This window comes from Meriones unguiculatus (assembly GCF_030254825.1).
Source record: "Meriones unguiculatus strain TT.TT164.6M chromosome 13 unlocalized genomic scaffold, Bangor_MerUng_6.1 Chr13_unordered_Scaffold_40, whole genome shotgun sequence".
NCBI classification, from domain to species: Eukaryota; Metazoa; Chordata; class Mammalia; order Rodentia; family Muridae; genus Meriones; species Meriones unguiculatus.
The window spans coordinates 5309261-5381349 of NW_026843649.1; the positions used below are offsets into that span (position 1 = coordinate 5309261).

The 72089-nt window shown below is 39.2% G+C and overlaps 1 pseudogene; it reads left to right on the forward strand.

Annotated features, from left to right (window-relative positions):
• The first annotated feature begins 12504 nt into the window (after positions 1–12504).
• LOC132651133 (single-stranded DNA-binding protein, mitochondrial-like) lies at positions 12505–43333 on the forward strand (annotated as a pseudogene).
• The last annotated feature ends 28756 nt before the right edge of the window (positions 43334–72089 follow it).

A 72089-nucleotide genomic window follows, 5' to 3' on the forward strand; every position in this document is an offset into this window, starting at 1 on the left:
TTCTCCTGGGCTGGATTTTACTCCCAAGCTCCATGTGTCTTTGTCTATGTGGGATATGCTGAACCTGGACCCAATTTCTCACAAGCAAAAATGAATGAGAACAATGTTATTTTTCTACATTCATCATACCTGGAAATTTGCCAATTATCTGTTACACAATGAATTTAAGCCCAAGGCTCATGAGGGTTATACTTGAGGGATAACTAGATATTCTTTCTGTTTCTTTGTTTGTTAATACTGGCTGGGTGTTTTGCATATTCTTGGTTGTCCTGGACTTACTTTGTAGACCAGGCTGGCCTTGCACTCACAGAGATATCCCTGCCCTGCTTCCCTTAGTGCTGGGATTTACAGGTGTGTGCCAACATGCCCTGCTATTGTGGACATTCCTGATATTGGTTGAGTATTAAGAGAAGTACCAATTTATCCCAGTGGGATAGGACAGAACTAAGGCTGGAAGTCCACCAAAAAGACCCTGGCAGGTATTTTTTAGGCCACATGATCTTCCCTCCTTTAGTACTGGTCTTGTTTAGAAACCAAACTGTGTGCCTGTCCACCATTTCTCCTAACAATGTCTTCTGGGAACAAGAAGCCACCATCTCAGTGATCCTCATTCACCCTTTCTTGTTTACCTGTGTTGCTGTGTCTTAGTCAGAGATTCTATTGTGGTGATGAACCATCATGACAAAGAGCAACTTGGAAAGGACAGTGTTTACTTCAATTGACATTTTGTAGTCCACTAGCCAGAAATTCATGAGAATTCAAGGCAGGACCTGAAGCTGAGAGCATGGAGGAATGCTGCTTACTGTCTTGATTCTTGTGACTTGCTGGGATAACTCTCCTCCTCCTTTTTAAATTTTTAATGATGGAAACAAAAATATACCTAAAAGTGAAGCTTCCGGAGAAATCATTTGCTCTTCTCCTGTCTTATATTGTTGTTTGAACTTGATCTTGGCCTCCCACCTGGCCTTGCATTTCAGAGCTGTGTAGCTAAAGACATCCTTTTTGACAACAGTCTTGTCCAAGGGTATGTCCACAGATTACCTTGTGGGCATAAGGTGATTGTAGTTATAAATTTTCACAAAGGACTTGACCTTTCATCTTTTAGCAGTTTTCATCTGGTCCTGGGCAGTTGTCACTTTTTGAGGATAGTGGTCAATTCCAGCCATCAGGGCATGACAGGGTAAGGGCTTTCTGAGGTGCCATCACCAATATTCTTCACAGTGATGGGTTTGCATCTGGAGTGGCATCCAGCTAGGACGAGCAACACTTTCCCAAGTTTCATGAACTTGCCCACTTTAACAGCAAGCAGCCAGCACCCAGCAGAGAGGAAAGAAGGATTTTTTTTTCTGGAGCCAGCCTTGTAACAGTATCCAGGATTACCAGCACAGCCAAAGAGTGACACTCCCCATAGCAACTTGAAGAGACCCCATATGGACTACCAATTAAGAAAACATACCACAGGACTTTCCCACAGGCCAGACTGATGGGAAAATATTCTCAGATGAAGTTCTTCTTTCGAAATGACACAAGTTTATGTCAAGTTGATGTAAATTAGCCAGCACACCTTTCAGTATGGAGAGGATTACAAGGAGGCTGTTTACTAAGCCATCAAGATACCTCAGTCAGTAAAAGCACTTGTTGCTAGGCCTGATATATTGAGTTTAATCCCTGGAACCAACATGGTGCATGGAGGGTATCCATTCCATCAAGCTGTCCTCTGACCTCTGTGAAGGAGAGTCTCTGGAAAGAAGTTGGGTCTGCAAAGACTCATTGCTTAGAGATGCAGTGATGTGCAGAGATGGAAAAGTTGCAGCCCAGTGCCAAATTGTACCTTATCTTGGAAGTCGTTTTTGCCTTCCATTAGCTATTTCCTTGCCCACCTATGTGTTGGACGAAACGTCCTGTAGTTAACAGATAAAAACCATCAGTTATCTGAGCAGACCACTAGCATCCACCAACCCTGAAGCTGATGATGTCATCAGATAGCATCTGAGACCTGGGGAAGTGACTCCAGCATCTTGCTGTCACTGTCTCTTTGATGAACCCGACAGTGTATTTTAAATTGGCTCTGGTTTTAGGGTTTTCTTTATTCTGCAGCTATAAAACATAAACATAAAACTACGTTAGTGTGAGAACATGAAACCTGAGCTGACTTATCTGCATGTTTCTTGGGCAGTCACTCAGTTTGGCTCCAGAATAAACTGAGTTTTATTTTCTTTGAGACCTGAGCTGTGCTTTTTGTGTCCATGTATACACCACTACATCCTTGTATCTTTATATTACCTCTCCTGCCTACACAATAGGAAAATGAAATGTAGTTTCTACAAAAAGATTTATTTAAATTTTTTCTATTATTTATTTTATGTGTATAGGTATTGTTCCTGTGTATCTGGGCACTTTGTGCATGTTTGGTGTCTGTAGAGGCCAGTAAAAAATAATAATAAGATTCCCTGTAACTGGAGTAATCAGCATTTGTGAGGTGCCATATGGGTGTTAGGAATTGAACCCTAGCACCCTGGAGGGACAGCCAGCATTCTTAACATTCAGGCCATCTGTCCAGCCCAAGACCCAGTTTAAAAAATGTCTATATGTGTATGTATCTGTATATATGAGTTTAAGAAGAAGTCAAAGAGGCTGTGGGATGCCCTGAAGCTGGAGCTACAGGTTATAAGCCCTCTTTGGTGGGTGCTAGGAAGTGATACATGCTTTTAACTGCTTAGTACCTATTTTACTCCAATAAAATGTAATTTTCTTTTTTAATTTTTATTAAGTTTATCCACTTTGTATTCCAGCTGTAGTCCCCTTCCCCACATCCTCCCAATTCCACCCTCCCTCCCTCTTTTTCTCCCATGCCCCTCCCCCCAGTCCAATGATAGGGGAGGTCCTCCTCCCATTCCATCTGATGCTAGTCTATCAGGTTCCCTCAGGACTGCCTTCTTTGTCTTCCTTTGTAGACTGGTGAGGCTGCCCCCCACTCAGGTGGAGGTGATCAAAGAGCCAGCCAATGAGTTCATGTCAGAGATCGTCCTTGTTCATATTATTGGGGAACCTTCTTGGACACTGAGTTGCCATGGGCTACTTCTATGCAGGGGTTCTATGTTATCTCCATGCATGGTCCTTTTTTGGAGTATCAGTCTCAGAAAAAACAAAAAACAAAAAAACAGTGCCCTGCTTTTTTGCTTCTATTGCTCTCCTTGTGGATCTCCTTAAAATGTAATTTTCAAAAGCAGGTGACTCATGGATTTGTAAATTAACATAGTAAAAATTATCAAAAGCCATTTACAAATTCGATGCAACCCCAATCAACTTCCCCTCCATTTCTTTCTTCATGGAAACAGTAAAACAAAAACAAAAACAAACAAATGAACAAACAAAAAACAAAACAAAAACTACGTTAAAACTCACATGGAATCACAAAAGACCCTGGATAGCTGGAAGAACCATGAACCATGCTGAAGGAATTTCCATCCCAGATCTCAAGATACATTACATAGCTATACTACTAAAACAGTATGCTATGGATACAGAAACAGAACTGGAAACTAAGGGAATAAGACTGAAACCCAAACATGAGTGTATTTAGCTGCAGCTATCTAATATTTGACAAAGAACCCAAATAACAAACAAACAAACAAACAAGCAGCAATCAATCACTGGAGAAAAGACAGCATCATCAAAAGATAGTGCTGGGAGAAGGGGATGTCCACAGGTACAAAAATGAAATTAGAGCCAAACCTATTACCTTGCACAAGAACTGACTACAAATGGGCCAAAGACCTAAATTTGAATCCGAGAACACTGAAACTTCCAGAAAAAAAAAAAAAAAAAAAAAAAAAACAGGCAATATCCTGCATGGTATAGGTGAAAAAAAAAAGACTTTCTCAATAGGACTCCATTTGCTCAAAAATTAAAGCCAACAATTAGTTTTATGAGTGGGACCTAGGAAAACTCAAATGCCTTTGCACAGCTAAAGAAATGATGGAGTGAAGAAGAAGCTCACAGAATGGGGGTGTTGCCAGTTATACATATGACAGGATTAATATTAAGAATATTTGAAAAACTCAAAAAACAAAACAAACAAACAAACAAAAACCAAAGAGACAAAAATAAAACAAAAACAAAGTATTCATTAAAAAAAATTGGGTCTCATCAGGAGTGGCTGCATTGTCTTCTTCTGTGACCTAGTAATGCTGCTTCCCCCTCAGGGAGAGGTAATTAAAAAGCAGGCCAATCAGTTCATGTCAGAGACAGTCCCTGTTCCTGTTACAATGGAACCCACTTGGATACTGAACTGCCATAGGCTACATATGTGCAGGGGTCTTAGGTTAAATCATGCATAGTCCTTGGTTGGAGTATCAGTCTCAAGAAAGAAGGAAGGAAAAGAAGACCTCCCCTATCAGTGGACTTGGGGAGGGGCATGCATAGGGAGGGTGGAGGAAGGGAAGGATTGGGATGGGAGCAGGGAGGGAACCACAGTGGGGATTCAAAGGGAATAAAGTGTAATTAGTAAAAAAAAAATGGGGCCTGGGACCGAAACAGAGAGTTCTCAAAAGTAGAAAAAAAATGGCTAAGAAATATCTCAAAAATATATATTATTCCGAGTAATTATGGAAATGTGAATCAAAACAACTTGAAGTTTCATTTACCCTACTAAGAATGTCTAAAAGCAACAAAACAATAAACAAGAATGCTAGAGAAATGCAGGGGAAAATAAAGCCTTATTCATTGCTGGTGAAATTGCAAACTGCTCCAGCCACCCTGCAATTCAGCGTGGAGACCCTTAAAAAGTTAAAAACCAACCTACAGTATGAGTCAGCTATACTACTCCTTGACACATGCCCAGAGGACTCACACCCTACTCCACAGATCCCCACATAGCCATGTTCACTCACAATAGCTAGGAAATGGAAACACCTCCGCAGCCCAGGTAGCCTTAACTCAAAAACATCCTGCCTCAGCCTCCCTAGTTCTGGGATTACAGATATGTGTTACCATGCCTGGCATTTTCTTCTGAGTGTTTTCTATCTGCAGCCAGTTGTCTCTTTGAATATGCAGCATGTGGGTATGCAGCCAGACTCTCTTTACCACGTACAGCATGATGTTTTGAATATACATGTGTAAACACACACACTTATGGAATTATTCAACTGAACTCATTAAAATAAAAATTTCTTCACATATTTGTGTGTCTGTTTAATTATTAATTCCTTCACATTTATTTAGTTACTGTGCATGTGCACAGGCAGGCGTAGAATCCCAAGCCAAACCAACTTGAGAGAAGCAAGGAGTTCACTGACAGAAGTGTTTCCTCAAATTCAAGAACAAGTTTGCATCAGCCCTTAGGTACTGGCCCAGCTCTGCATCTCCTGTCCCCATGCCCTATTGTTTACCACCATCATTCCCAGATAGGTAGTTGGCTGAAAAAAATTGCTGGGTTGTTTTTCTTGTCAAGGTTGATTTGCTTCTTTTCTTAAAATTTATTTTATTTTATTTTATTTGGTGTGTGTGTGTGCGCATGTGTCCATGAGCACATATGTAAGTTAGGCCACAAATGTGTGGAATAGATGTCTTCTATCTGTATGTGGGTTTCTGAGTCTTGAGCTCAGTGTATCAGGCTTGCATAGGGCATCTGCTGAGGGATTTCCTCACCTTTGGTTCAGGCTTTCCACTTAATAATAATGACAGCAAATATAAGCTAATTAACAAGAACTAATATGTTATTCATTTTGTATTGCCACCCCATACTGTGGGGTTTGGCACAGGATATGGGGACTTAATGGGTTGTGTATGCATACATGTGTTGTATTTGTAGTCTGTAAGCTAAGTTGAACTTTACATTTTTATTTATATGCACTAATTGTACAAAAATAATTGGTTTCACTGTGACATTTTCATATTTACATATATTGCACTTTGATCATAGTTTCTTCCTGGAATTTTAATTTAAAAATTGTTTAGAAATTAAATATAATTCTTTCTTTTTCCTCTTTCCTTTCTCTCTCTCTACAACCCTTCCATTGTACCCATTCCCTTGCTCTTTCTCAAATTCCTGGCCTATATTCTTTCATTGTTGTTACCTATTTGTATATATATTCCTAAATTTATATATACAGCAAGCTTGCTCTACATAACATAAGGTGTGTATATGATTTCAGCACTGACCACTTGTCATTGGATAACCAAATTGGAAGCTCTTCCTGAGGAAGACTATTTCCCTGCTCTGAGCATTCCTTAGTTGGCTGTAGTTCTTCTAGCATTGGGGCCTCTTGAGCCCTTCCTCTTGTCTACGTGTTTTGTCTTTGTTCAGGTCTTGTTTAGGCAGCCATGTTGCTGAGGCTTCATTGGTGTAGCTTCTCTGACATTTCTAGGAATGCCTTGTTCCTTCTGCTCTTACAATCTTTCCACCCAATCTTCCACTATGATTCCTGAGCCTTAGCTGAAGGAGTTGTGCTTTAGATAATTTGGGGCTCAGCTCTACATCTCTGCATTGTGATCTGCTGTGGTTTTCTACAATGGTCTGTGTCTGTTGCAAGGAGATGTGTCTTTACTGAGAGGTAGGTTCTATGCTTATCTGTGGGCAGAAACTTTAATTTTATCCATGCCTTATCGATGAGGAAACTAAGACTAAGAGAAAAATAAGTAATTGATTCATGTAAATGGCTGACTTAGAATTTTAAGCTAGACCTTCTTGTTTTTAAGGACATTTGTTTCTTCTTTTCTCTTAGCTTTTTGGGGCTGGGTCTCACTATGTGTGCCTGAACTATCCTGGATTTCACTCTGCAGGTCCAAGTTAGCTTTGAATTCTCAACTATCCCCATGCTTCAGTTCTGAGTAAGGATGTGAGTCAGTACACCTGGATTCCAAGGGCTAACTTGTCAGGTGACAAGATAAGATACCTGCCTCACCTTGACCTCCCTTTAGTTCTGCTTCTCCAGCATATGCTCACACACCCAAAAACTTCCAGGTGTCAGCTGATCTGCTTGAAAGCCACGCTGGGATGAGTCAGCTACTTTTACTGATTTTGCCTCTGGGTTTGGTGTGCCTGTCTCTGTGGGATTCTCTGACCATGAGCCCAATTTCTCATGTATAAGAATAGATGGTTCTGAGAATCATGGGAAGTCATTGAAGCAAATGGTTTGGTCTATAGTGTTCACCGATGACTTCTATAGTGTTCACCGATGCTTCCAAATTTGACCCCTTGTCAATTAATTATTAAAGAATGTTTTTTTTTAAACTGGTATCCCAAATGTCTTACTAGAGGGATAATTAATTGGATATTCTTATTTTCTGCTACATATTAGATTTTTGTTTGTTTGTTTGGAGAGAGATATGGAAATATATGGAGGAGGCTGTGTTTTGGCCCAGAAAGATGGCTAGAATGTAAAAGCAATTGTCTCTAAGCTTAAATACCTGAGTCCAATCCCTATGACCCACATGGTTGAAGGAGAGAACCCATTCTCTTAGATTATCCTCTGACATGCCATGTACACAAAATGAACAAATAAAATGTAATATCAATGTAGTTAAAAGCTGGATGTGGTGGTGTGCATCTTTAATCCCAGCACCCTGGGAAGCAGAGGCAGGTGGATATCTGAGAGTTCGAGGCAAACCTTGTCTACAAAGTGAGTCCAGGACAGTCGAGGATACACAGACACACCCTGCCTAGAAAAAACCTTAAGCATTTTTAAATTATGTGTGTGTGTGTTTGTGCACATGAGTGCAGATGTCTGTGAGGTCCAGAGGAGAGAGCCCCTGGAGCTGGAGTTACAGAGGTGTGATAGCCCTCCAAAATGGGCTTTTGGAATTAACTTGGATCCTTTTCAAGAGCAATAAGTGCTCTGAACTGCTGAGCAGTGTCTCCATCCCCAATATAGTATGATTTTAAAAAGGATGGTATGTCCATGGAGAGAAAGAGAGAGAGAGAGAGAGAGAGAGAGAGAGAGAGAGAGAGAGAGAAAGAGATGGAGAAAAGGTTGTGGGTGTATGGTAGGAAATTCTCCTCTAGGAATGTTAGAAAGATTAGAGATGGAGCAAAGTGAACAAGAAGACAGTGGAGACAAGTGATTAATGCTTTTTTTCTGATTTATTTAGCTTAAAAATAACTTTTGAATATACAGTTTTTTCTTGATATGCACAGTTGTTTAGTTCAAGATTCTCTCACACAGATCTAAATCTTTGGATGTCCCTGTCACATTTACTTATTAATTTTTTAGGCTAGCAAGAAAATGTACTGGGTTTCAACACGGCATCTTCAAACATATTCCAGTCTTTTACACTAAAGAATTTAGCATTTGTGTAAAACAAACCTTTTACCGACTTTAAAGTTGAAATCATCTTTAGGTGTCACTGTTACATAAGTAGTCACTAGAGTATTTCTTAGGAAATAGAAACAAGTAAAGATTATCTGTACATATTCAGAATACATGAAGTTAAAAAATGTCCTTCTTCCTTCCTCATTTCCTCTGTGAATCTTCTTCTCCCTCCCTTCCTCCCTCCTTACTTCCCTCTCTCCCTTCCTTTACCCCCTTCCTTCTATTTTCTTTTTCTTGGCAAAGCAGGTCTTACTAAATGTAATCTCTTCTCACTGATGCTCACTGTGTAAACCTGGCAGCCTTCAACTCTCCTGCTCACCCCCACACACATTAGCCTCCAAAGTGCTGGGATTACATGGGCCACAGACATGAGCCACCATGGCTGCTTTTGATTTTCCTCCTCAGTATTTTCCACCTGTATTCAGTTGACTTTGAAGATATGAAATATATGGGCATGGAGGGCAGACTGTCTTTAGGATGTTCAGCATAGAGCAGTTTAAATATTTGTACTTTGTAGAATGGCTAAATATTGTGATTAAAATATTATATTACTTCATATACTTTTTAGTGATATATGAAGAGTTAAAAATTATATTCTTCCTGGGTGGTGGTGGCACACACCTTAGTCCCAGCACTTGGGAAACAGAGGCAGGCAGATCTCTGTGAGTTTGAGGCCAGCCTGGTCTACAGAGTAATGTTCCAAGACAGCCAAGGCTACACAGAGAAACGGTGTCATGAATAACCAAATATATATGCCAAGCCATTCTCTGAGGACTCTGTTGGATATCCTGGCAAAACAGTGATCTGTGGAGATGTTTGTCTGTCTTCACTACAGCTGTCATATTACATGAGGCTGTAGCAGAATTAACACACACACACACACACACACACGTTTTAAACACAGCACTCTTTAGCCTGCTTGGGAGACTTCTGAGTAAGTGCTGATGTAATCTGTTTTCTTCAGAAACTATAACAGGCTTCTGAGTTAAGCATTTGCTCAACTGGTCTTTGCCAAAGACAGCTAGTGCTTTCTGTCACTGCCTGTTGACAATGACTGTGTTCTAGACTGACTGCTTTCTCTTTTGCTACATCATGAGGCTTGGGAAGGCAGGAGCCTCTGACTTTCTGATTGTCATCTGCCTGCCTCTTAGCACAAGGTGAGGCACAGAGAATGCACTGGCAAAAGCTTATGAGATGGACAGATCTATGCGATGATTCCCGAGTCCTCTCTTTCCTAATTCTTTACACTCCTTGGCACAGGCCCCTGCTCACCACAGGTTTCTCCTAAGAGCTTATGTCCCAGTGTTTCCTTCAAGTCCTGGAAATGGAAGTTCACTTTGAAAGCAGCTCTATTGTTTGTCCGGTTAAACCTTCAGCTGATCCAGAGCAACTGGCTGCATGTTTGGCCACTTTGTACACACAGTGTTTTTGTGATATGTAACATTTCCTTTCAGATTAAGTACAGCCTGCCATAACCGAAAGAGTCAGCACATCCAGAGTAGCTAGGATCCTAGGTTTCAGCTTTTCCTACTCTCCATTGGTATAATTCAAACTATGACTTCCACAGACCCTGACTTTCCTCTATCCAGAAAAATGGAACAAGGTCTGGGTGGATGAGATTGGACCTAAAGATTTTTTAATTTAGGTCTGGAGAGATGATTTCATGTACTATGTTGCTCTTGAAGAGAACCTGCATTCAGTTCCTAGCATCCACACCAGGAGGCCTATGACTGCCTGTAACTCAGCTCCAAGGGGTTTACTGCCCTCTTGTGGACTCCTCAAGCACCTGCATGCACATGTACATACTCTACTTCCATTAAAAATAATATAAATTAAAAATAAGGTTTTTGGATCACCTTTATGGAGAATGTGAAACAAAATAAACTTTTCATTTGTAAGAATTACATATCAAATTAATCAGACCCAAAGTCTAAACAACTTAACGAACTTATACACAGTTAGGACTGGCATTAAAAGTAGAAGCTGGTTTAACCTACTAAAATCTCTACTCCTAAAGAAACTAATCAATAGGGAGTACTCTGGCTAAAATGCTCAATCCCTATTCAGAAAGGCAAAGAGAATGGAAATCAGAAGAAGGTGAAAAGAGGGAACAAGTCAGGAGCCTGACACAGAGGACCTCAGAAAGGCCTCTGCCCTGAAGACTATCAATGCAAATGCTGAGACTTATGGGCAACCTTTGGGCAGAGTTCAGGGAATCTTAGGAAGGAAGTGGGAAACAGTAAGATCTGGAGAGGACAGGAACTCCATAAGGAGAGCAACAGAACAAAAAAAAAATCTGAGCATAGGTGTCTTTCCAGAGACTCATATTCCAACCAAGGATCATGCATGGAGATAACCTAAGACCCCTGCACAAATGTAGCCCATGGCAGTTCAGTATCCAAGTGGGTTCCATTATAATAGAACAGGGACTGTCTCTGACATGAACTGATTGGCCTGCTCTTTAATTACCTCCCCCTGAGGGGGAAGCAGCATTGCCAGGCCACAGAAGACAATGCAGCCACTCCTTATGAGACATAATTGACTAGGATCAGAAGGAAGGAAAAGAAGACCTCCCCTATCAGTGAACTTGGGGAAGGGCATGCATGAAGAGGGTGGAGGAGGGGAGGGACTGAAACAGGAGGAGGGAGGGAACCACAGGGGAGATACAAAGTAAATAAAGTGTAATTAATAAAGAATCATTAAAAAAAAACTGAACAAAAAGTAGGAGCTCTGGGGGCTGAAGAGATGGCTCAGAGGTTAAGAGCACTGGTTGCTCTTCCAGAGGCTCTAAATTCAATTCCAGGCAACCATATGGTGGCTTACAACCATCTATAATGAGATCTGGTGCCCTCTTCTGGCATGCAGAGATACATGCATGCAGAACATTGTGAACATACGAATAAATACATAAATCTTTTTTTAAAAGTAAAAGCTGTGAATGTTCTCATTACATTTTACACTTTTAGTATGAAATCCATTTTATACATGTATCCGCCATCCAAACCAAAAAGTCCAGACAGGGTCTCATAATGTAATTCTGGTTGGCCTGGAGATTGCTTTGTAGACCAGCCTGGCCTTGAATTCACAGAGCTCCACCTGCCTCTATCTTCTGAGTTCAGGCATTAAAACCATAACACCACCATGCTCTGCTATGTTTTGATTTTTAAAGACAAAGATAGTGGCAAGCCATGAACTCCTAACCTTCCTGCTTCTACTTCCCAAATGTTGGAATTACAGCTATGAACTAACCCATACTCCATGCTTTTCCTGCTGTGGGCTGAACCCAGAGCTTTGTTCATGCCAGGACAACACTGTACTGGCCATGTTCCAGCTCTAGCCATAAGGAAACAAAAAACAAGCACAAAAAAAAAAAAAGTAAATGAAACCTTAATTCAGAATGAGGAAGTTCTAATAACTTGTCTCTAAGAACCTGAAATTTTTGCTTGGCAAAATTAGGTCAGTTGCTGTCATGAATTATAGGGTTGACTTTTCCAAACGGCTTTGTCATAATTTTATTTTGTTGCTGTGATAAAACACTTACCAAAAGCAACTTAAGGAAGAGATGGGTTTATTTCAGCTTGCACTAACAGGTCACAGCCCAGAAACCATTGGCGCCTCTGAAGATTGCGCAAGTCTTTTCCTACCCCCGCCAGCTTGGTGGCATATTTCTAAAATCCCCATCTGCACAACATAAACAGGAAACTTGCAGCAAAAAGCCTCGGCGGTGCAAATTCCAAGCTTCCAGCAGAGGGCGGGAGAATCTCCTCCCTGCTGCCAGTGGCAAGCAGGCAGCAGAGAAGAGCAAACTTTTCAAGGGACCCAGCGCCCCTCCACCTTCTTCTCCCCCTGCAAAAGGGAGAGAAGGTGGAAGGAAAGACCCCGCTCCAGGAAAATAAAGAATAGGGGAGGGGGACGTTGAGGCAGAGGCCCAGCCTCTAAGAGCTCAGCCTCCGTGGCGAGGCTGCGCCCGGCCGCCCACTCTCCAAGCCGCGGGTCCGAGCGGCCTCGGAGGAACCCGAAGTTCGAGCCCTCTCGGGTGGGGCGGAGGAGGGCCTGGCACGAGGTGCAGCGCAGGCGCAGTGCGCGCCTCCATTGTCACGCGTGATGGAAGCGCCGTCGCTATAGATACAGACGCTGAAAGGTTTTCGCTGAGCTCGCCTGGGCCTGGTGGGCGGCGGCGGTGAGGGCGGCGATGGGAATCCGCTTCCCGGGCGTGGTGGCGGGGGTCGTGGTTCCTCTAGTGGACTACTTCATCTTGGTCAGCTGAGACTAGGAGAAGCCAGGTAAGAATGTGGAGCGGGCGCCGCCTGGGCTCCGCCTCCGCCCCGGCTCCGTTTCCGCCCACCTAGGCTCCGCCTCCCCCATCGGGCTCCGCCTACAACCCTTGACTCCGCCTCTGCTCCCGGGCTCCTCCCCCGTCTCCGCCCCGGGCTCCGCCTCCGTTCTCGGGCTCCTCCCCCGCCTCTGCCTCTGGGCTCCGCCTCCGACCCCAGCAGCCCTCCAGTGGGCTAGGTGGTGCTGGGCCTGGCATCGCGGCTGGGAGGCGGGAAGGAGAGAGGGTTGGGTCCCGAGGTGGAGGAGCAGCGGGTCCACGGGTATCAGCAGCCATCCCAGTGCAGCCGAGCTTGGCTGGCTGTGGGCGTGTGTGAGGGACCCGCAGGATGGCGGTCGCGGGGAGAGACCGCAGCGTTGCAGCCGGGGGTTGGGCGGGTCGGGAGAGCCTGCCTGCATCCAGACAAGAGCTTCTGTGCTGGCTGCTGGTACCCGGGACTGTGCCCTCCTGCCGCCGGGGTTGGGAGGCTGGGGCGCAGTGTGCAGAGTTCCTCGGGATACACTTGTGCCATGCATCCTGAGGAAGAGTGATAATGGGCCAGTCCTCCCGGAAAGGAAGTGCAGAGGGTCCAGTGCTGCCTCTGCCTGCCCTAGGACAGGAGAGGTGGGGGAGCTTGGACCTCCCAGTCTAACGAATGTACTTGGAAAAGCCAATTATTTTTTAGGCCAGGTCCCAGAGTGGCAACTAGAAGAATTTTGTTAGAAAATCTAAGAAAGCATATGTATATGACTGTGGTTTGCATGGGTGGGGAACCTCTGTCAATGTGCTCCCCAAAGTGCTAAAGGGGAGGGGAGGGGAGGAGAGAGGAAGAACATGTTCAAAAATTTCCTGGCAAAAAAACAGAAAGGAAAACAAATCCTGCTTAATTAAGTTCCACCTTTTGTGTGTATGCCGAAGAATTCTTAAGTTGTGTTTATGTGTACATCCTTTCATCATAGTTACGTGCATATATATATATATATATATATATATATATATATACTCTAAAAGCTTGCTGTTTCAATGTCTTCCTCACATTTCAACTGAATTATTTTGGGGCCCTAAATCTAAACCTAATTCTTATCAATATTTGGAGGTTTTGCTTGTACTGAATGTGTGGTTTTATTTTCATAGTTAACAGTGTGTACACAGTCCCTTACACCAGGGTCATCATGCTTACGTCTCTTAAAAAAGGAATGAAAAACAATAAATAGTTCTAATAATGTTAATGACTAAAATGAAGGTAACTGAGTGCATTTTACAATGATCTCAGATGCTCACTTCAGACAGAACATTTTATGATGAAATATTTTTCATGAGGCACAAAATGCCTGTTAAGCTTAGGGCATGTTTACAACATTCTCTTGAAAACAAGGTTCAAGATGCATCCTGAAGTCGTAACATCAAATGATGTACAGAGAGGAGGTAATCAGATTCACAGACATGGTCTCCTAGGGATAAGTATGGCAGAATGCAAAACCCAGGACATTTTTTGAGGATCTGACCTCTCATAAAATTTAATGAAAACATAGATTCTTTGCAGAAAATGTACATGCACATGAACCCAACTATGTACAAAGCAGGTACAGAGTGAATGTCAGGAGAGGGACCAGGTTAAAAACTAATACCAAATAAGTAGCACTGTTGCTGTATCTGTAATTTCTATCTTGCTTGGAAGGCAGAGACTGTTAACCTCCCTATTTATGGCAGAGCATCTGCATAAAGAAAAGCAATGCTTTGCTTCTCCTGTTCCTTTTCTTTCTCCTCCTTCTTTACCTCATATATGTGATGCAAATGTTCTACTTCCAAGCTTTATTCCGAGCTCCTGTACAAAACAGGTAGATACAGATAGTCCTTGCATATGATAAAGCCAGATGCTAAACCTCATTAAAGATTAAAGGAAGTAACTTGTTATGGGAGAAATGAAAGAGAACAGAGAGAAGGCAACAGGCATAGAGGAGGCTATACTAGTCACAACAGTAACAGAACAAGATAAAAAGACTCCATGAGAAGTTTATTACAGATAGCACAATGGCTGGCATTAACAAATAAAATGCTACATACTCCCATCCTCTGTGTGGGAATTCTGTATTACTATCAAATTATGAAGAAATTGTTAAAGCCATTTACTGTTTAAAAGGTTATTTGTCCTTCCCCAGATAGTTACTGTTTGTGCATTAGGTACCAAATACTGTGCTAAGTCCTGAACACACAGAAAATAATTCATGCAAACACAATTCTTTCTCTATAAGCTTACAGTTTTGTGGGCTACTCCACCATAAACAAACCCATAGACCATGCAGAGAAATGTGTACGTCACTATAAAATCTACTATGAAACCTAAAGAAAACAAGAGGGATTTAACAGCACAAGATGATAAAGAACATATCAAAGGCCCAGAGTTGAGAACATTTTAGTTAAGTAGGGGAAATGAAAGAAGGTGAATTTTCAATCCTCGTTTAGAAAGACAGATGGGATGTGCATTGAATGTATGACAGGAGTCTACTGAGCGCATCTGAAAGACTCTAACTAGCAGTGTTTTCAAAGCAAAGACTCAAGACCAAACCTTTGGCAGAGTACAGGGAATCATAAGAAAGAAGGGGAGTTAGTCTGATTGGGAAAGGATAGGAGCTCCACAAGGACCAAATATATCTGGGCACAGGGTCTTTTCTGAGACTGACATTCAACCAAGGACCATGTATGGATATAACCTAGAACCTCTGCTCAGAGGTAGCCTGTGGTAGCTCAGTAACCAATTGTTTTCCCAAAGTGAGGGGAACAAGGACTATTTCTAACAGGAACTCAATGACTGGCTCTTTGGCCTCTCCACCCCCGAAGGGAGGAGCAGTCCTGTTAGGCCACAGAGGAGGGCTTTGCAGCCAGTCCTGAAGATACCTGATAAAACAGGATCAGATGAATGGGGAGGAGACTTTCCAAGTCCATCAGTGGACTTGGAAAGGGGCAGGGAGGAGATGAGGGAGGGAGGGAGGGAGGGATTGGGAGAGAATGAGGGATTGGGACACGGCTGGGATACAGAGTTTATAAAATGTAACTGATAAGAAAAAATAAATAAATAATAATAATAATAAACGATGGGGCTGGAGAGACGTCACAGAGCTTAAGAGTGCAGGTTTCTCTTCCAAAGATCCCGAGTTTGATTTCCAGCACCCACGTGGTGGCTCACAACCATCTATAGTGAGATCTGGCTCCTTTTTCTGGTATGCAGACAGAATACTCTACAAATAATAAATTTTCAAAGAAAAAAAAAGAAATGCACCATGGATCATCAATAAAATTCCCCTCCCTCCAAAAAGAACACTCACTACCTCTTTAAATAATAATAATAATGAATTTTAAAGTTAGTTTTCTCCAAGGGGCCACAAACCAGACTAACTGGTTAGCCTCATGAGCAGTAACAGAAAAACTCAAGGGCATATTTGTGGGTTGTCAAGGCTACAATATATATTCAGTTCTTTTGTATGCATATGGCTTCTAATTTCACACTTTTATGGTATTTCTGTGTGAGTGAATATCTGTATCTTTGTACCCACGTTTCCCTCGTGTTTTTTCTTTGCTATTTTTATTGATAACATTAGACACCTCAACCGTTTTATTGATTTCTGGAAGATTGGAGCCTGACAATTTCCTCTTTATGAAATACGAAAGTGTGTGCCTGTGACATAAATCCACCTCCCCAAACTAATGATCTGGCCTGCCCTTTAGGGTTTTCTGGTCTAGGTTTTGGTACATCTCTGTGCTTCTTTGCTATCACTGCTGTGGTTTAAATCAATTTGTGAAGTACTAAGCCTTTCCTGGCCATTGTCAAGGGCAATCCCAGAATTCTAAGCGATCCCTTGATTATCTGCTGCTACTGCTTCTTCTACTATTTATTCTTTGTTGGCCACCACAGCACAGTCATCTGTATTACCCAGCAAGACACTCTGAGAGTCTGTTCATGATTCATTTGGGGTGTATATGTTTGAGAGAGAGAGAGAAAGAAAGGGAGACAGAGAGGTAGAGACAGACAGACAGAGAAAGAATACTGCTATATGTGTATGTGTGGATCTTTCTATAATTCTGGAACACTGAGGTGGTTTCTGGTATCAGTCGCCTGTCTGTCCTTCTCATTTGCTCTTGGATTTGACTTGTTGTCTGTGGAGTTCGGTGGGAATGTCTCTCCCACGTTGACAGATTTGCAAACCCTGAACCTGACCACCTACCTCGTCATAGGAATGAGAATTCCTACAGAGGAAACATGTGGACAGATCTGACTGACCAATCAGAAATGGAGTGAGGTGGAGACAGTATGTCCACAGCCTAATAACAATTTGTCTTGGCCCTCTTTAGCTCCTATTAGCCATTCCTTGCCAGCCTCTTTGTTGGACCTAGTATCCTAGGACTGATGAATACCTGTAGGGTGGTGCTAACTAGAACACAAGCGTCTGGCAGGCCTGATGTTAAAATTTTCACCTGATGGCATTGGAGTCCCATAGCTGTTTTCTATGCTTTGCCATAACCCACTTTTCTAAGGTCTAACTGAAGAGCATTTATGGCTGTTCTGATATTATAAATATTTCATGGGACTCCCTCCACATTGGAACATGGAATTTGGAGTGACACAAATCTATGCTCTCGGGCCATGGCAATTGTCATATTCAACAAGCACACAACTCTTGCTTTCTACTGTATCCTGGGATACCCAGCTGTCCTGTCACTGAGGAGTGTCTACTATCACTTTACTGGCTAGAGCTTTACATATTTACAGAAGCCAGGCTTCTGACACCCAGAATGATGGTGTTCTGCAATGTGGTTTCCACTTTCCTTACTAACCCCCATAGCACCGGGGGCAAGGTCATGCTGGCTGCAGAGCATCGCAGGATCCCAGAAATTTCAGTGACCTCCTTCTAGACTTATGGTCAATATTGTGAGAGGATTTCTTCCAATATGCCACAACACTGAGGACGAGATGATGGATGCCTTTTATAGTTCAGGGGCTACAGCGATGATTCAGGGGTTAAGAGTACTTGTTATTGCCAAGGACCAGTTCTGTTTTGCACCTGGTATCTACCCCCATCTGTAAGTCCAGTTCCAGGGACTTTAGCTCCCTCTTCTGCCCTCTTCACACACCTTCACCTCCATCTGATACACAGGCACACCTACCCATGCAGACAAAACACTCATACATATAAAAACAAACAATCAGATGAGAATTACACTTCCTAAGAGAGGGGGAAAAATCACACCCTTCCATTAGTAAGTAAAGCTAGTTTATTGCACACACAGCCCCAGCCACAAATTCACATAATCCCAGTTTAAATGTGTCCAGTTTAAATTCTTCTATTCAGCCAGGGCCCAACCAGTCCCTGCTCACTGAAAAAAGAATCCTGGGTCCCTGGCCCCCTTTATTTTAGTGAGTGCCGACTCTCCCAGTCAAAACAGGCCTGGTCTTGGGAAGGTAGACAGAGATTATAAATCATTTTTAAGGATTATAACAAAAGCCAGCTGTGATGTCATATGCCTGTGACCCTCAGTGGGGCAAGCAGTGGTATGAGTTCCAGATCATCTAGGTTTACAAAGCGAGTCCAGGACATGCAAGGCTACACAGAGAAACCCTGTCTCCAAAAAACAAGGGCTTGTGCCCCCTGCCAGCTCTTTACACTCACAACACTGGACATGTTCTAAGTTACATAGTATGACTTCAATCAGGCTACAGAAAAGTCCTGCCAAGCATGTTGGCACGCACATTTAATCCCAGCACTTGGGAGGCTGAGGCAGGTGAGTATCTGTGAGTTCAAGGCCAGCTTGTTCTACAGAGAAAGTTCAAGACAGCCAGTGTTACACAGAGAAACCCTGTCTCAAAAACCCAAAATAATAATAATAATAATAATAATAATAATAATAATAATAATATTGAAATAAAAAAAATATCAGAACCAGGCCTACTGGCACATTTTCAGGTTCCTTTCACAAGGAAGGCACACAGTAGAGCTTATGGGAAAAATAGCAGGTGGAAGAAAGATTTGAAACTTCATTTTATTTCAGTTTTAAAATCTCAATTACATTAATTCTAAGTGGATTTGAGAGACCAAAGACTTAAAATCAGTGGGTATTGTTTTAAAGTTTAAAGCAGAAGCATGAATAAAGGCTAGTTAGTTGGAAACACATCCAGCCACCTTGGGGAAGAATGAGCCTTAATGCCCTGAGGGGACAAATTACCCTTACTGCATTCTTTCCTGCCCACTAATTATACAGTTGCTAGGAAACTGGCCCGTAAGACCAGGCTAGAACTGTTTGTAGTCTCAGTACCTAAAGTGGACCAATCATTTCAAAAGTCAATTCCCCTTCCCCAATCATGTAATGCCAAAGCATGTAAGTTCCTGCTTGCAGTTTTGCCCCATAAAAACCATGCTTCCCTAGATCTCAGGGCTACATTCCTCTCCTGTGTCCACAGGAAGTTTATGTCCCATATCCAAACATGTATACAATTTTAAAAACCTCATGTATTTACAGCAGAGTGTATCCCTGGTCTTTTGGGGTTCCCGTACTGGACATAACAGTTTCACTCTGAGTAAGACCATTATTAATTTATAAATATCTCCCAACAACAATAAACACTTGTAGCCACAGAAAACAACCAAAAACCTACCCATTCCCCCTTAAAAAAAAATAGGACATCATTATCAGTGATTTCTTCTAGCTGACATTTTGGACATGCAGAAATACTGCTGGGGACCCAAAGAAAAATGAAAACATGTTTAATTAAGCAAGCAATATTTGTGGTCCAGTCTTTGAATGTTGAGAAAATAATAAGAGTTAATAAAAGTCCTGTTTAGAACAGTCTAAAATGCTGGACCAATTAAGATTTGTAGCTTTCTTCAAAGCTCTCTTGGGAACAGGTCATGATGAGAAACACCAATTGAAGCAGTTGAGGCAGAAACAAGCAGAATTATGGAACATGCAAGATTCTGAAACAGATGTGTTAATGTCTCAGCATGCTGGAAGGAGGATTCTGTCAGGTTTGGTCCAGCATCTCCAGTATTCACTCCTTTTGTTCTGCAAACATATAATTTCTCACAAGCATTACACAGTTCTAAAATTATAAATGTAAGAGATGTTCAGTATGAAATTAAACTGTAAAGCAATTTTATCAATGCCAATTAAAAGAATGGCATAATAAATATTGAGGCTATTATAGCCAAGGAATTGTTGGCCATGCACTGCTGAAATTCCGCTAGAGACATTTTTTATGTCTCAGTCAGTTGTAGAGTTGTTCCCATGTGAAGGGATTATCAATTTATATTACCTGTTCTGTTTGGTCTTCTTGATTTCTCTCTTCTTGTGTGTGGCCAAGGTCTTCAGGTGATCTTCCTCTGTGATATCTGATTTTATTAGTTTTGAAGGAACCCATAATTTCTCTTCTCCTGTGTGAACATATGCAAAACCTCTTCCCCAGTGTGTAACACATTCCCTACTGTCCATTTTGAAATTGGGATATCTTTGAAATATATAGGCTGAAATAATTCAGCAGTTTTTTTTCTATAACCAAGTGTCGTGCATCTGTTTTTTGTTTTTCATTAACATTTAAGAAGTTTAAGGTCAATAAAGCATTATGTAATCTATCTCTGTGGTGTTTTAATACCCCTCCCTGATTGTTAAGCATGTCCCTTAAAGTATGATTCTATTTTTCAATGACTGCTTGACCAGCAGGATTGTGAGTTATACCTGTTACATGTTTTATCTTATAATATGTAAAAAAAATCTTTTCACTTTATTAGAGACATATGTTGTAGCATTATCAGTCTTAATCTGTGTAGGCATAACCATAACTTCCATCACTTCTAATAAATGTGTAATAACTGAATCAGCCTTCTCAGAACTTATGGCTTTTGCTCATTGGAACCCTGAATATGTGTCTATAGTATAGTGCACATATTTCAGTTTACCAAACTCTATAAAATAAAACACGTGATTTGCCAAATTTCATTTCTTTGGTTAACATTAGGGTTACTTCCTACAGGTAGTGGAGTTTAGTTATATAAAGAACAAGTGGGATATTTTTGCACAATTTCTTTGGCTTGTTGCCAAGTGATAGAAAACTCTCTTTTTAAGCCTTTGCTGTTAACATGGTGTTTTTTTAAATGAAATTCTGAGGCCTCTAATATTCTTCCTGTCAATAGTTGATCAATTTCAACATTGTCTTGTGCTAGAGGGCCTGGTGGACCCATATCAAATCTGATCTGTTATATACAATGGATTATTTCTATTTCTGATTACTCATTGTAACTGAAGAAAGAGTGAAGTTAAGTCCAAATTATCCTGAATTAGATCAGAAGTTTCTATATGTAGAACAAATCTTTCTGAATATTGAGAGTCAGTGACTATATTAAGAGATTCTTGAAAATTTGATAACACCAAGAGAATTGCATATAATTCTGATTTTTGAACTGAATCATAAGGACCCCCCCACCACTTTACTCAGATTTTCTGACTTACAACCTGCCCTTTTTGATTTATTGGCATCCGTATAAAATGTGGGAGCTCCAAAATTTGGAGTTCCTTTTATTATACGAGGGAGAATCCAATTGTTTCTTTTTATAAACTGAAGTGACTTGATTTTTGGGTACCTTTTGCTGATTTCTCCCAAAAACTCACAACAAGCTCTTTGCCAATATCTCTACCCATAACGATACAATCTCAGCATTGGTACAGGGCACCAGAATTTCAGCTGGATCTGTTCCAGCCAACTGATGAAGTCTCATTTTTCCTTTTAGGATCAATTCAGGAACTTTTCTATATAGGTTTTAAATTTTTCATTTTGTTTGTGTGCCAAAAATATCAATTTTAGGACACAGTTGACCTTCTGCATAAGAATTCCCGCGGGAGAATGAGTGGAAAGCAAGATAACCAAAATACAGGTCCTATTTGGATCAATATGGTCAATATATGCATCTTGTAATTTCCTTTCTACCAGAGCCAATTCACTTTCATCTTCAATTGATAATGTTCTTGGACTTTTAAAGTCCTTATCATCCTGTAAGTTTTGAAATAAGTTATTTAGCTCTTGAGTAGCTAAACCAAATGTAGGCTAGAGCCAGTTAATATCTCACAGCAAGTTTTGAAAATCATTGAGAGTTTTTAATTGGGTTCTTCTAATTTGTACTTTTTGTGGTGGAGTTTTCTGTAGACCTATTTTGTACCCTAGGTAATTAATAGAATCTCCTCTTTGTACTTTTTCGGGAGCAATCTCTAAACCCCAACAAGACAAAGTTCTATTTATTTCATCAAAAATATTTTCTAATGTTTTTCTATCTGAATCAGCTAATAAGATATCATCCATATAGTAAATTATGGATTGAGGAAACTGCTTATGAATTATCTCTAACAGCTGTTGTACAAAATATTGGCACAAAGTAGGACTGTTCAACATCCCCTGTGGTAAGACCCTCGAGTGATATCTCTTTATTGGACAGCTTCTATTAAAAGTGGGTGCTGAGAAAGCAAACCTTTCCCTATCATGTTCATGTAAAGAAATTGTGAAAAAGCAATCCTTTAAATCAATCACTATAATAAGCCATTGTTTAGGTAAGATGGAAGGCAATGGGATTCCGGATTGTAATGACCCCATTGCCGGAATAATTTTGTTAATGGCTCTGAGATCTGTTAACATCCTCCATTTGTCAGATTTCTTTTTTATGACAAATACCGGAGAATTACAAGGGCTGTTGGACTCCTCTATATGTTGAGCCTCCAGTTCTTCCAGGACTAGCTGTTTTAATGCCAGTAATTTTTCTTTACTCATAGACCATTGTTCAATCCAAATAGGTTGGTCAACCAACCACCTTGGTAAGGTGGTGGGGGTTTTATTAGCAGTGGCTTCCCAACATGAAGTTGAAAAGAATGCTTGTATCTGGTTTATGGACAGGCTGGGCAGCCTGTATCTTTTTTGATGGCATTTTAAAATAATTTTAACTTCTTTATCAGGAGTATTACCTGTTTTGCCTCTGAAACTGGGGGTTGTTAATCTGGGTCTCCCATTGTTGTAACAGATCTCTTTCCCATAAGTTTATGGCTATCTCAGCCACATATGGCCTTAATTTTCCTATTTGACCTTCTGGTCCTATACATTTAAGCCACCTGACTTATTGTTTCACTTTAGATAAAGTTCCAACTCTTTGGAATTGGATATCGACCTCTTGAATTGGCTAATTTGGGGGTCAAAATTTAGGAGTGATAATTGCGACATCAGCCCCAGTATCCACCATTCCTTCAATTTCAATATTATTTAAAATTATCTTTAACTTTGGCCTATGATCATTTATAGAGGTTTGCCAGTATATTTGGTTTTTTCCCTTCCTGTTTTTTTTTTTTGTTTTGTTTTGTTTTGTTTTGTTTGATTTATCTATAAAACTTACCCTGGCCTCACTGTTGAAGTTTTTAATGTTTATTCCCAGGGCAGTGGCATTTAACTTTCTTGTGGAAGAGTATCCCTGTCCTGTATTGAGGCCTGAGAAAGGTCCCCTCAGGCATTTTTGATAAAGGATTACCCTATTTCTCTGTGTTCTACATTCACTAATCTGATGTCAACCCTTGCCACATCTTCTGCATATTCTAAAAAGTATAGACTCCCTTTTGAATTATTTTGTTTTTTTTTTTTTTTTTGGTAACTCCGTTTGCCCATCAAAATTAAGACATTTCCCAATGTCTTTAGGGATAGCTTCTCTTATCAAGGCCAAATTGGGTGATTGAGGTCTGTTGTCAATTGTATTTATAACCCATTTGTCTTTTTGTGCACACCTTGCTTTGAATGGCCGTATTACCTCTTTGCATTCAAAATCTTTGCATTTTCAAAGGCTTTTCTAGCTAGTTGATCTGATATGCTTGTACCACCAGCTGAGGTCAATCTTTGCAAAACGTTAATGAATGGTTCACGTGGAGCTTGTATGACCTGAGAGAATGGCTCAATCCTTTTCCCTGATTCCTCAACCTTGTCCCAGGTATTTAAGGCTGCTAGGTGACATAATGCTAAGGTTTCTTCATTATATACAGCTTGTATCTCTGTGTCAGCCTATTGGCCATCACCAAGCAACTGTTCCTTAGAAACACCAACAGCCCTGGCTCTATTTTTGTATGCTATCTCTCTAGCCTCTTCTCTTCATCATGATAGTGATTGTAAATATGGGTCAGGTTCTTTTATTGCCTTTGACATATCCTCCCAGTCCTTTGGGATTCCTCTACTGATTGACCAGAAAGTCAGCATTTGTTTTACAAATGGTGAATGCATTCCAAAATTGGTGACACTTTCTTTAAATTTTCTTTGGTCTGGCACTTCCACAGGGTGCCATTCAGTCTCATGGTAATCCTGTGGGTGATCATCATTTGCTGGTCTCTGTTGTACACCGACTGGATAAGCTAACGTTTGGTTTCTAACCACCTTTGTTTGGCTTTCTTTATTATTATCTTTTGCCTCTGCCTGAGTATGTTCTTTACTTAGTATTCTAAACTCTTTTTCTTAAGTCTGTACCCATATTTCATACCTATCTCTCTGTTGTTTGTTTTGTTCAATAATCTCTTCAATCTCTTGTTTTATGCCTCCCTTCTAACTTTTAATTTTTCTTTGTAGTGTTCTAATTGTTTGTGTTTTCCAGTATCTTTTCTAAATCCTCTGCCCTCATTTCCTGTTGTTTATCATGTTCTATAAGTTTTTGTGTCTCTTCTTTTATGTCCTGTTTCCAACCTTCATTTTTTTCTTCACATTGTTCTACATGTTCTTTGTGTTGTTCCAGTATCTTTTCTAATGCCTTTGCCTTTGAGAAGACATAAAAGGCTAAATCAATTATTAAAGTTAAATTGAGGAATATGAATGTAACCATAGTCATAATTTCTAAACTTTCCTTTATTTCTGTCTTAAAACCATAGAAGAGATTATCTGCCAAGCTCAAAGAAGTCTGTATTAATGTTTCTCTCATCCTGTTAGAATATAGTGGCAGCCAGTTTTGTTCAGTCTCAGTTCTGCCCAAAGTAGGCTGTCTTTTGCTCTGAGGCATGTTTAAGAGTCTCTCTTAAAGAGCCAGTAATTTATCTGGGAGTTTTTAGGTTTAAAGTTTGGGTTGTATCGCTGAGAGCTTATTCCTCTCCCCCACCAAATTATATTAAAGTAGGATTGAAAGTGTGTGGATACTAGATTAGTTGGATACCATTTGTTGTAGATTATTAATATTTACTATTGATAAATCTTTTAGTTAAGCAGTGGTTATTCCTAAACAGCTGTATAACCAAATCACCACACAGAGACTAGGATTTATTTAATTAACCTAGAGCACAATGCTAGCCAAAATTTCTCCATTCTAAACCTCCAAGTCTGCAGAGTTTCCTATGATTCAGATTCACCCATCATACTTGCTTTTTGTGATATTTTAGTTCCAGTTAATTTCTGCATGCGGTGCCAAGCCCTCTCCTGCAGATTCTCCTAGTCTCCTCTCCTGTCTCCTTCCTCTTCCTCCCACTCTGGACCAGAATGTCTCACCTTATCCTCTCCATTACTCAGTATTGGGGCTGGTTGTTTTGATTGACAATATAAAGAACAAATGGTGGCATGTTTATGCAAACTTGAGACAGGTGATGCTTATAAAAAGCATCACAATGCAGTATCTGGATTTAAACCAGACAACGGAGCAGAGAAACCAGCTTTTGAATGAACAAGGGTAAATTGTATACATTCCAACAAAAGAATATTATAACAATATAATATCTTGTATCATATTAAAACAACATGGTCTAAAACTAGACCTCAATAATAACAAAAATAGTAAATAGCCTGCATATGCATGGAAACTGAACTCTAATCAATCACAGCTGGATTATGAAGAAATAAACTAATTAGACTTTCTAGAATTTAACAAAAATGAAGGCACAACTCACCCAAACTAATGAGACATAATGAAAGTAATTCTAATAGGAAAGTTCATAGAACTAAGTGACTTCATAAAGAAATCTGAAGCATCTTAAATCAACATAACAGCACACTTGAAAGACCTAGTCAAAAGGAAGCAGACATACACAAGAGGAGTATATGGCTAGAAATAATCAAACTTAGGGCAGAAATCAATAAATTAGAAACAAAGAAAGCAATTCAAAAAATAAACAAAAGCAAGAGCTTGTTCTTGGAGAAAATGACAAAGATAGAGAAACCTTTAGCATAACTAACTAAAACACAGGGGGACACTATACAAATCAGCAAAATCAGAAAATAAAAGGAGGTATAATTACAGACACTGAGGAAATTAAAAAATCATTAGGTTTTACCTTAAAAGTCTATATGCCACAAAATTTGAAAATCTAAATGAAATGGAATATTTTCTTGCTAGATTCGACTTATCAAAGTTGAATCTGGATCAGGTAACTAAATTAATAGACCTATATGCCCTAATGAAATAGAAGCAATCATCAAATTCTCCCTGCCAAACAAAGCCCAGAGCCTGATGGTTTCAGCGCAGAATTTTACTAGACCTTCAAAGAAGAGGTAACACCAATACTCTTCAAACTATTTCACAAAACAGAAAAATAAGGAACATTACCAAACTCATTCTATGAGGCCACATTCACCTTGATACCTAAACCTCACAAAGGCTAACTAAAAGGCAGGGATACACTAAAAAAGATAATTTCAAACCAATCTCTCTTATGAATATTGAAACAAAAATACTCAATAAAATACTCGCAAAATGAATCCAAGTAAACATCAAATATCTCACCTATCCTGACCAAGTAGGCTTCATTCTAGGCATGCAGGGGAGGTACAATATACAGAAATCCATCAGTGTAATCCACGACTTAAACAAACTGAGAAACAAAAACCACAAAATCATCTCAATAGATGCTGAAAGGCATTTAATAAAATCCAAGTTCCATTAATATTTAAAGTTTTGGAGATATCAGAGACAAAAGGCACATGCCTAAACACAGCAAAGATAATATACAACAAGCCTATAGCAAACTAAATGGAAAGCAATTTAAATCAATCCCACTGAAATCAGAGACAAGTCAACTTTGCTCACTCTCTCCTTTCTCTTCAACATAGTACTGGAAGTTCTAGCTAGAGCAGTAAAACAACTAAAGGAAATCAAGGGGATACAAAGCAGAAGGGAAAAAGTCAAAGTATCACTGTTCACAAATGATATGACAGTATACATGAGTGACCCTAAAAATTCTACCAGAGAAGTACTACAGCTGATAAACACCTTCAGCAAAGTGGCTGTATACAAAGATGCTAAAAAATATCTGAAGCCCTCTTGTATAGAAAAGACAAGAGGGCTGAGAAAGAAATTAGGGAAAAAAACAACCTTGCAATAGCTACAAATAGCATAAAGTGCACTGGTGTGACTAACCAAGCAAGTGCAAAATCTGTATAAAAAACTTCAAGTCTTTGAAGAAAGAAATTGAAGAAGATATCATAAGATGGAATGATCTCCCATACTCATTGACCAGTAAGAAAAAACAGCAAAATGGCCATTCTACCAAAAGAAATGTAGAGATTCAATGCAATTCCCATCAAAATACCAACACAATTCTTTACAGACCTTGAAATAACAATTCTCAACATTACATAAAAAACACAAAAAATCCAGAATAGTTAAAAGAATTCAGTACAATAAAAAACTTCTGGAGGTATCTCCATCTTGGATCTCAAGCTGTACTACAGAAAAACAGTAAAAACGGTGTGGTACTGGCATAGAAACATACTGGTGGATCTGTGGAATTGAATCAAAGACCCAGAAATAAACCCACACACCTACAATGCCTGAATTTTGACAAAGAAGCCAAAACCATTCAATGGAAAAAAGAACATCTTCAACCAATGGTGCTTGTCTAACTGGATGTCCACACATACAAATAGATCCATACTTATCACCCTGCACAAAAGTAAATTCCTTGTGGATCAGATACCTCAACATAAAACTAACATTCTTAATCTGTTATTAAAAAAAATGAGGAAGAGGCTTGAACATATTTGCACAGGAGACAACTTCTTGAACAGAACACCAGCAGCACAGGCTCAAAGATCAACAATCAATAAATGGGATCTCATGAAACTGAAAATCTTCCCTAAAGCAAAGGACACTGTGAGCAGAACAAAAGGATGGCTTACAGACTGGGAAAGGATCTTCACCAACTCTACATCTGACAGAAGGCTAATATCCAGAATATATAAATAACCCAACAAATCAAATAATCCAATTTAAAATATGATTCAAGGCTAAACAGAAATTCTCAACAGAGAAATATTGAATGGTGTAGAAACACTTAAAATGCTCAACATCCTTAAAAATCTGAGAAGTGAAAATCAAAACGACTCTGAGACTCCACTTCTCACCCAACAGAATGACTAAGAGAAAAAACTCAAGGGACAACTCATGCTGGAGAAGATGTGCAGAAAGGAGAACCCTCCTCCATTGCTGGTGAAAATCTAAACTTGTACAGCTGCTTCGGAAATCAGTCTGGTGCTTTTTCAGAAAACTGGGAATACTGCTACCCCAAGACTCAGCTAAAAAACTCCTAGGCATATATCAGAAAGATGCTCAACCATACAACAAGGGCATTTGCTCAACTATGACAATAACAGCTTTATTCATAATAGCCAGAATCTGGAATCAAACTAGATGTCCCTCAATGGGGGAATGGATACAGAAATTGTGGTACATTTACACAAGGAAATACTACTCAGATATTAAAAACAAGAAAATCATGAAATTTGCAGGCAAATGGATGGAACTAAAAAAAATCACCCTGAGTGATGTATCTCAGAAGCAGAAATACATGTATGGTATATATTCATTTACAAGTGATTATTACCCATACAATATAGATTGGACATACTAAAATCTACAGACCTTAAAAACCTAAAGTACAAGGAGAAACAGAGAAACATAGGGAAGATGCTTAATTCTCATTCAGAAAAGAAAACAGGATAGACGCCAGAACGCATAGAAGAGAGAGAACAGGGTAGGAGCCTTTCACAGATGAACACTAAGTCACTCCACTCAAGAGGTGATTGAAGCAGATACAGAGACCCACAGCAAAATTTTGTATAGAGCACAAAATGTCTTATTGAAGAAGTGGGAGATAGAAGGACCTAAAGGGGACAGGAGTCACACAAGGAGACCGACAAACAAAAAAAAATCTGGGTCCTGGGGCCCTGCATAGACTCATGCATCAACCAAAGAGCATGAGAGGAATTAGACCCCCTGCTCAGATGTAGCACATAGACAGCTCAGTGTCCATATGGGATTCCTAGTAAGGGGAGAAGAGACAGTCTCTGAACTTGGCTGCCTGCTTCTTGATCACTTCTCCCTGGTGGGACCACCTAGTCAACCTACAGATGAATAGGATACAGGGAGTCTTAAAGGAACCTGATAGGATAGGGTCTGATAGGACCTTCCCTATCAGAGGACTACAGGAGAAGGATAGGAGAGAAGTAGGGAGGGATGCTGGGACCTAGAGGAGAAGAGAGAGGCGGCTAAAATTGGGATACAAAGTGAATAAATTGTAAAAATTAATGATAAACAAGGGTGACAGAATAAAGCATAAATAAGACACAATTGACTGAGAAAAACACAAAAAAATACATCTTTAATCATAGATCTAGCTAGGAAAAAAAAACCTTAGGCAACCATTACCTCAAATGACAAATAATGTATGTTTAGTGTCCTTCTTGGTACTATAGTAAAAGAGAATGTGATAGGATGCACACAGTATCATTGGAAATCTTTCTTCATGCACTGAACATGGAGTGACTTGTAGGAGTTGAGATGTTGATTTACTTTCTCGCCACAGATCAGCAGGAGTGTATCCCTTGCTGAATTCAAGAGTACCCAAACCTTGAGAGAAACAAGTGCCTGCCCATGGCAGTGACCTTCCTGTCATTTGAGGATCCTCTGGGTTTGGTCCTGGCCTGCATGGCTTTGTGTTTATGTGTCAGCACAGCTATAGTTTTGGGGATCTTTCTCAAGCACCATGACTCACCCATCATTAAGTCCAATAACCAGACTATAATAAAATACCTTAGTGTCTTCAAATGAAATTATTTACCCCTACTTTTAGTAAGTTTATATAAAATGTATTTCTAACCGTAACTAAATGAGCCCTTCATTTAAACAATGTTATATAGATACACTCTATTTCAGAATAGAAACCACTTCTGAAAAAACATTTTAGTAAGTTATACATGTTACTTTTTAATTCATGGACATATAAGTATTCAAATTTTAATTACATAATCGTAATTGTGATAAATAATACAGGTACTATATTTTTTCCCTTAGTATTTTATTTTTCTGGAGGAAACAGGAATTAGGCTGACAGTTGACATCTTCTGTTGGACAGGCAAAAACCTGGACCTCTGGCAAAGGGTGCTTGCAAAATTGTATATCCACAGTGGAAATCAGTGTGCAGAATTCTCAAAATGATGAAAATAAATCTACCATATGAACCACTTATAACTTTCCTTGACATATGCACAATGGACTCAACATACTCCTTCAAAAATATTTTCTCAACCATGCTCATTGCTATTCTGTTCACAATAGGTACAAAATGGGAACACCTAAATATCCTTCAACTGATATAGATAAGTGAAATGGTATGCACATAAGTAGATAGAAATATAAATGACAATATTGATTTAGGTAACTAAAATCCAGAAAACAGATATCACATGTCCTATCTACTCTGAAGCATGTAACTCTAGATCTTCAGTTGTGAGTAGTCACCCTACTGTGAAAGAAAAGAAAGATTGTCATGAAAGACTGGGGACCAGCCCCAGCAGTTGATAGTTTCCAGAGAAAAGGGAAGGATAAGGCAGGGCAAAAATGAGTCAGAAATGGTTGTCCAAAGAAACTTAGAGTCTTGACTGACTGGCAGTCATAGTACCTCTTTATTTAGACAGATTTCAATAATAAAAGATGGATTCACATTGTTCTAAAACATAGATGATATCCTTTTTGTCCCCAGACGTGTGTTTTAACTGTCTCTTGGTCATAAATTTAGTCAGCATTGATAAACCTTATATTTTACTATCATTTTTCTTCATCAGTCCCATAACCTGACAGTTTTGAGGATCTGGAGGCATATTTGCCACAGCCTGAAAGCCCATTCTCAGGTTGGAAGCATTCTCAGATTCAATGGCAATAAATAAAAAATCTTTAAGCAGCCTTGGACATATTGCTTTGTCCTGAGAAGTATATTATCAAATTTTAATGGACAACCTCAAGAAAAACAATTTAGGCCAAAGCAGCAACAGTTATTATTCAATTCCTGGCATAAATCAATGTCTATACCTCATATCTTTGTAGAATTTATTTATGTGCTAAATCTAAGTATTTTTTTCATTATTTTGGTCATACAACACTACAGTGATACTGTGAAAGCTGATATTTCTAGGAAAAGGAGGTCATAATACCTCACTTTTAAAATCATTTTTACAAAACATTCTTTGTCCATCATTATAGATCCTAGTTTAAGGTGATGATATCTCCAGACATTCATTTACAGCTCCATATAGTCATGGGGGGCATATCATATGTAACTCCTAATCTCATATGCAAAGTAATCACCTGAGGATACAGCAGTATGAGGTATTTATTCTCCAATGATATCAACTCTCCTAGCACTACAAACTTTGTTTGCCTTTTTAAGAGTATGTTGTTCTGATTATTTTCTTCTTGAGGAAGCATAGGGGTAGATTTTTCAAGACTGTCTTGGAGCTGAAGTCTCATAAGGAGTTCTCTGCCATTTTTATGTGAGTTACAACTTCCACAAGGAAGACATTCATGTAGGGCCAGATAATTGATATTTCTGAGAGGGGCAGTATGCTCAGAATTTTTCTGGGGAAGCTTAGAAGCAGTACCACAGAGTGAAGGCATAAATGATTCATTAAAAATTTTCTCATTGCTCCAATGTCCCCAGGTCATACATGTACTGAAAGCCCTCTAAGCATGTAGCAAGTGGAGATCAAGACAAAGCCTGGAAGATAGCATGAAGGCTACTATAACATGCAGCTCAGCTGTGCTGGATCTTTGTCAAATAGCTGTGCTGACTTCATGGCTTTAACTGTATATGAACTTTGGTGAGGTTTTAATCCATTTGGAGGTGACGTTGAGTGAAAATAAGCACCTATTTCTATGTTTCTACATATAGACATCTAGTTTGGTCAGCACCATTTATGAAGATTTTATCTGTTTTTCCAATGTGTATTTCTTGCATTGCAGTGTGTATTTCTATTTTTTTTTGTTATAGTACTAGTGCATTTACATAATCAAATATTACTCAGACATTTAAAAAATCAAATCATGAAACATGAAGGTAAATGCAGATTTGCAGGTAACTGAGAGTGAGAGAACCTAGACCCAAAAAGAGAAATAGGGTATGTATTTGCTTTACATATGTATTAGTTGCAAGATGTATAATATGCAAGCAACTGAATATAATACCACAGGGATACATACAGATTAAGAACTGGAGGTTAGGGCAGGCAGAGATTTCTCCATAGGAAAGAGAAATAAAATACTTGGAACAAATGGAAAGTGGGCTAAAAAGATAGAATTGAAGGGGATTGGGAAAGGAAGAGGGCAATGAAAAGGTAACATGAGAAAAGACAGGTAAAATTAAGGGTCATTGGAAACCTAATGCAATAGAAACGTTCTAAATCATATTTATAAAAAGAGTCAATATAAATGAAATCACCACACAAGAAGAAAGTCCCAAATGGAAATTTCTTGACACTAAGTAAAGCATCCAGTACTGGTAATATTTAACTGAGGTACTGGTTAAAGTAGTGTGATTGTAATGCCAAAACAATACAGGCTTTTGCCAAGACTATAGGATGCTCTTCAGAAATTGACTACAATGCCCTCTTGCTGGAGACAACACTTACACTTACCTGGAACATAGATAAATAGAGCTTGTGCTTACATAGAACCTTCACACTTACATTCTAGCAACTTTGATATGTGATGTACTTTGCAACTACAAGAGGAGAAATATAAACACTAACCCAGATACCAAATTTTTGAACTATAACAATGCTCTACCTGTAAGACATATTAGTGCAAGAGTTGTAGGAGTAAATACCAATCTATAGTTTGACTTAAGGCCCACTTCACATGATGGAATCCACACCTAACACTGGTTTTTTGATCAAGAAAAGGAAATTACACAGCCCATGGTTGTGGGGGAAAAACAAATAGTACATTCTACTAAAAGTAATAAATGACCATTGACACCATTCTGCTATACTCATAGACCAGTATCTTGTTCAGCCATCATCAAAAAAGTATCATCCTGCATCTGATGGAGACAATTTCAGAGACCCATAGAGAAAATAGACAGTCAGTGAAAGACCTCAGAATATGCCCTTCAGGCTCTTCAGTAATTCAGCCAGAAGAGTGTAAGAGCCAGAAAAGAAAGAGGATATCAAAGAACAAAGCAGTATAAATTAAGAGGACTGAAGAATAGATAAACTGTGAGAGACTGAGGCACCATGCACAAGGCCTTTAGAGTTCTGCCCTAGCCCTATCTCTAATTGATAAATGTTTGCAAATGAAAATGTAGTTTTCTCCAAGGGACACTCATTTTATCCAAGGGACTACTCTTAATTGTATTTTTAAGAGTACATTCCAATAGGCAGATGCCCAAAAATTTCCCTCACTGACAAGTTTGGATTCTCATGTCCTGGAATTCTGGCATTCATTTAAAATGTTTTTATCATAGTTCTCATTTTAATTTGCTGAAGATTTTTTTCTATTTTTAAAGCTACATGTCCTCTGTGTGTATACCATTGTTTCAAGTTTAATATTTTGTGAGATTCCTGCATGTTTGAGCAAGTCTACATCATTTCCCAACTTGGGCTCTTTTTCTTTTTTTTTCCTACTTGGATGTGTTTGTTTTTGTCTTTTTGCTATTTTATTTTCTTATTATACATTATAGCTCTCCTTGTTTAATATGAGGGTGAATTTAGACAGAATAGAAGAGGAGATGGGAAAGAGTTGCCAGGATTAGAGGAACAGAAAACTTTAATCCGGATAAATATATAAGTAAAATGACTATTTTTAAAAGAAGAAAAGGAGGAGGAGAAGGAGAAGGAGGAGGATGAAGAGAAAGAAAAAAAGAAGGAGGAGTTGGAGAAAGAAGAGAAGCAGGAGGAGGAGAAGGATGAAAAGATGAAGATGAAGAAGAAGAAGAAAGAAGAAGAAGAAGAAGAAGAAGAAGAAGAAGAAGAAGAAAAAGAAGAAGACAAGTGTGTCAAAAGAAAGGTTAAATAGCTATGCACAAAAGATCCAGAAAATCTAAAAAGTGCAAAAAAGTAATTTATGAATAATAAAAATAGAAAAAAAAGACAAAACTCAGATCAAAAATTCTAGAAAATATTTTCAGGAAAATAATAGAAGAATGTATCCTTAACCTAATGAAGAAGGGGTAGCCTATAAAAGTACAAAAAGTATATAGAACAACAATTAAAGTGTACCAGAAAAGAAATTGTGCTCAGCACATAAAATTAAAACATTAAATGTGAAGAAAAGTATATTAAACAAAGAAGGGATATTAAAAGATGCAAGTTGAAAATACTAACTTGCATATAAATTCAGGCTCTTTAGAATAACTCCTGATCGCTCAAGAGAGAAAGAATGAATAATCCCAAGCATCAAATCAGGAGGCAAAAACCTCACACCATAACTACAAAATAAAGGGAAATAATAAACATTGCTCATTGAAATCTCTCAACTTGGATGTTCAATTCTCCAATAGAAAGTCAGGAACTAACAGAATGGACTAGACAACAATGTCCATTTTTCTGCTGCATCTACTGAACACTCTTTATCATCCAGGTTGGACAGCATCTCTGTTTAAAAGGATGGAAGGAGACAGTAGAAGAAAGTGGACCAAAAAAGAAGTTTAGGGGAACTTTATTTTATAAAGTTCACACAAACAAATACTAAAATTCTTGAGTCAATTTAAAAGAGAGTATGTACTGTACACACTGAATGAGGATATGCAACAGATGACTTGGACTGGTCCAGCACACATCTACACTCATGTTTACTGAAGCAAAGCTTACCGTATGCTAAGAGAGAATGGACTTGATTGTCCTGAATCACATGAGTGCAAAATATATTATTCAAATTTTATTCATGGAAAACATGTACTTTTGTTTTTTGAGATTTTTAATATAATCACATTATTTCTTATTTCTCTGTCCTACCTACAAAATCTCTCATATATCCCTCTTTTGGCTCTTTCAATTTCAAGTCTTGGGTTGCCAATAACTGCTATTACATGTATCGTGTGTGTGTGTGTATGTGTGTGTGTATATATATGCAAGAGTGAGAGAGAACATTTAACATTTCAAGAAAGGCAATCATTTTACTTTGAAATTGTGGATGAACTCAAAATGTATCAAGTTATGACCTGAGCTAGACACAGAAATGAAACATTGTCTGACTTATAACTGGGTTATAAGCACTCAGTGCTCTGAAATAAGAACTGAATAGTCAGTATTAGAGCCTGAACATCAGGGTGTAGTGGCATGACTTGTCAAAGAACACATTTCAGTGACAAGAGGAATAATATAAAGAAATACTTTGGGGTGCATGCATAAGAGCTATTAATAATAGCTTACATTGTTTACTTGAGAAATATTCTCTGTATATTTTTTTAAATCTCAATAACCAAAATGTTATAATTACTGTGTAAGAGATATTAATTTATTTATATATTATTTACTCTTCCATCAATTTTCCTTCCATTTTCACCCTCCTGAGTTTTGAGTAATCATTCTTTGCTCTTTTGAAAATTCAAGCCACTTTTTCATAAACTATTTTTACACACTTAACATACCAAAATTTGATTTGTACAATATTTTACAATATTACAATACTAGGAATATATGACAAACCACTGAATTTTATTAAGGGTATTTATTATATATAGTATCACAGGAAAAAGGAAAATGAGTAGAGATGAAATACTATTCTTTCTAGTTGTTTTTAAGAGACAGTTGCCTGAGTCCATCCATCTCATGAAAAAAAAACTCATTTTTTTCTTTTTTATTGATTATTACAATTTATTCACCTTGTTTTCTGGCTGTAAGCCCCTCCTTCATCTTCCACCAGTTACAACCTACCTCCCTCTTCTACCCCTATGCCCCTCTCCTAGTCCACTGATAGGGAAAATCCTCCTTCCCTACTATCTTATCCTAGTCTATCTTATCAAGTCTTACCAAGAATGGCAGCACTTTCTTCCTCTGTGGCCTGGCAAGTCTGCATCTTCCAGGAGTAGCTGATCAAGGAGCCTTCCACTGAATTCATTTCAGAGACAGCCCCTGTCACCCTTAATAGGGAACTCACATGGAAACTGAGATACTTATGAGCTACATCTGAGCAGGGATTCTAGGTGTTCTTCATTCATGTTCCTTGGTTGGAACAGGACCCCCCAGGCCCATATTTTTGGGCTCAATTGGCCTCCTTGTGGAGGGCCTCTCACATCCAGGTCTTTCTACCTCCTAAATATTCCATATAAATCCATGCTTTCTGCACAAAATTTGGCTATGAGTTTAACCATCTTCTTCAATACCCTGCTATGTAGATTCTTTCAGAGGCCCTCTGTGGTAGTTCCTGCCCTGTTCCCTATCTTCCCCCATTACCGATGTCTACCCATTTGCCCTTCTGAATGAGGATTAAGCATCTTCCTTAGGGTTCTTCCTGTTGTTTAGATCCTTTAGGACTCTAGCTTTTAGTATTTTTAATCCTGTATTATATGGCTAATATCCACATATAAGTGAGTATATACCATGAGTGTCTTTCTGCTTCTGGATACCTCACTCAGAGTGATCTTTTCTAGTTGCATCCACTTGCCTGCTGATTTCCTTGTTTTTAATTGCTGAATAGTATTGCATTGTATAAATGTGCCACAATTTCTGTGTTTATTTCTCGGTTTGGGGACATCTAAGTTGTTTCCAGATTCTGGCTATTGTCAATAAAGTTGTTATGAGTATAGTTGAGCAAATGTCCTTGTTGTATGGTTGATAATCTTCTGAATATATGCCCATGGTTGGTATAACTGAATATTCTAGTAGCACTATTCATAATTTTCTGAGAAAGCACCAGATTGATTTCCAAAGTGCTTGTACAAGTGTATATTCCCACCATTAATGGAGGAGGGTTCCCTTTTCTCCAAATCGAGTCCAACTTGTTTTGCAGATGGTGTGGGAGTACACATGAATGACCCTAAAAATTCAACCAGGGAACTCCTACAGCTGATCAACACTTTCAGCAAAATGACTGTATACAAAATTAAATTAAAAAATCTGAAGCCCTCCTGTATATAAAAGACAAATGGGCTCAGAAAGAAATTAGGGAAACAAAACCCCTTCACAAAAGCCACACATAATATAAAGTACCTTGGTGTGACTCTAATCAAGCAAGTGAATGATTTGTATGGAAAAAAGAACTTCAAGGAAGATATCAGAAGATCTCCCATTCTCTGGGATTGGTATGATTCACATAGTAAAAATTGCCACTCTACCACAAGAAATCTAAAGAGTCAATGCAATTCCAATCAAAATACCAGCACAACTCATTGCAGACCTTGAAAGAACAATTCTCAGTTTCATATGGAAAAAAAAAAAAAAAAAACAACAACCCAGAATTGATTTTAAAAAATGCCTGTACAATAAAAGATTTTCTGGAGGTATCTTCATCTGAGATCTCAAGTAGTACTATAGTGAAACAGTAATAAAAATGGCATTGTACTGGCACCTGTACTTTAAATCTTAAAGGGGTGTGCATCTACTCATTAATCATTTTTATTAAATCATATCAAGAAGCTGAGGGGAAAAACAAATATACAGGAATCAACTGCTGTCTCAGTTTTAGACCCAGTTTGAGGGAGTCCAGACAGTCAATGCTACCTTGGGCTATTGTTTCGGCTCATCAACCTTAAATCATCCCTGGCTTTTTTTAACGGTGTACTTTTCTTAACTTTAAATTGTTCTTTAAGATATTTTACATCAGAGCCATTAGCAAAAACATCTTCCCTGACCTTGTTAAACAATCTATTTTACCAAATTGTTTCTAAGTATAATGGTCATTGCTAACAATCTACATCTATGGCTCCTTTCAAGGGCAGTGGTTAATTCATTAATCTGCTCCAGTAAACAGGTGGAAAGAGATCAAATATTGTTAATTTTAAATGCCAATGATATCGCCCAGTGATGGGCTAGAAGCCTCTTTAGAGTTTTCATACAACTCATGTTATGAGGAATATGGGCATCATAAGGGCAACAAGCAGAGATATGCTACATAAGAGCACAAAGTCCTCAGGACAAGCAGTTCTAGGGATTATGCTTCTCCAAGACAAACTCCTCGTGACTATGCTAACAGGGGAGCCACATTCCATGAGTTCTACAGCCCTTTTGCTATTGCTACTGAATGGCTCTTGACAGGACCGGGTAGCCAAAATAGTTTGCCTATATATGGGTGAAGGGGAAGTGAGGTTAGCTCAGGCCCTGGGAAGGAGAATTCAGGGTATTGCATGGGCTATACTAGCCTGGAGGACCAGACAACATCGAAGAACTGAAGGATTGCTGGGAGAAAATGTCAGGTAGGTTTGATTTGATATGTTAACTAGGAACCTCTGCCATTAGTTCCAGGTTTGAATCCTACTGCTATGGTAACATAAAGTTCAGAGAGAGAGAAGCATGGTCTCCATTGGATAATGATTATCAAGTGAGCCCACAGGGAAGAAAGGTGACAAAGACAAAGATTATGTTTTTCTTTTCTTTCTATATATCTTCTTTCTTCTCTTTGAGGAAGGGCAGTAACCCAAACTAGACTCAAAATTTTGCTATTTTGCTCTTTTGTTTTTTTTTTAGTATTTTTTTATTTTATTAATTGTTTTTATTAATAAAATAAAAATTTTATTTTTCACAATTTATTCATTATGTATGATGGTTGAAGGTCACTCCTTCAACTCCTACTGCTCCTACCCTCACTTCATCTTCCCCCATCCCCTTTCCCTAGCCTACTCAAAAGGGAAGTAACTCTCCTCTGCCATCCACCCATACCTTATTGGAAAAGTGCTCAGCTACTAAAAGCAGAGAAATAAAATTTCTGCTATTATTTCTTTTCCATCGGCCACTATACTCACCTTAAAAGATTTCATACCATGAAGCTTTCCTGCAACCTTGCCATGAAAGAAACACTAGGTATAACTCATTTTAAAGAGTCCAGCCCCCAATATAGTGTTTAATTTACCATCTCACATGCAGAAACATGTGAAATTGAAATGCTATAACCTCTGAAACATATTATCACAAGCATTTCAGAGAACATGATTCTCTTGCTGCCTAGAAGGCTGTTTTCAACCAACCCAGAAAGGCATGAGGGGCAGAAGATGAGGTATAAAGCTTGGAAAGCCTACAAGCATAACAGTGATGAGCCACACTGGGAATCACCTCAGAAAGTAAGTTCAACTTTAATTCCAGAAAACAAGCTTATACCCCTTGGGGAGTGCCTGGGATGCTCCAAGCATAGGTGTAGATAATTGTTTAATACTAGGCAATTCAAGGGTACTCGATTTGCATTAAACAGCACATTCCTATCATATGAACAAGAACAAGAACAAATAATTAAATTTTCTGATATTTGAAGGGAGGAGTGATCGGGTATCTGTGTCAAAGGCCATCTAACAAATTTGATTGGTGGTGTCTATGTCTAAAGACACTCTCCAGAAAAACTCACCCTTGACATGGTTACACATCTAGGCCAGAAGCAGGGTCATACATGGAAAAGAAAGCCTCCTCCCTCATATCTCAAAATTCAGTGTTGGTTGTGATGTTTTTCAATAGTACCGCTGGAACAATAGGTATGTGTACACAAAGAAACTTCTACAGGCTACCACTGTTTTCATACTCTCAGAGAACTTCCTGGCTGGTGTTAGTTCACCATTCCCTACATATTCATCCACTGGACTAAAAGTTTCTTGTGTAATGTGAGGCAATTGAAAACAGTAAATGTTGAGAATCAGGATTATCAATAAGTCTTCCATAAACACCTTATTATATAATACTGTTGCATGTAATTGATATTCAATATTCATTGTATTCTTTTTATAAATAAGTTTATTTACTTTAAATACCAATCGTAGTCCCCCTCCCTTCTCTCCCCCAGTACTACCCTCCATTCCTATTCTCCCTATTCCCGTTCCCCTTTAGAAAAGGGAGGTCATTTCCATTGAGCTAGTTTTACAGTTCTGTTGGATCTCAGTGGACCAAAGTACACAGAGGCCTTTCCACATTGCTTATACTCACAGAAATCCTCTCCAGTAAGGATACTTTTATGATAATGATGACTCTAGATTTGTGCAAGGCCTCACCATTTTAACACATTCGTAAGTTTTTCCTCCATTATGAATCCTTTCATGATGATGAAGATTATACAAATGTGGAATGGTTTCACCATGTTAAAAACACTCACAGGCTTTCTGTCCATTAGGATTTCTTTCATGAGTGTGGAGATTATTCTGAAGTGCAAAAGTTTATTCACATTGGTTACAGTCATACAGCTTCTTTCCAGTATGTGTTTTTTGATTTATTAGAAGTTATGTGCAAAGGCTTTGCCACATAGTTATATTTATATGGTTTCCCTCCACAATGTGTTGTTGTCTTAGGAGATGAATATTACATACAAAGGCTTTATCACACTAATTACCCTCACCAGGCTTCTCTCCACTGTGTGTCTTTTCTTGTTTGTGGATACTACTCGGCTGTGCAAAGGCTTTATCATATTGGGCATATTCATAAGGTTTCTTCCTAATATGTGTTCTCTTATGGCTTATGAGATGACTTTTTTGTGCAAAGGCTGTACTGCACTGGTTACATTCATAAGGTTTCTCTCCAGTGTGTGTTCTTTTATGGATTAAGAGATGAGTGTTTTCTGCAAAGGCTTTACCACACTGGTTACATTCATAAGGTTTCTCTCCAGTGTGTGTTCTTTTATGGCTTAAGAGAGTACTGTTTCGTGTAAAGGCTTTACCACACTCGTTACATTCATAAGGTTTCTCTCCAGTATGTGTTCTTCTATGGCTTATGAGATGACTCTTTTGTGCAAAGACTTTACCACATTGATTACATTTGTAAAGCTTCTCTCCAGTGTGTGTTCCTTTATGCCGTATGAGATCAGTGGTATTGGAGAAAGCTTTACCACATAGAGTGCATTTAGTAGGTTTCTCTCCAGTACAACTGCTTGCATGCCTGCAGAGATAATTACCACATGTGAAAGATTTACCACAGTCAGTGCTTTACACTAATAAATATATTTATCTTTATTAATTAATTTCATAATTTGGTCATAATTTCATAAAAATGGTAAAGGAGAATCAAATTTTAAAGTTTTATCATGTTATTTACATTAATGATTTTTCCCTTCATTATGGGTATTTTCAAAGATCCCTGTGATGGTAAGAGCATTTGTTCCATGGTTCACTTTCATAGCATCATTTTTCTATAAGAGTATTTTTTTATATTTATATAGAGAGAGATTATTGTAAGAATACAGAGATTTACCACAGCAATCCCATTCGCATTGTTTTTACTGTATGAATGACACTTCCTTTGCAAAGTGAGACAAGAGAAGCAGAAGAAGTTCCAAATTCCTAGTATTCATAGGTATTTTCAGCAGTATTAGTTTGCTGATGAATTCTCATTTAAGTTGCAAAACCAATTAACAGTAACCATTTATTGCATTCAGAAATTCTACTCAAAGTGGGGACTACTACAAAAGTAATTGTTCTTGGAGAAAGACAGCTACACTGCTTCTTTCAATATCCCTCTACTCATGTGCCTTACAAACATTGTGACATATGCTATACCTATTTAAATTACAAGAATAATAAAGGATTCCCTCATTGAATTAACACAGTTTGTTTTTTGTTCATCATAGACATGTCATATAGGGATTAAGGTTTCTCCACAACAATATTCTTGACTCTCATAAGCTGCTCCTTTCACTAAACTTTCCAATGTTACTGCATGAATATGAGTAACAGTGGTTGTTATTAGGAAGTTTTGGACACATACTGATCACCTATTCAATATGTATACCTCTTACAATATCTGAGTAGATAAAATGAGACTAAACAGATTGGCAGTTCAACTCAGTAGTTGTAATGTCTATATGATTTAAATGGTATTTTCTGTTACAACATTATTTAATTTTCTTCTATCTTAGGGAATGCCTTGCAAACACAAATCAGATACCTGACATTAAGGTAAATGGAACTGTGGGAATTTAATGATCATCAGCACACTTAAAGCAGTGCTGTTTTTACACTGTTGCTTTTCTTCAAAACCTCCAGGACACAGCCAGGTATGGTACATGCCTTTAATCCCTGCATTCGTGGAGGCAGAAACAGGCAGATATGTGTGATTTCAAGGTCAGGCTGTTCCACCAAGCAAGTCTAAGACAAGCCACGGCTACAAAAAAAAATTCTTCCAAAAACAAAAAATAAAAAGCAGCCAACAAACAAAAACAAAAATAAAAACAAACACTTCCAGGACACATTAAAATTTCTTAACACTCGTGTCTGTATCAGCATGCATATAAATTTACCTTCTGTTACTTGTAGAACTTTGAAAATGTTCTTCAATATTATGGTGTTCCCATTTGTAACCTAAAATATAGTACCAGAAATATATATTATTGGAAATATCATATTATTATTAAGGAAAAACTTAAATCACTACATTCTGTGACCCTTAGTACTATGCCTGATTAAATCACCTCATTCCTCCTCATTCTCAATTGGAATTGCAGAAGAGGATCAACAACAAAGTAAGAGTTGTCTCCTTATTTTAAAAGTGAAAGAAAATTCACAGTCTTACCTATTTCAGTGAGGTTTTTGCATGTCTCTAGCATCACATCTTTGTAGAGTTGCTTCTGGGAAGATTCCAGCAAAGCCCACTCTTCTTGGCTGAATTTCACATGCACATCATTGAATGTCACTGAATTCTAAAATATAATTGTACAATATACAATTGTACAACAGAAACATTGGCAACAATATAAATTTATACTTCTTTGGAAATATAACCATATAATTCTAGTGCTTCTTCCATATATTTTCTGACACAGAAGTGCTAATGTTAGACAGTTGGGTGCTGTGCATTGGGTGAAGGAGGGGAGAAGAAAAAGCCTAAAGGTTAGATTGTAAGAAAAACCAAAGGTGTGCTTTGAAGAACTGTGTTACAGGAGTTTCATCACTTTGTAAGACAGGAATCTAAAGTAGTGAGCAGTTGGGTTCTTGAGCGATCTATGAATCCTGGTCAGTTCCTTGATCAAGTCAGTCAGGACTCTGTCATGAGACAGGTGGAAGGAAAAGGAATCACAATATTTTATCTAGCAACAAATGAGATGTGGTAATCAGGGGACACAGAATAAATGGATAACCTCAGTCAAAACACAACATGGCACTGAATATCATCTTTTTACCATGCTTCAGGGAAGTGGCATATCAATATGTGAAAAGGGAGATTCATATATTTGTGGAAGGGAAAGTGGACTACAGTAAATACATGAATAAAAATAATGTGAGGTGTCAAACAACAACAATCATAGCTGATAAGATCATATTTGTGAATGACCAGACGAAAGAAAAGATATAGACCACATTATTCTTTTTTGATAATTGTTTTATATATTCTCCTTTCCAAATCATGTATAGTCTATAGTTGAAGAATAAAGATTAAAGCTTTTATATTAAAAAAAGAATTGCTAATGTTATCAATAATCATTCTCAGAAGAAAATTGAATAACTGTCATATCTGAACTTTTTGAATAGGATATAGCCTTGGAATAGACATGCCAATTAATGTGGACAAAGACAAACAGAGAGAAGAGAGTGAAATAGAAAGAGAAAGATAGAGACAGAGACACGGAGAGAAATGAACAATGAACAGTACTGAGTACATATCAGAGAAATTTATGAACATTTATTAACTACAAAAATGATGAACAAGCTGGGTATATTCAGTTATGCCTCTAATTCCATCACTCAGGAGGCAGAGGCAGGTGAATTTCATTGAGTTGGATGCCAGCATGATCTATGCAAAGCGTTTCAGGACATCCAGACCTATATTGTAAGTCAGAGTCTTCCTTAAATGTCAATCAAACAAATATAATAGGTAGAAAAAACTCAGAGGTCTTTACTGAAGCTCCTACAAAGAATTATACATTCAACTCAATTCTGTATTAATCTTCCAGAAACCAGCAGTGCCACAGCTTAAACTGTAACATTAATAAGATCTTACTAAAAGGGAAAGCATGTTTAAACAGGTAAAAATTGAAAGAGAAAAATATTAGCAATGTAAATTCTGGTCATAAATAAGCAACATAAGGTGGGAGAGATGGCTCAGCAGTGAAGAATTCTTGCTGCTCTTGCAAATAATTGGGATCAATTGTCAGTGTTTACATGAATCCCACTACTATCCATTGTTCTAGGTTTATGAGTTCTGAGGTGATCTTCTGACTATGAGGAGCAGGGACACAAGAGGTGCATAGTCATGCATACAAGCAAAATACTCATATTCAGTAAAAATTAAAAAAAACAGATCCCAGATGGCAGAGTTGATTGCACACTGTGTCTGATCAGCAGGGTAGCAGAGACTGCACAGTGACCAACAGTTGGAACAGTAGGCCACAAAACACCACTGACTGTGTTTCCCAGGTGAAAGGAAACCCAACGGTGAGGGAAAATTGGTTCCAACCTCAGATCACTGAGCTAATCCCTGGAAAAAGTTCCTGGGATGTTGAAGCAGGAATGTGGTTTTCAAGCAAATGGACACAAGAAACAAGCAGGAATAGCAATTCTAATATCTAATAAAACAAACATTCAACCAAAATTAATTGAAAGGGATGAGGAAGGATACTTCAAACTCAAAAAAAGGAAAATTCCACCAAGATGGTGTCTCAATTCTGGGCAACTATGCCTCAAATTCAAGAGTACCCACATTTGTAAAAGAAACATTAATTAAGTTCAAAGAACATTTCAGTCTCCACACATTAATAGTGAGAGACCACAACAACTCAATATCATCAAGTGACAGAGCAGTGAAACAGAACCTAAAATGAGATATAATGACACTAATGGATGCCATGAATTAAATGGACCTGCTAGATATCTAGAGAAATGTTCACCCAAACAGAAAAGAATATATCTTCTTTTCAGCACCTTATGGACCCTTCTCTAAAAATGACCATACAGTAGTCACAAACCAGGCCTCAACAGATACAAGATTGAAGTAATATCTTGCATCCTATCATACCATGATGGACTAAAGGTGGATCTTGACAATAACAGAAATAGCAAAAAGCCTACACATACGTGGAAACTGAACAACTCCCTACTCAATGAAATCTGGGTCAGGGAAGAAATAAAGAACTTCCTATAGTTCAATGAAAATGAAGGCACATCATACCCAAACTTATGAGATGCAATGAAAGCAGTCTTAAGAAGAGATTTAATAGCACTAAGTACCTTCATAAGCTATTGGAGACTTCCCATACAAGCAACTTAATGGCACACCTGAATACTCTATGAAAAAGAAGCAGACACACCCAACAGGAGCAGACTACTAGATAACCAAACTCAGGGCTGATATCAATTAATTAGGAACAAAGAGAACAATTCAAATAATCAACAAAACCAGGAGCTATTTCTTTGAGAAAATAAAAGAACAGACAAATTCTTAGCCAAACTAAGAAAATGGCAGAGAGACACTATCCAAATCAACCAAGTCTGATAAAAAGAGAGAGATAACAGACACTGAGAAAATCCAAAGAACCATTAGCTCTTATGTCAAAAGCCTATATGCCACAAAATTTGAAAATCAAAATGAAATATACAATTTTTTTATTGATTCCACTTACCAAAGTTGAATCAAAATCAGGTAAAGAAATTTAATAGTCTTACATCCCCTCAGTGAATAGAAGCAAACATCAAAAGACTCCCAACCAAGGGACAAATGATTTCAGAGCAGAATTCTATCAGAGCTTCAAAGAAGAGAGAATAGCAATATTCTTCAAACTATTTTATATAATATAAATGGAAGCATCATAACCAAACACCTTTTGTAAGACTGAAGGCACCTTGATAAATCCTCAAAGAACCAAAGACCCAAAAAAGAAAGAGAACTTCAGACCAATCCGTCTTAAAATACTCAAATAAAATACAAACCAAATCCAAGAACATTTTAAAGATATCATCCACCATGACCAAGTAGGCTCCATCCCACGCATGCAGCGGTCGTTAAATAACATGTAATCCATCAATGTAATCCATCATATCAATAAATTGAAAAAAAAAAACACACAATCATTTCCTTAGATGCTGCAAAAGTATTTTACAATATCCAACACTTATTCTTCTTTAAAGTCTCGAAGAGACCAAGGGTAAAAGGCACATACCTAAAAACAGTGAAGGCAATACACAGCAATCCTATAGCTAATATCAAACTAAATGGAAAGAGAGTTAAATCAATTCCACTGAACTCAGGGACAAGGCAAGGCTACCCACTCTCTCCAAATATCTTCAATATAGTATCGGAAGTCCTATCTAGAGCAATAAGACAACTAAAGGAGTTTAAGGGTGTACAAATTGAAAGGAAGAAGTCAAAGTATCACTATTCATAGATGAAATGACAGTATACATAACTGTCCCCAAAAGTTCTACCAGGGAACGCCTACAATTGAAAAACACTTCAGCGAAGTGGCTGGATACAAAGATAACAAAAAATCAGTAGCACTCCTGTGTACAAAAGACAAACTGCCTGAGAAAGAATTCAGGAAACAACACCCCTCACAATAGCCAGAAAAACAAACAAACAAACAAAACATAAAGTATCTTGGTGTTACCCTAACCAAGCAAGTGAAAAACCCATATGAAAAAAACAAAAAACAAAAAACCGTCAAGCCTCTGACAAAAGAAATTGAAGATAACAAAAGATAGAAAGATCTCTCATGTAAATGGATCAGTAGGATCAACATAATAAAAATTGCCATGTTACCAAAAACAATCTACAGATTCAATGATATCCCCATCAAAATATCAACACAATTCCTTACAGACCTTGAAAGAATAATTCTCAGCTTCATGTGAAAACAAAACAAACAAACAAACAAACAAACAGAAAACACCAGAATAGCTAAAACAATCCTGTACAAAAACAGATCTTCAGGAGGTTTCTCCATCCCTTATCTCAAACTATTCTATAAAGCAACAGTAATAAAAACAGCATGGTACTATTACAGAAACAGACTGGTGAATCAATGGAATTGAAGCAGAGGCTTATAAATAAACCCACAAACCTATGGACACTTGATTTTTGACAAAGAAGCCAAAACCATGCAATGAAAAAATGGCAACATCTTCAGCAAATGGTGCTGGTATAACTGGAAGTCTACATGTAGAAAAATGAACATAAATCCATATTTACCATCCCACACTAAACTAAAGTCCAAGGTGATCAAAGACTTCCAACATAAAACCAGACACGCTAAATCAGTTAGAAGAAAAAGTGGGAAAAACACCTGGATCACATTGACATAAAGATAACTTCCTGAACAGAACACCAAGAGCACTGGCTCTAAGATCAACAATTAATAAATAGATCTCCTGAAACTAAAACTTTCTATGAATCAAAAAATTCTGTCAATAGAACAAATCAACAGCCCACAGCCTGGGAAAAGATCCTCACCAACCCTATCTATATACAGCATAGATGGCTAGTAACAAGATATATAAAGAGCTCAAGAAATTAAACTCCAACAAACCATTTTAAAACTGGGGTACAGAAATAAACCGAGAATTCCTCACAGAGGTATATCAGATGGTGGAAAAACATTTAAATAAATGCCAAATATCAATAGTCCTCATGGAAATGCAAATCAAAATGACTTTGATAGTCCATCAGAATGACTAAGATCAAAACCTGAAGAGACAGCACATGCTAATGAGGATGTGGAGAAAGGGAAACACTCCTCCATTGCTGGTGAGAGTGCAAACTTATACAACCACATTAGAAATCATTCTGATGCTTTCTCAGACAATTGGAAATAGTGCTACTTCAAGTCTCAGTTATATTATTCCTGGGCATATTTCCAAAAGATGCTCCACCATTCAACAAATACATTTGCTCAATTATGTTCACAGCATCTATATTCATAACATCCAGAATCTGGAAACAACCTACATATCTCTCAATGGAACAACAGTTACAAAAATTGTGGTATATTTACACAGTGGAATGCTAGTCATGTATTAAAAACAGGGAAATCGTGAAATTTTCAGGGAAATGGATGGAACTAGGAAAGATCATCCTGAGTAAGGTATCCCAGAACCAGAAAGACATGCATGGTATATACTCATTTATAAGTGGATAATAGCCATAATACAGGACAGACATACTACAATCCACAGACCTAAAGAAGATAAATAAAACGGAGGACCCTATGGAGGATGCTCAATTCTCATTCAAAAGTGCAAATAGAATCGATATCAGACATGACTGAAAAGAGGGAACAGGATGAGAGCCTAACATACATGTCCTCTGAAAGACTCAACCCAGTAGGGGATAAAGCAGATGCTAATACTCACAACCAAACTTTGGGCCGAGCACAGGGAGTCATAGGAAAGAGTGGGGGGATAGAAAGACTCAGAGCTGACAGAAGCTCCATAAGAAGACCAACAAGGTCAACAAATCTGGGACTGTGGGGACATGCAGAGATTGATGCATGCACCAAAGACCGTTCATGAAGAGGACCCATATCCCTGCTCAGATGTAGCTGATAGGCAGCTCAGTCTCCATGTGGGATCCATAGTAAGGGGAGCAGGGGCTGGCTTTGACCTGGACTCTGTTGCCTGCTCTTTGATCACTTCCTCATGGTGGAGGAGGCATTGGTACACCAAAAAGGAAGAAGGTGTAGACAGTCCTAGTGAGATTTGATAAGTTTGGATCAGCTGGTAGGAGTGGAGGGCTCCCCCTATCTGATAAAATGGGATACGCGGGAAAGAGGAATGGAGGATGAGGTGAGGAAGAGACAAGAGAGGAGGCTACAATTGAGATGTTAAATTATTTTTAAATTTTATTTATTACAATTTATTCACTTTGTATACCCACTGTAGACCCCTCTGTCATCTATTCCCAGTCCCACCCACACTCTTTCTTTTTTCCTATGCCCTTTCCCTAATCTGATAGGGAAGGAACTACTTACTCCCCTTCTATCTAACCCTAGCTTATCAGGAAACAGGAAACAACCTAGGAACCTGCTACAGAGGGCCTCTGAAAGCCAGAAGAAGAAAACAGGAAACAACCTTGGAACCTGCCACAGAGGGCCTCTGAAAGCCTCTGCCATGCAGACTGTGAAAGCCGATGCTGAGCCTGATGGCCAACTGATGGGCACAGTGAATGGAATTTTAGGTAAGAAGTGGGAAATAGTAAGAGCTGGAGAAGACAGGAACTCCACAAGGAGAGCAACACAAGAAAATTTGAACACAGGGAACTTCCCAGAGACTCATACTCCAACCAAGGACTATTCATGGAGATAACCTAGAACCCTCACAATGCAGCCACTTCTGATGAGAACTGATAGACTAAGATCAGAAAGAAGGAGAGGAGGACCTCCCCAATCAGTGGACATGGGGAAGGGCATGCATGCAGAAAGGAGGGTGGAGGGTGGGACCGGGAGGGGAGGAGGTAGGGGCTTATGGGGAGATAAAAAATGAATAAAGTGTAATTAATAAAAGTTAAATAAAAATGTGAATAAAATGAATGAATAAAGTTAAAAAAAACACAACAGGTTGGAAGAATGTCACACTCCTGCAATTCAATGACTCAGGAAGCTCAGTGTTAATGTCATGAATACATGCCCCTAAAAAATTAAATATACTCTCTGGCAATTACAAATGCAAGATGTGGATGAAGATAGCCACAAAAACCTATGCTTACACAGACAAAACAAAACAAAATAAAAAATCCAAAACCCTACATTCCAGACTCAGCAGCCAATGATGATGTTATTGATGCCAGGCATGTTAGCCTAAATTTTACCCCAAACTCAACTGGAGTTAGACCTGTAAGTGCAAAACCTACCTGGTGTACATACTGATTTTCAGGACAGAAAATTTTTCATTCAATGTCAAAATGAGAAACATCATCTTCTCTGGGAGCTTTTTTGATTCGATCAAATAATTTCTGACCAAATTCACTATTGGCTTATGACCATCCCATGATGAAAAAGTAGTCTAACTTCAGTGATCCTAAAATTTGGCAATAACTCATACACTGTTTAAATGTCCAAAGTCTCTTCTGACATATAAGAAAATCTCTTGACTGCCACATCAGAAGCAAGTTACATCATTCCAACATAGATACACAGAATACCCCTTCCCATTCCAGTAGAGAGGAATGTATACACAGTGAGAGAAGACTGTACCAAGGAAAGAAGACCAGCAAGGAAAACAGCAAATCCTGTTGCTGTTTCAAAAGGCTTAGAGGGTCCTATCTATGCAACGTCTCATACATCTCTCAGATTGGTTACTTCCACTCCCTATAGGCAGCACTCCATGACAGGTATCTCATAACTTAGGGATATCAACATCTTGTAGTGTCAAGATGCAACTCAGGCTTCACCCCTCATGGTGTCATGCAATGAACCTTTACAGTATCTTCACTGGTGATCTGACTCTGCCAAACACAGAAGGCTGGCGCAGTGCTGAATAGAAACCACAAAGAATCTATTACGTTAAATTTTACATCTTTCTTGTTTCCAGAAAAAGCACAACATGGGTGAGCCTGTCAATTTGGATTCAAAATTGGGATGGACGGTGTCACTTTTGGACCATTTGGAGCAGGCTTTATATGAAGTTCATTCCTGGCACTAGGAATCACTTTGAGTCCTCCTTCCATTAACAGAAGAATTAGCAGAAAGGCATTTACTCTATGAATATCATTTTAGGCTTCAAATCCAGAACTAGGACTTCTTCTTTGATGGTGATAATCTCCTTGAAAAAATTCTGCCTCTTTCATCATGTGACTGCCATCTGAAACTATCTAGTACTGTTTTTCTCTACAAAGGCTTTACACTAATTTCTGTTCCACTTGTCTCTTTCTTTCACTGTGGTCCTGAATGTCTCTCTAATATTAACCATGCAACAGATTCAATATTCCATCTAAGAAATCCTGTTCATCAATTTTTAATTCTTCCTCACTCAATTTCAAGGCATGGGCAGAATGAATTAGTATGATTGGCAGCTAAAATATCACACAAATGACCTCTAGCTTGATTTTCTGTAGAGTCTATTGTCCACCGAATCTTATGACATGGACATCCTCTGTCTGCATTACTCTCAATACTCTGATCTTCTAGGTCCTACCAGAACAGCTGATGAATCTCTGCGTACAGCTTTGTAATGCATTTGCCATCGTAAATCCTGATGTTTTCCGCACTCCTTAAAAAGAGAACATTCCAAGATTCTGTCCAGCAGTAAAATCACTCTTTGCATGTAACTTTTTGTTCTAATGTGCTTCTTTGTTGTTGTGACTAAATCCCTTAACTAAAAGCATCTCAGGTCATGAATGCGTTTACACGTTTAGTTTGGTACTGTCAGATCACAGTCCATCACTTTGGGAGCTTAGCATAGAAAGTCAAGCTTGAAGGAAATTAAGGCAAAAGCCATGGGCAAATGTTTCCTAGGTTGGTCTCTTGCTTCATCACTGTCTCATGCTCAGGTAGTTATCTTATGTAGCCCAGGCCCACTTGCTTAGGGATATTGTATCTCTCAGTGGAAGAGCCTTCCCACATCAATCATCTGTCAACACAATCTCTCACAGATATAGCAAATAACTTCTCTGATGAGGGCATGCCATTTATTGAGGCCCCTCAGATGACTGCAGGCTTGGAAATATTGACAACTGAAGCTAATAAGGACAAAGAGACAACAATATAGGAGAAAGTTTTAAAAGCCTAAAAACAATGTGTTAATTCTATCAGTCACTTAAAAAGTAAAAACCGAGACATTGATGATTGCAACAACTTGAAAACACAGATATACCAAGAAATGAGGAGAGGCAAGCCTTTAAGATCAAGAAGAGAAAAGTAAAACTGCTTCTCTATATCAAGTCTCCAAATCAACAAAAACTAAAGGAAATATAGCATAATATAATAAATTTTCAGAAGGGAAAATATGTGAAGGTCTATGACTTTCAAAAAAACAATATAGTTAGATTATAACTAATCAAATCACACAATATACATAGCACTCCTGTCAAAAGCAAACACAAAGATAGGACTATAAAAATAACATAGTCCTATAAGCAAATACAATAGGATTATAGATAAAATCAAAATCAAAGAAATCACTGGCCATTACTCAATTTGTGCAATCTAATTATTTCCTTTGGCAACAATAAAATATGTATTGGAGGTGGAGGGCTATTCCAATTGAAGATTCCATTAAAGCATACAAATGTTTCAATATAAGATAAATGATTTTGACTACTAAAATTATCTCATATTATTATGATAAAGCAAAAGATATCTGTTAAAATCACTTGGAAACCATATTATTTTCTATGACTGGATATATGTCTGCATCAGTGTAAGAAAATGTAAATTTCCCAAGCCAAGTGGAAGAAAGCAGAATTTTAAAGAAAAAGTGAGTTTGCTATGGAGCCCAGGTTGGCCTTGAACTCACAATCCTTTTGCCAATTGGTAAGATGGTAAGGACACAGTACCACATCTGTCTCTGAGTTTGTATTAAACGCTTAAACATCTTTTTTGCCTTAATTGCTTTAACAACCAATATCATCTTCATCTATTTTGTTTTAAGATCTTTTTCTTGTGCTTTCAGTTATGTTTATATATTCAGGATGTGCTGTGGTATGTGGTATGTATAAATTCCATAAAGAAATCCAGGAAAATCATAATCAAACAATTGGAGGAAACCAATAAATTCCTTAAATAAAGCCATGAAACAACAAACAGTTGAGGGATGTGAGGCTTTTCTGGATTAGGGTGAACTCTGACATCTCTGGATAGCCAGTTATTTACACTTGGTTTATGATAGTGAACTCTGTTTTCTCAGTGAAGAGCCTAAAAATTCACCTCAGGATCTGTATGACCCCAGGTTTTATAAAGAGCCTTACATAGACCTCAGGGCAGATTATTAGCCAAACCCTTTCCTGATAAGGAAATTGCTCCAACAAGTATTTGGTAATTCCTAGAAATGCATTACCCTGCTAAGGATTTTAGTCTTCAGCAGTGACTTTCAACTGTGCTCAGAGATTTCCCCACACATATAGGATAATTAAGTACTGTGTCCTCCTTCTTGCAATAGGACCATGCTATTGCATGGAAAATGAGGCATCATGGCCCAATATTTAAGCCAAGGATCCTTGATACTTAGACACAGAAAACCAAACATTCACCCTGGAAATTTGTCCCTCTGGCCAAGGTTTATAAATTCTGACCGCAAACAAACATGCTGGGGGTGCAGGCATGCTGGCAGGTTAGATGCCACCTGATACCATCAGCCTTCCATCATGGCCTCTGAGATTCATCATTTATCCCCCTCTGGGCCTGCTCACTGGCCCATTGTGCCTAGGCCTCACTGGGTCTGTGTTTCACTAGGCCTATGTATTGGCTGCAAGCCAATCAGGCATGGACTTTTACTTGAACCTCTGAGGTGAAAGTCCTTAGAGCAAGGCACAGCAGCGTATCCAAGAATGGTAACACTTTGGTATTGCCATAGGCTCTGGAATACCAGAATTTCCACTACCACTGGTGATTTCATTCTAAAAGAACAAGCTATCTGTAACAGTCAATAGAAAATTCTTACACACCCTGGCCTAGTGAACATGGGTGTTGCCTAAAGTGTTCTAGCTGCCCCTGAGAGAAATGGAACCACTGTTCTTCATCTGGAAGCTGAGCTCCAGGCCTCTGCTGAATGGAGAATGACAGAATGAAACACATTCTGGAAATATGGAAATATAATCAATAAAGAAAGCAAAAACAAGCTGGCCATGTTGATCACACCTGTGACCCCAGCACTTTGGCAGGTAGAGGCAGAGATATCTCTGTGTCTTTGCGGCTACCCTGGTCTACAAAGCAAGGCAAGGTCAGCATATGCTACACAGAGAATTCTAGGCTCAAAAAACCAAAGAAAATTAATTTTTAAATGCAGAAACTTAAGGAATCCTGGAAATGAAAAAATTAAAGACTACGGCAAGAAAATACAGAGGAAAGGTTCGCACAGAAAACAGAGATCAAGGAGATAAATTTATGCATTGAATACAAAATAGAAGAAATGGAAGACAGGTGTGTTTATACATTCCTTTAACAGCAGAAGTCAGGGATGCAGAGACAGCTGGACTGTTGTGAGTTTGAGGCCAACCTGGTCTACAAAGTGATTCCAGGACAGCAAAGGCTACAAAAAGCAATTTTGTCTGAAAATATACAACAACAACAACAAAAAAAAAACAAAAAAAAGATGAAATAGATACATGTATCAAAGAAAAATGTTAAATCCAAAAGCTCCCTATCACAAAACATCCAGGAACTCTGAGACATTATGAAAAGAAAAAACGTGCTGATAATCAGATTAGCAGAAGAAGGATGAGATCAAGGGTCTAGAAGATATTTTCAACAAAATCATACAAAAAAAATTCTTAATCTAAAGAAGAAGATGTCTATCAAGGCACAAGAAGCATACAAAAATACCAAAGACACTGGACTATAAAAAAAGTCCTCTTTCCAGAGAATAATCAAAATGCTAAATATATAGAACGAAGAAAAAATATAAAAAGCTGTAACAGAAAAAAAAAATCGAATGGACCACACTAACCAATCAAACAGACAAACAAAAACCAACCAAGAAACAAATAAAGGCAGATCTATTGGAATTAATCCTGTATTCTCATTAAGATGCTAGAAATTGAAGGACATAGACAGTGTGCTTCTGACTCTAAAATGCTACAGAAGCCAAGAAATATTACTAACTATGCCCAGAACCTTTCAATCAGCAAATGGAGAAAATAAGATGTTGCATGTTAAGGTCAAATTTACACAATATGTATCTATAAATACAGCCCCACACAAGGTGCTAAAACCACCACCACCTCCACCACCAAAATAACAAGATTAACAATCACTGTTCATTCATATCTCTTAATACCCTTGACCCAAATTCACCAATAAAAAGACACAGGCTCACAAAATGGATGATAAAACAGAATCTATCCTTCTAAATACATCAAACACAGCTTTACCTTGAGATAGACATTATCTCAAGGTAAAGGGTTGGAAAAGATATTCCAAAATGAATGGACAATAGTATCAATTTTGTATAGCAATTTTAATATCTAACAAAACAGACTTCAAAAACAACTAATAAAAAGATGGCAAAGGACATGGCATATTAAAAAAAAACATCCAGCAATATAACATTTCAATACTTTACATCTATGCCCCAAACATAAGAGCACCCAAGTTATAAAAGAAACCCTTCTGCAGCTTGCATCACATCCTAGCCCTCATAAACCAGTAGGGGAAGACTTCAATATATCACTCTCACCAATGGACAGGTCCTTCTGACCAAACTGAACAGAGAAATGATCCAGATAATTAAGATCAAAAAACTAAATATACCCAAATGATGTTTACAGAACATGCACCCAAGCACAAAAGATTGTATTCCCTCTTCTAAGCAACTCATATACTGTTCTCCAAAATTGATGATATACTTGAACAGTGGAAGTCTCAAAAGATATAAGAAACTTGCAATAAGTTCTTGAAATGAATACATAACATATCAAAACTCATACTACACAATAGAAGTGTTGACCAGAAGACAGTTTATAGCATTAAGTACATTCAGAAAAAAATCAGAAAGATCTATTCCTAGCAACTTAACAGCACACCTAAATACTGTAGAACAAAAAAAAAAAAAGTAAACATAACTAAAAGGAGTAGATAGTGCGAAACTGTGTCTTCACTGGTAAAACTGAATGCTTCCACAGGAATAGAATGGTGGATCCTATCAAAATTGATAATAATTAGATTTGAATAGTAGAGATCTCCTGAATAAGCAGGGGTAACTATTCCTCAGACAACTTGGTCCTTGAGTCCACACAAACTTATAAAGACTAGTGTTTTCTTTTTAAATAAAAAAGGATACTTTTGTTGTTTCATATTAAAAACAGTTAAGAGGTTTAAAATGTTTTAAGTAAATTCAAAGGTATAAACTTGTTTGAGTTGGAATAATTTGGAGTGAATATAACATATTTGATCAGTGTGGTGATAGACAGTGCCTTTAATCCCAGCAGAGACAAGCAGTTATCTATTAATTAGTTGTTTTCTAAATTCAGGAGTTACAATGACAGGGTGTTGGTGGTTTATAGCATAGCCCTAATCCCAGCATTTGGGAGGCACATGCCTTTTACATACCACGTGGGAGGCAGAGGCAGGCACATAGGATTTACATTGATTCCACTTAAAAGCTACTTGTAAAGGACAGGGTGAAAATCAAAGTAAATGTCCTTTGTTATCTAGAAATAAATAGAGTTGAAGGTATATTTGTAAACTTTCAAAGATTTTTGTAACTTAGATTGAGAGATTATACTTTTTCTATTTCCAAAAACCATTTTGCCCTATAAAAGATATAACTGCCTGAAAAGGAACTATCCTCACCCCAGAATTAGGTATGGGGCAGGGTTTTGATATAATAATTTCAGGAGAATAAAAACATCCAAATAAAGAATATGGAGTCCACTGGAAACATGAAACTTCTAAAGAAAAAGGACAGATCACCAAAAGATTATGCCCAAAGAAAAGGAGTAAACTGGCCAAGTGGTATCACCCACCTTCATGTAGTCTCCTCTGCCTTCTACAGACATAAGTGCAAATTGTCGTTCTATGCTTGTTAAAGGACAACACAAAATCTCTATCTCATATCAGAAAAGCCACCTGGTAAAAAACAGAGGAAAACAGAAAAATAAGTGACAATTCTATTGCCACTAATCTCATAATCTTCTGGCATGATGTGACTTCTATACTTAGCACAAACATCAACAGTCAAGAATGCACAGATTTTGTGAAAGAGTGAGGGGATAAGAGAAAAAGCCAAAAACATAAGCCTAAAATATAGCCAAGTTTACATGAAAAGGCCTAAGGAAACTCTAACATGAAAAATGTGCACTGGATCAGAGGTACCTTTGATTTTTTTTAATTTAATACAAATTAAATAAACACAGATTTCACAACTCCTACAAGACAAACTCAAAGTGATACCTTTAAACTGCTATATTTATGACCCTCCTGCTACTACTAATCTCCTTTCCAGAGAATCCTTTTTCTCGGGAAGTCTCTTGGAAAATGGAGACCATAATAAAGATGGGCTATGGCTTGCAGTCCCTCATGTTCCCTTGTGGGTTCAAGCATAGCCCTGCCCTCACCAACACTCACACACAAAACAGTATTGAAGAATAATTTAATATCTGTTTCTTGCTGCATGGATTATGTCACAAGATGTGGAATCTTCCCTTCCCACTTACCTAAACCCAGGCACACCTGACACTGACAAAATTTTGCATCTCAGAAAATCCATTTGAACCCAGGAATTGAATTCCCTTGAATCACTCCATTGTGCCCGGTGGTAGTTGAAAGGTAAAAAATAAATTAAAAAAAAAGTAAGCAATTATTGCTCAATGATGACCACCACCACTTCTTTTTTACCAGTTTCAAAACTATTTGTAAAATTTGCTACACAAAACCATGTGTGGAATATAACATGAGGCATTTCTAGAAATGAGACTTTCAGTTTTCCAATCTATCTAATTAATGCACAGCAAAAGCAATGCCTGGGTGTGCACACTAGATAGTGATTCTACAAGCACCACAACTTTCTACTGCCCAAGCCACAGGGTCCCCTCCTCCTTGGACAGTTAACACTCAAGAAGGGTCAGAGGACAAAGATCTCTGCTGAAGTCACCACATGGAAAACAACGGAACCATAGTCTGAACCACAGTCCATCTCGGTTAAAGCAGATCAGGCTGTGATAGCTCAGCAGCCTGCTTTTCCTGGCCTAGGGACAATGGCCCCACACTCACCATGACATGGCCTCTGATCTCACTCACAGCCCTCTACAGCTGCATCAGAGAAAAATCCCAGAACAAACCCATAAGCTACCTCCCACTGTTGCTCCTGACTGCTAGGACTGCCCAGAGACCCTTATCAGTTTGAACAATAGAGCTGAGTCAGGACAGTCATAGCTCCTCTACCAGTGGATCAAAGATCAAATGATGCAGATAGTAGAGGCATTCTAGCTTTGCCCTAATCCCTATGGACACACAGAACCCTCATGTTGTTATAAAAGAACGAAAATCCCAATTATTCGATTTTAAAACTTGCTAGCGCAGAGAGGCAGAGAAAGCACCCACCTGACCCTGCTACTCACCTCACCTCCAAGAGGAAAATGCCAAAAAATCTCACCAGTTCAGATGACAGCTCAAGGGTGATAGGCCAAAGGAACCCAAGGCCAAAGGCTTTCTAGCTCAAAGCTAAAAAAGCCCAAAATCTACCAAGATAAAACTCCTTCCACTTTTACACTCTGTCTTAAATACATTTCAGCCGAAAGTTCCACTTACTCTTTAATCCCTGTCAGCTGGTTTCTTGCTTTGCCTCTTGACGTAGGATTAATATTATTTAATCCTGTGCACAGAGAGCTTTTGAATTAAAGGTATGTTCTAGGGTTGATGTAACAATACCATAATCACCTGTTTAGAATAAATAGAAAGTTCTTGTTATTAAGGTTTTTGTTAGGGCTCAACCACACCAAACAAAGCACAGGTTTTTACAGTTCACAATCTAAGGGATCACACTGGGATCAAATATCCTGCAACATCCTCATCTTGGAAATGTTTTAAAATACAATCTTCCACTTTCCCAGGGCACCTGCTCATCTTCCAAGATACAGGTCATTTATGTTGCACATTCCATTACACGATCAATGTTCAGTGCAGTCATCTCCCCCTCATAGTTGGGAAGTCCTTCAGCCAAACTTAAGTCAAAGCTAAACAGTAACGACCATTAAAGAAACAAATGGCCATGAATTTGAAAGCAAGGAGTAGTTAATGGGAGCTCAATAAAAATGAGAAATGAAACAAAAAGGATATGGCTGTACCTAGGAATATTGGAGTAGAAAGTTTATTATAGATAGACGAGAGAACATAGTCAATCACAGGGAAATCTGGGATGGTCTAAATTTGACATGACCCTGAGCTACGTGAGACGAGAGGAGAGAGGGAAGTGGAGAGCCAGAACAAAGGCCCAGGAGGATAAATGATAAATGAAAAAGACCAGGTAACCAAAACGGTTAGAATACATAAGGAAGGACAGCTGTGAGGAGGGCAGCTCAACTCCTGGCCTAGAAATTTGTGTTTGAAACCCATACCTTGTAACAGGTAAGGACTGAGGGATGCTGGGAGAACCTGAAAGCCATCTGTATTTGATTGTTAAGTAGCCACCTTAACTATTCATCCCAGCATTTGAGACGTAAGAGGAGAGAGGAATGAGAAGGTTGAAACAATTTCATTATAATCTCAAAAATTCTTTTTAAAAGTTGAAAATGGCCTTATGATCCAATATTCTTCAGGGAATATATATTAGGGCACACAAAGTATTACTCACACCTTTTCTCTCAGGTTGTGCATTTTCAAATGGGGGGAGGGGAAAGCATTCCTGTTAGGCACTACCACCCCACTTTGTCCAGATCTTCTGTGTGTTTGAACTAGTGTAACTGTAAAAATTTGCTTTCCAGAAACAAGTTCAGCAAGTAATCCATAATCTTGATTCTCTTTGTATCTGACTCCTAGCCCTAAGTATACACTTTTCACATTTACTGACCATCTAAAATTGATTACTATTATCATTGCCATCTTCCCTCCTCCCCCTCCCTTTCTGTGTTGTGACAACACCAGCTTCAGAGTAGGTCAGTGATCTCAATTCTTACACAGGTCCCTCTTTATTTGTAATCACCCACCTCCAAACAAACAGAACGCAGGGAGGTCAGTGGACACTCATTCACGGATCTCTTTTACTTCACACTGACCAGTCAGAGCCCACCTGTAAAGAGTTGCAGAATTGTGTTCTAGGCACTGAGCAGTAGAGGTAGCATTCCGTGTTTAAATAAAGTGTAAACTACATAACATGTGAAAGACTAATCTTTTGGAGACATTGCTTTAAACAAAACAAAAATCAAAGCACTAGAGAAAAAGGAATGAAATTCTTAGTGACTGGGATTATCAGAGAATATTAACTAACAAGAGACTAGAGCAGTGATGCATCAACAAAAAAAATTTAATAATACCAACAACTGACTTATTTATTTATTATGTATACAGTGTTCTGCATGCATGTACACTTTCACACCAGAAGAGAGCAGCAGATCTCATTATAGATGTTGTGAGCCACCATGTGGTTGGTGGGAATTGAACTCCTGACCTCTGGAAGAGCATCCAGTGCTCTTAACCTCGGAGTTGAAAAATAAAACATATAGGCATACTGACTTTGCAAACACAGACCATTCTCTTGTAGAGGCAAAGCCATTAATAAGATACTGTTGAATGTTGTCCCTGTTTACAATATTAGTTGCTGAGACCTGTAACCTGACAGGCACAGCTTTAGCCAATAGCCTGTGTCTCAAATTTGAACTGACAGAACTGTATCAATGAGGATTGTACACATGGGCATAGGACAGTCTCTTAATTCAAAATTCAATATTCACTGGATCAAGTTACCTGACCTAAACTGAACACCCACCAATCTGGTCTGTTTTCACTCACAATCATAAATTAATAAGTACATGTTGGGAAGTTACAAATTAAAAAAACCTCACCCTGCCACATTTCTAGATAATCCTGGTGAGCAAACATATATGTTCCAGGATCCTAATCTCTAACAGGCCTGGTTAGCATATTACTTATATGTGGATTGTTTTAAAGGCAGTCTTCCCTCAGCTAAATTCTAATTGATGCCACCAGTTTTTCAGCAATGATAAATCCTTTACATCATCAGTTCTACTCTTCTATATCACAGTTTAATACTGAAGTGCTCTCTGACACAGGACACACCATTTACAACCCCCACAAAATCCAAATGGATCATTTAAAATTGAGAGAACACCAACAAAGGTCACCAAGAACTATGCCTAAAAAAGGTCACCTAAAGGTCACCAGACTAGTGACTCTACCCCAAGGTCACCAGGAACTAGGCCATGGGTCAGCAATTCCAGAAACAAGGTCATTAGATTTCCTACCCAAGGAACACAAGAATGGGAAGGTATCTTATCTCAGGGTGGGGCATTTGTTCTGAGCAGCCCACTAACCTTGTAGTAGAACCATTCCATAGCACAGAAATTACCCAACATTCCTGAGACCTATAGATAGCTCACCCTATGTTAGTTATGTTAGCTAGCCAATCACTTTGTAAAAAGCTTACCCTTGCTGAATGTCACCCAATCCTGTAACTATTAAATTGGAACTTCCTTGTCTTTTCTCAAACCCAAATCAACACCCTGACATGAGGCTGCTGTGTGTACACAGTCTCTTACACCACAGTCATCATATTTGGGTCTCTAACAAAGTAATGAAATACAGTAAATACAGTAAATAGTACTAATAATGTTAATGACTAAAATAAAAGTAACAGAGTGCATTTTACAATGATCTCAGATGCTCTTTTCAGACAGGACATTTTATGATGAAAATGTTTTCATGAGGCATAACATGCCTGTTAAGCTTAAGCCTTGTTTACAACATTCTCTTGAAAACAAGGTTCAAGATGCATCATGAAATCATAACATCAAATGATGTACAGAGAGGACATAATCACCTTTGCAGATATGGTCTCCTAGGGATAAGTATGGTAGGATGCAAAGCCCCGGACACTTTCTGAGAATATGACATCTCATAAAACCTAATGAAAATATAGATTCTTCCCAGAAAATGAACATGTACATAAAACCAACCACATATAAAACAGGTACAGAGTAAATGTCAGGAGAGGGACAAAGTTAAAATAACTAACACCAAATAACTATCACTGTTGCTGTATCTGGAATTTCTATCTTGTTTGGAAGTCAGAGACAGGAAGACTGTTAACCTCTGTATTTAAGGCAGGGTATCTGCATAAAGAAAAGCAATGTTTCCCTTCTTCTGTTCCTTTTTTTCTCCTCTGCTTCCTCCTCCTTCCTTACCTCCTATATGTTAAGCAAATGTTCTACCTCTGAGTTGTATTCCTACCTTCTGTACAAAACAGGCAGAAACAGTCTTTGGATATAGTAAAGCCAGATGCTAAACCTCACTAAAGCTTAAAGGAAGTAACTTGTTATGGGATAAATTAAAGAGATCACAGAGAAGGCAACAGGCATAGAGGAGGCTGTCCTAGTAACAGCAGTAACAGAACAACATAAAAAGACTTCAGGAAATGTTTTTTACAGATGGCACAATGGCTGGCATTAACAAATAAATTGCTACATGCTTCCATCCTTTAGGTGGGAATTCTGTATTACTATCAGATTATGAAGACTTTGTTAAAGGAATTTACTGTTTAAAAGGTTAATTGTCCTTCCACAGATAGTTACTGTGAATTAGGTACCCAATACTGTGCTAAGTCCTGAACACACAAAAATGATTGATGTAAACACCACTCTTTCTCTATAAGCTTACAGCCTTGTGGGGTAATCCACCATACACAAACCCATAGACCATGCATAGAAATGTATACATCACATAAATTCCACTATGAAACCTAAAGGAAAGCAAGAGGTACCTAACACCCCAGAAAGGATAAAGAACATTCATATTCAAAGGCCGAGAGGTGAGAACATTTTAGTTCAGTAGGGTAAATGAAAGAAGGTGAATTTTTTTGAAGTATACTAGGGAAGAAGAAAGGAATGATAATGATAATAATAATAATAATAATAATAATAACAATAAAAGATTAAAGAGGGATGATAGCCATCCCTCTCTGCTGCTGCTGTTATTTTCATCCTTGCACCCTCTCATGTGCCTCTTTGCCCTCTAGTGGTGACGGGAGGCAACTTCTCCATCATTTCTCTCTGGAACTGTTGCAGAGCCTGCAGGGCTGGTGGTCCCCAGGGAGAGCCCATGAGGGGGAGGCTTCGGCAGGTGACTCCAGGAAGTGACCATGCTTCCTCAGCATTGTTCCAGGTGGAACTCGGAACCCTGGTTGCCAGGTAACCAGACGCCAGCAGCAGCAACAGCTGCCTGGACAGACCAGCTGGTCCAGAGGAGCTGGAGAGAGGAGCTGTACTTCTGCTTCCAGACCTCCAAAGGCTTAGGTCTCTTGGAAGCCAGCGGTGGTCGCCTGGGCCACTGCTGGAGACGTGTTGCGCTCACTGTCACGTTTCTGGCCTGTTCCCCACCGGGAGACCAACATAATCAGGGCTGCCATGTGGTGGGGGAGCTTTCTGGTCCACTCCCACCCCCCATCCACCGCGGTCGAGGCCTGGGCAAGTGTTCCTGTTTGGCCACTGAGGAACACTTTTCAAGCCCGCTTTGGTGTAGGGAAAGGGGTCGTTGGTGCCCCTTGGGGTTTGCACAGTTCAAGCCTCCCTCCTGCCCTGGTCCTTCCTAAGAGCGAAAGGGCCTTCCTGCATGGTATCCCCATTGCTCAGCAATGATGGCGTGAACTTTGTGGAGCAGATGATCCCCTATTTGCCCACTGCTCTTTCTGGCCCTTTGTCCAAAGTTTGCGACCAATGGGGTGATTCTGGAATTGATTCTGAAAAGGCAGACAAGTGGCTCCCCCAGGGATCCAAACAGACCTCCTCATGCTGTTTCCCCGGGCTTGTGTCCTCACAGAACTGGGGCCACTGAGTCCCAGCAGCCTGGGCCCGGGCCTGGCCCTTTAAAATGATATGGCCGAGCATGGGAGATTGGGGCAAAGGTGGTGCTCTACCAGGTGCCATTCCCCTTCCCCAGGTAGTGTCACACACCACCCTTTCTCACACCCTGAGCATCTTTTCCCTGTTTGTGTAAAAGATTCTGGACCCCATCTGTGGTGTTTGAGATGAATGGAGGCCCCAGCACCCTCAACCCCCTCCTTGGGAAGATTTTGATAGTTCCTTCTGGATGTCTCGGTGGGTTGGAGAAACGGGGCCTTAGGGGTGACACCCCCGTGAAATGTCACAGGTATAGATGCTTCAGGCCTGACTGTGAGGGGAACAAGCAGACAACGATGTGAGTGGGCTTGAGGCTGAGGGGGAGGTGAGCGGAGAAAGGCGTTTGGGACGGCCAGGGTGGAGGACCAGTAATGGCCAGGAGCCTTGCCTTTGGGGTTCTCGCCCTAGGGACTGTCCCCGCAACCTCGACAGCTGGTGGAGGACAGGGGTCTCCCACTGGACATCTGGGTTTTGAGCAGCAGAGGGAGGAACAGGAGAAGAAGGACCTGGGGGATACCAATGTTCCCCCCTCCGCAGCCCCGAAGAGAGGCCAGGCTTCCGACACTGTGTCCCTCTGCCCTGCTCTCACCCACAGTGCCATCTTCTCGTTCTTGTCTCAGTGGCTACAGAAATTGCCCCAGGATTTCTCTGGGGCCCCGGACCTGACCATCATGAGGCGACTGCTGGACTATGCCAGGATCCACGTGCCCACTGCAGAGTTGGACTGCCAATCTGGGGAGATCCTCTGGGCAATGGATAAGCCCGGGATAAGCTGAAGTCCGAGAAGGAGGAGAAGGAGGAGGATGATTAGGAAGAGGGTGTGGACCCGGGGGAGGTGCCTGGTGAGCCAGCAGCTGATTCCAGCCCCATGTCCCACAGGGGAAGTGTCCTGAAGCTCTGGCCAATGAAGCAGAACAGGATGTGTGTCAGCTTGACCGTTCTGCGGGTAGGAGATGGGACTGTGCCTTCCCTGGCATGGAGAGGCCATCTTGGGTTAGCTCACCCCATTCTGCGTGCCTTCAGGCTGCTCCCCTATCCCGGATGACGGCTCACCCATTTCTGTGCTCAGATCCTGGGCTACTTGGGCCCTCAACTGCAGAGCTGCCCATGCAAGAGGCCTTGGTGGCACAGGAGAAACGAAGCCTGGCTTCGCGGGCAGATACTAAGCCCCAAGAGGATGCTGAGCTCCTGGATCCCAAGGATGTGGGACCCCCAGTCTTGCCAGAAGCTGGACCAGTGCAACGTCCGGCTTTAGCATCAGAGGATGCACAGGCCCTTGTGGACCTGGCAGATGAGCTACTGTTTCTATCCACTGTGGTGCACATGGGGGCACCTGTCCTCGCTGCCCAAGGTAGACATTGCCCAAGGTAGACATATAGTTGGTACAATTGCCGGCTGAGCTGCACCCAACGCCTGCTCCCCTTAGAGAAAAGATTCCCTTTATTTTGTATATTTTTAAATTGTTGTTTTTCATTGTTGCGTTATTGTTGTTGGTTTCATATTATAATTAAAAAGTTGTTGCTTACTCAACTTAAGTGATGTATTCGTGATGGAGCCTCCCCATATGCCCACAGTGGGTGGAGCCATTCCTGGGCTGTGGTACTGGCTGAGCCAAGGGGTATGGAGCCTATTTTTGTCGAGAGTTTCCTGCGAGTTGGGCATGTGCATCCATCTATGAAAGATGCTGCCAGGTTTGTAGTTGGTGTGCAGGGGGTCTACTGGGAAAGATTGAGCCCCATTAAAAAAGCCCAACAGGGCCAGTGCTTGACAGCAGAATTTTGGGGCCACAACTTGGCCAAGAGCTAGGCTCTGAGGACCAGGACCAGGAACAGTACCAGTACCCAGCTCTGTGGACTATCCCTGAGGAGAAAAAAAAAACCCTATAATTTGAGATACATAGTACATTTTGGGGGATCATTTAAATCCATGATATTTCTACATAGCCCTGCCTGTTTTAGAACTCAATCTTTGTTAGCTGGGCATGGTGGCACATACCTGTAATCCTAGCACTCAGGGAAGAAGAGGCCTGAATTTGAGGCTAGCCAGGTCTACAAAATGAGTCTAGGAAAGCCAAGGCTACATAAGGAAATTCTGTCTAAAAAACAAACAAATGAATGAATGAACGAACAAATACAAAAGAGAACTCGCTCTGTGGACCAAGCTGACCACAGTCTCAGAAAGATTAGCTTGTCATGGACTCCCAGGTCTAGGATGAAAGGGATGCACCTCTGAGCAAAGCTAAGATATTTTTAATGACTTATTCTTGAATCAAGGAATGAAAGGATAAAATAAGATGTACACAGGTAACATTTTTTTTTCTTTTAATGAACACTAATAAATTCTACATTTATTTACAATTGCAAAAACATTTCTGATGTTGTCAGTAAGTGGGTTTTCTCCTTTGCTTTAATTTCATCCATTGAAAAATGTTTGAGTATGCATGTGCCATGAGAGGACAACTTATTGCTGCTTACTATTTGTTTACATCCCATATATGAGTTTTCAACATGAAACCCAAACAGTCTTTTGACAAGTGAAAAAACCAGGCCCTTATTTTGATTTAAAAATGATTTATGTATGTACTGGTGTGCGAATTTGTATATACAAAGGCCCAAGTATAGAAATATTAGAAAAATTCTATAGGAGTAATATGGGCTACCCAGAAATTGAGCTCAAATCATCAGGCTTAGAAACAACCAACTATGCCCACTGAGACAATTCTCTGAAATTCTCTTGTAGATCTGAGACAGTGTTATGAACAAGTCTTTACTCCTAAGAATGAACTAACAGATTCCAAAAAAATGACAGCATTATATCATTTTAATTTGGATATAGCATTTATTACTAAAATTATTTGATGTTCTTCCATCCTTACATAACACTAAGTTTATAATCTCGATAGGAGACAATATTTTCCTGATGTAATATTTCATTTAAGTTTGACTATCAATGAACTCAGTGGGGAATGTCTGTGGTAAGCAAAACTGTCAACATGACTTTGAACATCATATAACAATCACCAAAATAAACCCCACAAAGCTGTCACCAAGTCTTCACACATCTGTCATGGCCTAAGAACCCATAGTAACATTACACACACACAACATGCTTTTTGAAATAAATATCATTGATGTTACATTATTTAGCACCTCTAGATAATTCTCTCAGAACGCAGTACTTCAACATTATGTGTCATGTAGTAAATAATGGAACCATGAAGAATGGAACATTAAACAGTACATACATACATATAGATATACATACATATAGTCATACATACCTACATACACACTATTAGGCATTTTAACATTAGCCTTGGTAAAAATAGAACACATTCGGGGAACATCTTCCACTCGTGGACTTGTACTGAGAAGGCTGACATATGATAATGTAGCTTTGCCTAATTACTGACATCCAAATCAGGCTTGAAAAAAAAAAAAAAAACATCTTAAAGGTATTTGTGAAAATGAAAAACAAAAGCACCATGCTTTCTCAGAGACCCTTCCTTGAAAAGCAGGATCACACCCTACCTGATATAAATAAGCAATGGATCACATAGACGATGGAGATCCCATTCTATACTTTGCAGCAGAAAAATACCTATCACCAAGTGTGATTAGATGCACTAGATCAACAGCAGCCACAGAAAGAATATCAGAATGACCTAATAAACTTCTGTGATTGGATTTGATAAATATACAGCAAACTTCAAAAGCTACTCCATTGTTTCAAAATATAGAACACAACCATAACTGGTGACCTCCTCCATTACATTATAAGTGAACATGGTAAATAATTTACTTCATCCAAGGCCATATTTCTTTTCATGATTAGATTCTTAGGGTGTACAGATATTAGTACGTTTATCCTATATTATATGTCTAATACCCACTTATGAGTGAGTATATACCCTGTGTGTCTTTCTGCTTCTAGGATACCTCACTCAGGATGATCTTTTCTAGATCCCACTATTTGCCTGCCAGTTTCATGATTTCCTTATTTTTAAATGCTGAGTAGTATTCCCTGTGTAAATGTACCACAAGGTCTATATCCATTCCTCAATTGAGTGGCACATGGATTGTTTCCAGCTTCTGGCTATTACAAATAAAGCAGCTACAAACATGGTCCAGCAAATGTCCTTGTTGTACACTTAATCAAATTTTGGATATATGCCTAGGAGTGGTATAGCTGGATCTTGAGGTAGCACTATTCCTAATTTTCTGAGAAATTACCACATTGATTTCCAAAGTGGTTGTACAAGTTTACATCACGACCAGACATGGAGGAGTGTTCCCCTTTTCACACATCCTCTCCAGCATGTGTTGTCACTTGAGTTTTCGATCTTTTCTGTTCGGATAGGTGTAATGTGATATCCGGGGTTCATTTTGATTTGTATTTCCCTGATGACTAAGGAAGACTTTTGAGGGGGCAGGAGTTCCACAAGGAGAGCAACAGATGAAAAAATACTGGGCACAGGAGCATTGTTTGGGACTGATACTCCAACCAAAGACCATGCATGGAGAAAACCTTGAACCTCTTCAACTCCTGCCCAGATATATTCCATGGCAGCTCAGTCTCCAAGTGAGTTTCCTAGTAATGGGAACAGGAACTGTCTTTGATATGAACTCAGTGTCTGGCTCTTTGGTCACCTTCCCTTGATGGGGGAGCAGGCCACAGTGGAGGACAATGCTGCCAGTTGTGATGAGATCTTATAGGCTAGGGTCAGATGGAAGTGGAGGAGGACCTCTCATACCAGTGGACTTTGGGACAGAAATGGGAGGACATTAGGAGGTTGAATAAAGGAGGGGATGAAGGATGGAGCCACAGCATGGATACAATGTGAATAAACTGTAATTTACAAAAACATAAATTTTTAAAAAGTTAAAAAAAAGAAACAACCTTCAGATACTAGAAGGTTTTTTTTGTTTGTTTGTTTACATCCCAGGATATTGTTTTTTGAGAAAGAGATTTTCTGTATAGCCTTGACTGACCTGTCATAATTTCTAGACCAGGCAGGCCTTGAACTAACACAGATCCATTTCCTTCTGCCAGTCATAGTGCTAGTATTAGAGGCATTTGCCAACAATCCAGGCTTTGATTGTTTTAATTTAATTTAATGTTTTATTTTTGAGACATGGTATCTCAGTGCATCATTGCCAATCCAGGATTCTCTTTGTAAACCAGGCTGACCTTGAACTCACAGAGACCTACCTTCATCTGCCTCTCAAGTGCTGGGACTATGGATGTGTGTCACCATGCCTCGTAAGACTTTCTTATAGCCTTGTCACACTATGTGATTTCAGATATATCTAGCCACACATCTAGCCTGTTTTTTTAGACAATGTTTCTCTCTAGCCATGCATGTCCTGGACTTGCTTTGTAGACCAGGGTGACACTGAACTTACACAGCAGCATGCTTGTGTCTCCTAGAGAGACAGGATTAGAGATATGTGCCACAAAGCCTGGCTCAGATTTTTTATTTCAATAATATATCTATATGATTAAAACATAAATTGAAACATATACATATGATTAAAACAAAATGTATATATTAATATATAACATATTTATTAAATATATTGGTTTATATTACTATATTTAGTGAGAATATATTAATTATACATATGAATATTTTGGTATTTTGAGAGAGGGTTTCTCCTTTTAGCCTTGGCTATCTTGGACTAGATCTGTAGACCAGCCTGACCTTGAACTCACAGAGACTGGCCTGCTTCTGCCTGGCAGAGTACTGGGATTAAAGGCCTATGCCAACTCTTAGTATTTAGGCACCTGTTTCTGGCTTTCCTAGCAACCTGTGATGTCATTACGTGTTGACTGCCAGGGAGGGCAGGTGTGGTTACTTTGCTCCTTAAAAGGATCTGCCTGCCCACTTTGTCTCTCTCTTGGCCTCTCACCCTCTTGCTATTGCCTTCTTGCGCTCTCCCCCTTCTCTGTTGGGGTGCCCCCTTCTCTCTCTTCCGCTATCATGTCCTGCTGTCTCCTTCTCTCTCTCTCTTCATCTCCATCTGAGAGACCACCTGAGAATGCAAACAACTGTAAAATAAAAAACAGCTGTGACTATTCCCATCTTTGAATTAAAGCCAGAGCCACGTAGCTCTCAAAAGGCAGGATGAACTGCTCCGAGATAGGTTTTAAAAAATAACGGCAGGGTGAATTGTTTTGAGAAAACTCACAAATGGCCAAAAACTGCAAACAACTAGCTGTAAACTATCTTCATGCTATTCTTGCTGACCAATCAATGTATAGAGCAAAAGTGGCCAGATTTTTAAGTATAAAAATCCTGTGCTTTGCATGCTTGGGGTCGTCTCCTGTCTTTGGAGGGGTGACCGTATCACGATTGGAAAAACAAAAAACAAACAAACAAACAAAAAACTCTTGCTTTTGCATGGAGTCGTGGTCTGTGGGGATTTCTGGGAAGGGCGCAATCTTGAACTCCTGAGCTGTGAGACCCCAGGCCTTACATTTTTGGTGCGTTTGACCAGGAAAGGGCGTGCCCCTTCCCCAACCCTCATCAGACTGAGTTCGGAGGTTGAGCTCAAAACAGGTTAGTCTAATTTCTGTTTTGCTTTGCTTGTTTCTGTCTTACCAATCTGTTTCTGTTTAGGCGCCTATCTAGACCTTTTTTTAGTCATCTGATCATTCATTGTGATAGACAGACGTATCAGACTATCACTTGACTGGGAACTGGAGGACGCTCCGGTTTGGGAGGCTAGGATTGGGACGCTCCTCCTCCCATCTATTTCCTGTTAGAGATGGCTGCCGCCAGGCAGCCTTTCAATCAGAGTTCTGTGGTACCACCCTCAAGGGCGTCCTTGTCTAATTGTCTGTCTCGTTCTCTTTGTCTCTATCTGTGTTTCCTCTTTGACTTTCTTGACAGACGACTTTATTATGGGACAAACTGTGACTACACCCTTATCCCTCACCCTTGATCATTTCTCAGAGGTGAGATATAGGGCACATAACATTTCAGTTGAAGTTAAAAAGGGAAAATGGCAAACTTTCTGTTCCTCAGAGTGGCCTACTTTTCAGGTTGAATGGCCACACGAGGGCACCCTTCACCTTGACAAGATCCTTGCTGTCAAGATTAAGACCCTCCAGACTCCAGGAGGCCCTCTGTCTAAGGATCAGTGTGCATATTGCAAGGAGAAAGGACATTGGATCAAGGATTGTCCTAAAAGGACGAAAAAGCCAGAAAAACCGAATGCCCAAGCCCTGGAGACCCAGGTCCTAACCCTGGATGATGACAGTGATTAGGGGGGTACAGAGTTTGACCCCTTACCCAGAGCCCAGGTTAACCCTTAAGATGGACGGGAAGCCAGTCGACTTCTTGGTGGACACTGGCTTCCAGCATTCTGTTCTGTTACAAGATTTTGAAGCTAAAAAAGAAGAAATCATCGGTCCAAGGAGCCACTGGATGTAAACAATACTCATGGACTACCCGAAGAATGGTGGACGTTGGAGTGGACCGGGTATACCACTCATTCTTAGTTCTCCCTGAATGCCCATACCCGCTGTTAGGGCGAGATATTCTAACTAAGATAGGAGCCCATATCCATTTTAGACCAGATGGCCCACATTTGACAGACAATAAAGGAGATCCCATTCATGTACTGACAATTCAACTGGAAGATGAATGCCGCCTTTCTGAAAAGGTGGTAAGTCCAGAAAAAGACATTGACTGGTGGCTACAGAGATTCCCCAGGCATGGGCTGAAACAGATGGCCTAGGAAAAGCAGAGAAACAGCTCCAGTTCTGATAAAGCTGAAGCCTCAGGCTACCCCAATCACGGTGTAACAATATCCAATGTCTAAGATAACCCATGAGGATCCACCCTCACAAACAGAGGTTCCTTGATCTAGGGGTTCTCAGAAGGTGCTATTCTGCCTGGAATACTCTATTGCTGCCAATTCAGAAGCCTGGATGCAATGACTATTGACCCCTACAGGACTTGAGGGAAGTTAACAAACAGGTCATGGACTTACACCCTACCGCACCCAACACATATAACCTGTTGAGTTCCCCTCCCCCTGACAGGGTTTGGTATATGGTCCTGGACCTTAAGGACACATTTTATTTTTTTGTCTCCAACTCAGCCCTACCAGGCAAGACATTTTTGCTTTTGAATGGAAAGACCCAGACTCAGGGGACTCAGGTGAGCTTACATGGACTCAACTTCCTCAAGGTTTAAAAATTCTTCTACTATATTTGATGAAGCCCTACACTGGGACCTGGCACACTTCCGGGCCACCAATCCCCAGGTAACTTTTCCCCAATATGTGGATGACATTCTATTAGCTGCAAATTGTAAAGAAACCTGCCTTAAAGCCACCAACTAGCTGTTACAAGAGCTGGGTGACCTTGGATATAGAGCATCAGCAATAAAGGC